Below are 72089 nucleotides of genomic sequence, written 5' to 3'. Positions count from 1 at the left end.
AAAGTATAAAAATTACAGAGCAGATCAGTGAGTTCATTCTGAGAATGTTATTTGTAAGAGTCAGTTTGCATGTCATGATGTCAAACCTTAATCAAAACTATTCTACAGATTTAAAACCTTCAGTGAAAGCCCATGGTACTGTTTGGAATAATGAGGACACCAATACTATTAATTTCTATGTAATATAATATTCCTTAGATTTGGATCCAAATATAAATTCTCAAGCTTTGTCTTAACTCCCACATTTTAATTCCAATATACAGTAGTGAATTTGGAAAAAATAATGTTTACATTATTCACAAGATTTCTGACTTTATAGTCTTGGATTATATCAATGAACCACTGTAAGTTTTGTACCTTGAAAGCTATTTTTTCTTAAGTTTATTTACTTATTTTGACAGAGAGAGAGTGAATGAGCCTGAGCTGGGAAGGAATAGAAAGAAGGAGGGACAGAATCCCAAGCAGGCCCCACACTCAGCACAGGGCCCTATTTGGGACTTGAACTCACAAACTGTGAGATCGTGACTTGAGCCAAGATCAAAAGTTGGATGCTTAACTGACTGAGCCACACGGGTGCCCCTAAGAGCTCCTTTTTTTTAAAAAAAACCTGTTATTGCATCATACATGAGGCCTCTTTAAACTTTTTTATACTAAGCACATTTCCCTAAAATGAATATAGTTTGCTTTTAATGTTTATTTATTTTTGAGAGAGAGAGAGAAAGAGAGAGAGAGAGAGAGAGAGACAGAGCATGAGTGGGGGAGGGCCAGAGGGAGAGGGAGAGGGAGACACAGAATCCGAAGCAGTCTCCAGGCTCTGAGCTGTCAGCACAGAGCTGGACGCGGGGCTTGAACACAAGAACTATGAGATCATGACCTGAGCTAAAGTCGGACACTTAACCAACTGAGCCACTCAAGTGCCTCGAATCTAGTTTCTTTATACCACCGATGACCTCAATATATTCCAGATGCACATTAGAGAGTATATTCCCTTCCAGAGTCCTGTCTAAGGAGACAGCCTATTTGACTTGGTCATGGCTTTGCTACATGGTGCCATTGAGTTCAGGTCAGGCATTGACCTTAGGAACAAATAGTCTTAGAATCCACCATGTGGCCTTGGGCAAAAAAAACCTACTTTACACTTTAAATGTCTGCTCTGTAAAACAACAATGAATAACAGTAATTTTTGTTTTGAAGAGTTTTAGTATGTGTATGAGAAGGAAAATGATTTTTAAAACTCAAAACTGACAGTAAAAAAAGGGAGTGTATAATTTCTTTCCAGATGACTTTATCTATACCTTTATATATGAACATATGAAAAACTCAAGGGATAATCACAGAGAGAAAAATAAAGAGAAATCTGAAATTTTCTGCACAAGAAAATAAATGGAAATTTTAGTGTGAATGAGAGCACGTAAGAAAGGAGCTGACAAGACAGGAGGGACCAGGAACACAGTGTTCAGGTGAAGAGGTGGATGGCCATGGAGATGTGCTGGGAAAACACAGAGATCAAACAATTCCAGTGGCGAGCACTTCTGAAAAACCGTGAAGTGATGCAAGTTAATCTTATTGCCCCCAAAGTTAATAGGTTATCTTGCACACAAAAATTCCTACTGTGGATATTGTCTGGGGATCATATCTGGCCATGGGAGCTGGGAAGGAGGGCTGGGGAGGGGAGAGAAAAGCTAATGGGATTCAATGAGCTACAACTGGGAATGGAATCTTGGAGGAGACAAGAAGCTGGAGAAAGAACTGAGGGAGATCACAAATTCCCTAGAATTTGGGGAGATCAGACACCCCCAGGGAATATAGGAGAAAGAGTTCAAACTAATTGTTTATAATTCTCAAAGGATACAGTGACCCCAGCTGACACCCATATTACTTAAAGATTTAAAAAACTTCACATGCAGCCTATTTCAGCACTTTGTTTTTGACTAAAACAAAAGTTGAGATAGTCTAAGGAAGTTTAAGAAATTTCTTTCCCAGGTTGTTGAAAATAAATCAAACAAAATTAGAGAAGTTGACTTATTAAAGAAATTCATGGGGTGCCTGGGTGGCTCAGTCAGTTAAGCGTCTGACTTTGGCTCAGGTCATGATGTTGTGGTCTGTGAGTTCAAGCCTTGAGTCAGGCTTTGTGCTGACAGCTCAGAGCCTGGAGCCTGCTTCAAATTCTGTCTCCCTCTCCCTCTGCCCCTCCCCTGCTCATGCTCTGTCTCTCTCTCTCTCTCTCTCTCTCTCCCCCTCTCTCTCTCAAAAATAAATAAACATTAAAAAAATTAAAAAAAAAGAAATTCACCTGTTTGGACTTGAATCGTTTCTAATTAAATGCATGTGTTAATTAATTCAACATCGGGGAGTCCTATCATAATGTATATCAGATCATCACACTATACACTTTAAATATCTTATAATTTTATTTGTCAGTTATACCTCAATAAAATAATAATAACATAAAAATCAATTTTAATTATAGCAGTGTATTAGTCAGTTATGTTCAGTTTTATGTCTATATCTACACACACATATAAGTATTAAGCACAAATTAAATGCATTGAGATTCTGTTATTAGTATATTCTTATCATGGAATTTATAACAGTCTCCAGCCTGTGGGCACTACCTGTTCCCTCTCCTGGAAAGGCTTCTTCTCTTACTCCCTTTCCTCAAATCTTGTCATGAATGTGAGGCCTTCCCCAATTGTGCTCTTTAAAATTGCAACTCTCGTCTTCCCAGCATATGGCTCACCCCACCACCCACTTAATTAATTATTTTGTTAATGCTCTTCCAAAGCATTTATCACTACCCAATATACTATATATGTTACTAATTTATTTGTTATTTTTTGACAGTTTTCTTCCCACAACATAAGCTTCATGACACTGAGAATTTTATTCTTTTCTCTTTTCTTCAGTGTTGTTTCCTTAGCAGTTAGTACAGTGTTTGTCACCTAGTAATCATTCAGTGACTGTTTGTTGAATAAACGAATGAATGACTGAATCCATATCCAGGAGTAATGTTGGGAGATTGTGTGCCCTTTGTTCAATCAGCCCTATTTTTGAGTTACTGTCATAGGGTTTTTTTTGCTTGCTCACCTGCTAAGATACCTTCTATCTTTTTCTGCTGCATTCCTCACATTTTTGAAACAAGGCTGGCATTCTCATCATTTCCATCTACTTATTTTAAATTCACATTTTATTTTATTTTTATTTTTATTTTTGACAGAGACAGGGAGAGTGAGAGAGAAAGAGAGAGAGAGAGAGAGAGAGAGAAAGAATGAGTGGGAGAGGGGCAGAGAGAGAGGGAGAGAGAGGATCCGAAGCAGGCCCTACACTGAGAGCAGAGAGCCAGAGGCGGGGCTTGGACTCATGAACAGTGAGATCATACCCTGAGCCAAAGGCACCACCGTCTGAGCCACCCAGGTGCTCCTAAATTCACATTTTAAAGACAAAGCCTTTTTGAGGATTACCACTTTTAAAGATGGTTTATATGTGGTGACAAAAGTTATTTTTTTTTAAACTGGGAAATGGTTACAGTTGCTCAAGTTCATCCATTTTATTTTAAACATATTGCAGGAGAATTTCCGTGGCAGGGAAACAACTCAGGTGTTTATAATGTCAGGAGGCTTTTTCTGGAGGGAATGTTTTCTCCCTGCCCCTGAGAAATTCTCAGCTGCTGCCCTGGACCTTCTCTAAGCTGTTGTTGCCTCCACATCTTTCTGCTCAGTAGTCTCCTCTCTCTAGGACTATTCTGCTCAAAATTCTCCCCAGGATCCTCCCCCTTCTACTACCAAGATTACATTATCAAGGTGACATTACAGGAGCTTAAACTTCAGGGAGCCTCCTTAGCACACATCCCTTCCAAGACCTTGTACCTAATTTTATATTTATAGTTTTTGTAGTCTTTTGCTTATACCCCACCCCCACCTCCCAAGCACACATCAAATTGTGTAAGCTTCAGACCCCATGTTTCAGTCAACTCAGGCTACTATAACAAAAATACCACAGACTACGTGGCCTAAGCAAGACATTTATTCCTCACACTTCGGGAGGCTGGGATGTCTAAGATCAAGGTGCTGGCTGACTCAGTTGCTGCCAAGGGCCCTTTTCCTGGTTATGTCCTCACAAGGCAGAGAGAGAGAGAGAGGAGAGTTCTGTGGGGGCATTGATCCCATTCATGAACTCTTCACGCTATGACCTAATCACCTTCGAAAGGCCTCCTAGTACGATCACATTGCAAATTAGGATTTCAACATATAAACTTTGTGGGGGGGCACAAAAGTCAGACTATAACACCTCACAAAACCAGATCTGTCTTGCTATGGCTCCACAGAGCTTCGTAGAGTCTAAAGAACTGACCATCCATTATGATAAATACTTCCCTGTATGTGGATGGTGTCTATGCAGAGTGTGAACTTCTTGAGTCCGGGGTTCATGTCATATTATCTTTCTATCCTGAGCATGTAGCCTACAGCTGGGTGAGTCGTGGTCACTCTGTACAGTCCTGGGAAAATGATTTGCTGAAAAAGAAACAGCCTCAAAGTTCCATGATTCCATCTTACTACCTTCTCATCCAATGGTATAGGCCTGCACATTTCCCTCTGCCACCCATTTGGATGGTTTCTTTTGGTTAATAACTAGCTTGGTAATGAGAAGTCGCATTTCTCATTTAACTCTTTAAGTCAGAGTTATTAAATTGTTTATACACTGACAGGGAGCCCAGTGTCATGGAAAGCAGGATGAATTTTTTAGGTTCAGATCTCCAGCACCCACCTACTATTTGCACAACTCTGGAGGCATCACTTTCCATCTGTAAGCTTCAGTTTCCTTATTTATAAAAGACAAACAAACAAGCACACAAACAAACCAAAGGGGGTGAGAAGCCTGGGGGAGAGCAATATTTGACCTGGTAGGATCCCAAGCTATTTGGTAATCAGATGAAATTATATATATGAAAGCCCTGACACAACAGAAATGTAAAGTGTTCATATTATTTTGAAAAGTACAGGGATAACTTTATTTATGTAACTTTATTTATATATACACATGGGTTAGCGTTACTATTTAGTTAAATGATTATGATCCCCCAAGTTCACAAATTTAACCTCCAGAATCATAAAGTGATTCAAAGATCAAAAGAAAAAATACATAAATGCACTCATAATTAAAATGTCATAATAATAAAGCTTACTTGCTCCTTTTGATTTCTCAGGGTTTGGAAACAAACAACTTGCTCAGCATATTTTGGCAGAACTTCTTTTTAAAAAACAAGGAGGTTAACTACCCAATTATGAGGACAGCAAATGGAAAAAAACAACCGTAATGTTGCTAAATAAAGATATGAACACAAATTCTATATTGGAAATCAAACTAGTATGTTTTAAATTGAAGGTTGTGTGGGTTATATTTTTTAATTTTCTTCTTATATTGGATAATTTTTCCAAGAGTCTTATTATACTTAAAAAGGAGTTCCATTTTTTGGTTCTTTCCCCAAAAGTATGAGAGTTTTTTTTTTTTAAACTCTGTGACGTCTATTGACAGAGAAATAAATATGTTCCTCTATTTTAGTCTTATTTAAATACATGGGGTACATAAAGGTGTGATTCACACTAAAAATACATATTCCATGTTAAGAAATTGTATCTTTAGGATATAACATGCAAAAATGTAGTAAGAAACTTACAGTTACACAGTGTGTATGAAATAATATTCCACAGCTATATACTTTTTCACTCAGGGTATAAGTGTGCAGTTGGCCAACCAACTAGGGAGAAACATAAAGGGGATCATCTGCTATGGGCGAAAGACAGATAACACTTCTTAATAATTGGAATCTGTAACATTTGCCACAAGTATATCCCAGGGTTCTACCAGTTTGGGGGGAAATCAAACTGGTATAAGTCCACTGCTAACACCACCACACGTTAGTATTTCTGAAGTCAGTTTATTAAAAAAAATATATCCCTTTTATTACCTGGTAGACTGGTAGTTTTCAAAAGATTTTACTAGCGAAGTCAATGAGAAAAACAAATAGAAATAAAAAAAATATTAAAATAAAACAAACAAAAACAAAGCACTGGCTTACGGAGCACAAAATTGCTATGCTAAGATAATTTCAAAGTCTCCTCAGGCTTCTTGGCTGACATTAGACAAGCACTTGAGGTCCAATTCGTTCAGTAGTTGACTTGACTTGGTTGAAGCTCAAGGACATCAAGATTACCGGACTGCAATAGTTTCTGGAGCTGGTGTGAATCACAGACCCTAGCATAAGCTTCTCTGGGATTACTTCGCTTTGACACTCTGGTTCCAGGGTTAAGTGTATTTCTCCATTCAGCTTCCTTAGCTCCCTTGGAGATGGAAGGTATTCCCATTTCTGGTCCCTCATTTCCACCACCAAGTTTTGAATCTCTTTTTACTGAACCCACAGGCAACTCAGCTTTCACCCAGTTTCTCTTATTCCCTGGGTCCTCCCTTTCTGCTATTTTCTGCTTTCCTGTTTGGTTTATTTGAGATGTATTTTTAGATTAGTAGAATGTAAAAAAAAATGTTTACATGAAAAAAAGGATTTCATGATGAAATAACTTTGAAGAAACTATACAGACATTTTATCAAAGGAGACATACAGATGGCCAACAGGTACATGGAAAGTTGTTCAACATTACTAACCATCAGGGAAATGCAAATCAAAACCAGAGTGACATGTCACCTCACACATGTTGGTTTGTCTTTTGTCAGAAAGACAAAAGATAAATGCTAGCAAGGATGTGGAGAAAGGGGAACTCTTACACACTTTTGGTGGGGATGTAAAGTGGTACAGCTACTATGGAAAAGGGTATGGAAGTTCCTGAAGAAATTAAAAATAAAACTATCATTTGCTCTAGTAATTCCACTTCTGGGTATATACAGGAAGGAAATGAAATCATTGTGTCAAAGAGATACCTGTGTCCTCATGTTCATTGCAGCATTATTCACAATAGCCATTGATATACATATATACAGTGTTCATTTTAACATTCACATTGTAACAACGATGTATTCAATCTTTATTTAACAGAAAAAAAGTAATATAATTATTTTGCAATGATTCAGGAAAGGGAAGTGGTTCCATAATTGGAAGTTGCTACATAGTGTTATATTTTTAAAAAATGGAGGTAATGGTAGTAATAACAGAAAAGTTAAAGTGACTCTCTCTGGGAGCAGGATTGTGGGGATGCTCTTTGCTTTCTGTTTGTTTTAATATAAACCTTTTAATAATGTTTGCCTTTTCAATCAAATGCGTATATCTGTTAAAATAAAATTTTTGATAGAAATCAAATTCTTCTTTTAAAAGTTTATTTATTTTAAGGAGAGATCAAGAGCAGGGGAGGGGCAGAGAGAGAGAATCCCATGATGACAGCAGGGAGCTTGACTTGGGGTTCAAACCCACAAACCGTGAGCCAAAACCGAGTCAGACACTTAACCAACTGAGTCACCCAGGCACTCCTAAAAATGAGAAAGTCTTTAAAAATTCTATAAAACTTCAATATACAGTCACTGTAGCTAACTGTTAAATAAATGGAACAGACAGTGCAGACAATTAGCCATGGAGAACTCAGAGGGTCATAAAAATAAGCCCTGGTGTCATGAAAATAAGATTTTTTAGACAAAAAAAAAAAAAAACAATGGGAAGTTCCTGTGGCAAGATCAAAAGGTGTTGATGGGGGAGCCTAGCTACAGGGCAGGTGGTGATGAGCCTTGAAGATCACAATGAGTTGTTGGAACCATGCACTGTGGTCAGTAAGAAGCTAGCTGGGGTTGTAAACAGAGGAGAAAGAAAAGTAAATTAATTTTTTTAGAAAGATACCTGGCACCAAACTACAGAAGAGAATTTTGGAATGCAGAGTAATAAATCGCTGCTGCAATCATTTTGAGACATGATGAGAGTCACAGAGACAGTGGAAATAGAGAAGGATCCAACTCAGGAAATATTTCTGAGATAAAATCAGTAACACTTCATGAAAAATTGGATGCAGAGAATGAGGGACATAGTCCTTGGTAATTCTTAGCTTTCTAACAAGGGAAGTTGAGAGGCTGGTGACCCGTATAACGGGACTAGAAAAAGAAGAGATAATTCTGCTGCTGGAGATATCTGAAGGAATCAACAGAACACGTGGTTCTCTGAAGAAGGTGGCACACCCAGAGGGTAGGGCATGGGCCAACTTTACGCAGTGAAAAACTTAAATGTCCTAAAAGTAATTTTCTTCATTTGTCCATAACTGAAGTCACCTTTGTTCATAACATTTCAATTCTAGTCGTAATAGAAAATGTAACATTTCTATTTTAATGTAACTCAGTTGGACCCAGTTAGAACTCAGTCACCTTTGGGTAACTATTTGGACTTTTCAAGAATTTCTTTAGCTTCCTCTTCTGTTTTCCTTATTGCCAGGAGAAGGGAGTGATCTAGGTTCTTGGTTCAGGATATCTAGTGAGGAGGCAGAGAGGTAGATGTGGTGGCTTGTGAATGTCTTGGCACTGAGGGTACTGTGTCCATTCTATGGCCCTTACATGTCCTTGCTGGCCTCAGCTTGTCTCCACTGTCTTACACAGTGACCTCAATTCCTGGTGCGTTTGCTGCCAATGTCCATGGTCTTGCCACAGCCCCCACTTCTTAGAGCCACATGTTATTCATCTTCCTCTCCCCCAGTGAATGGTCACTTCTTCTCTACTGGCCCTCAAAGCTATTTCCACACCTTGCTCAAAGGGTTTTAGAATTCTCCAGTGTTTTCCCTACACCATAGGCTGAAACTTGTAAGCCCACACTGCAGACACCTCCCACAGACTTACGAACTCTGGCAACCATGTTGAACCCTAGGCTTCTCCATAAAAATCAATAGCGATCTACAAAATAACCCACTTTTCTCTCTTAAACTGTTGGAATTGTTCTTTATTTTTCTCTGATTGAAGCAGACTTATTTCCTAAGGATTTATGAGCTCTCATTTGTTCTAGCTATGGAGTTTTTTATAGAAATATTGCATGGCTACTAAAAACACTAAGTTATGTTTTCAGGACAAAATGATTAATTGTTAATTATTGTATTTAGGTCTTATGGAGCTATACTTACTTTTCTTTGCTAATCCACTGCACCAATGTTTTTATTTCAATTTGTGGTATATAGTCTCTCTATACATATATCTATCAATAGATAAATATAGATACAGATACATAACTATTTCAAGTAAACAAATAACTTTCAATTATATCCTTTAGTGGGGATGAGAAGGTCACAGTACACATGAATCTGACAAGTGGATGCAATGGCAAGACAATGGATATCAACAAAAATGCACTAAGGACTAGGGGCACCTGAATGGCTCAGTCGGTTAAGCGACCAACCTCGATTCAGGTCATGATCTCACGGTTCAGGAGTTCAAGCCCCTTGTGGGCCCTTTGTCGGGCCCCATGTTGGGCCCCATGTTGGGCTCCATGTTGGGCTCCTGGTGGGGCTCTGTGTCAGGCTCTGTGCTGACAGCTTGGAGCCTGGAGCCTGCTTTGGATTCTATGTTCTCCAATCTCCCTTCCCCTCCCCTGCTTGTGCTCTGTCTTTTTCTCTCTCAAAAATAAATGAACATTTTAAAAAATTAAAAAATAAAAAAACCACACCTTTAAAAAATGCACTAAGGACTAAGACTAATGGTTAAAATTTGGAGGACAGAGTTCACTTTACCGAAGGTCAGCAAGAACAAATAATGGCATATATATCACTCCACTCATGATGATTTCAGGACACATCATGATTCCCCTTATACTCCATGGTGAAGAAAAATAGAAGGATGTTTAGGGGAGAATTCAGAGTTAACTAAGTAGTTACACAAAACAGAGAGTCATAAAAGAGACCATAAAACTTGGTCATAAAGACAATTTTCATTTTTTCAAACAGTAGAAATAGTATGCATACTCTTCTAACAAAAAAAATATATATGTGTGTGTGTATATACATATATATATATATATATATATATATATATATATGGAACTAATAGCAAAATGAGACAAGACATACAATGCACAGCCTTCCACCTGGAAACTTAGAAGAAAATGTTTTCTTAAATAATACATCAATGTGAAAATTTACTAAGTGAAAAGTATATCAAAATATGTATGAAGTTAGACAATAGTGAAAATTCTACATATCAAAACCTAGCAGATACAGCATACTAAGATTAAATTAATAGCTTTAATCATTCACATAAACAAATGAAACATAAAAATGAATAAAAATTCAACTAAAGGATTGAAAAAAATAACAAAATCAACCCAAAGGACAAAAGACAAAAGTGATGATAAAAATAGAATTATTTAAAAAGCAACAAAAATATAATAATACCAGAGTAGTTGTTGAAAATGCAAAAAATGTTAAAAATGTAGATAATCTAAACAAATGTAGCTACACAAATACACAAAATGCACATGCTGAGTGTGTAATCACAGCTCCTTGGGGATGAAACAAAGTACAAAATATTGCTGTTCAAAGTCATGCGGTAACATTTGAAAGTCTAATTAAAGTGAAAAATTTCTACCAAATCTACCTGAGAAGAGCCAGAAAATGGAAAGATATAACAGCTACAGAAAAAGTATTTAAAAATCTGCTCCTCACACACAACATAACAGGCCCAAATGGCAAAGTAGACAATTCCTACCAAAGCTTTATTTACATCATTTCAGAATATTGCAAGAAGGGAAAATGTTCATATTTTCCCATAAATCCCGTACAATGTTGGCACGAAAAGCTATTAAAATATAGAAAAAGTCAATTTTATTTCATAAAAATTTAGCAAGTTCTGCTTGAAAACAATGCTAAAAAGAACTTCAAAAAAATAAACTCTGTGAAAAGAGCGATTTTAATAGGTATTCCATACAAAGTGCTAATATATTTGGTAATCAAGAGGATATTCAAATTCAGAAGCAAAAAACCAATAAGCAAATAGAAAAACAGGTAAACATTTGAGATTACTTCAAATTAATGTTAAAAAGCACCCATAATATGAAAAGCACAATTTAATCTATAATAAGGTATCATTATTTTCTAATCAAATATGCAAAAATTGAAAATTACTGGTAAAAAATTGTACTTTGGCCAGGGTGTGGATGTGAATTAGAGATAAATTAGGCAATATCCATTAAATTTTTTAAAGCCTTTTCTCTTTGACTTAATAATTTTACTTTTATGCATTCAACCTGTAGATAAATGCCCAGCATGCATTTCAAAATACATTTTAGCGTTTTTATAGTAATGAAATCAGAAACAACTAAAATGTTTATCAAGAAGTTAAAGTATGTAAATTCATATAAATGTGTACATTTTATATTCCTTAAAAGCAATCAGTCAGGACTGCGCTATTGGTGGGGACTGATTTCCAAAATATATTAAAAGAGAAAGCAAGATGCAGAACAGTCTGTATATGTACTTGCTGGTGCCACAAACGGGTAACACACATACATACATCCTTTCATTTGCATCTAATGTCTATGGGAGGAAACACAAGTAACTGGCAAGGACAGTTGTCTCCGAGGAATTGCTTTGTATTGATTAATTTTGTTCTTAATGTGTGCATGAATTATCTGTTTAAATAAAGAAAAAAGGAAAGAAAGAAAGAAGGAAAGAGAAGGGAAGAAGGAAGGAAGGAAGGAAGGAAGGAAGAAACGAAGGAAGGAAGGAAGGGAAAAAGTAGCCACTGGAGGAAGGCAATGAGTTAAGTTTTAGACCAGCTAAATATGTGCTATGTGCCACCTCCAGGGATAAATTTTCAGTAAGCAGATGCAATTCCTGTCTAGCGAATGAGAAAGAAGAGAGTTAAAAAAGTAATGATTTTTCAGTGTAGGGGAATTGGGAGGAATAGGTAAGATCATCTTGAGAGAGAATAGAAGTAATACAGGAAACATGAGAAACACAGCAATTAAAATGCAGGCAGAGGAAGAGAGGCCAATAAATGTCACAGATGAATGGCCAGAGGAAGGGACACTACAGCAAGAGGGATGGAGTTTCAACAGAAAACACACACACTTCCACATGTTTTAATGCCACTGAGAAAACCACATGCTGTACTGTATGAACAGTGAATGGAACCCAGACCAGAAATTCTTTTGTATATATGTTAAATAAGACTACAGTGGATCCATGCTTATGTGCAGATAGAAAATACTACATTTTGAATTGTATCCCTATTTATGATAGTTATTATTTTTGCTTTGTTAGGAGACTAACAAAGAATCTTACAAAACCTGGCATTGGGTCTCATGAATCAAAGGGTGAATAAATTCACAATGTATGACATATAGGAAGGATATCAAGAGGTAGCTGCTGAATGAATGTTGAATAGCACAATCACTTTGTCAGTCTCAACATACAAAATTTTCATAGTTCAATAATTATAATATATCCTGTAACCATAAATTAAATCAAGTAGCTATTAAATTGACAAGTAATTAGCTATGAGACAGAGTTCCACTTATATCCCTTCCTCTACCTAAATGTAAGCAATGAATTTAAGACACATGTCAATTTTCCAGCTGTGTTGCAGGACAGCCTGGGAGGGGGAAAGGGAGATTGGGATTAGAGGAAGAGCTGTTTGTACATCACAACCATTGTGTCACACATAGATAGTTGTGCAATTCACAAAGAAAGATTAATACATTTAATCGAACATTTTCAAATTTCCATATTTAAAGTGATTTAAGATGGCATTTAATAAGTAGCTATCATCAAAGAAAGGAGGCACTTTGAAGACATTTTGGCAGATCTTACAGAAGTAAACATATTCTCACCACATGACCCAGTAATCACTCTGCAAGGTATTTGAATTGAAAACGTACATTTACTTAAAAACCTGTGTACAAATGTTTACCGAAGCTTTATTCATAATTGCCAAAACTTGGAAGCAACCAGGAAATCCTTCACTAGGTCACTGAGACAACTTTAACAAGGACTTGAAAGCTGTTCCTTTAAAATGGAATCATTAAGAAAGATAGTGATCAATCAAAATACATTGAATACTTAAAACCTGACCTTATTCTTGAGCCTCTAAGTATGAAAAGAATACATTTTTTTTCTTTTTACATATTTAGGCAATTTTAAGAAATATGTGTTCTTTTATTTATTAGTTTGTGTTTTGAATAGTTTGATTTTGGACACTTAAGGTACCTTACAACTGACTATATTTCAGGTAGATATGGACACAAATGATTTGTACAAAAATGTTTCTTTTTAGATACTTCCTTTTTGTCACAGTTTTTATTCTTACATAACCAAAATACATCATAGACTGTGAATTCAAACAAGGCCATAGTCCATTTATAGTTTCCCCCAACTATGCCCACTGTAAATTACCCAGTAGTTGATTGGCTTTCCAGTTTTAGAACTGGCAATGTTAGGAGAGATCTTGTGCTTTGTGTGTTGGGTGCCGTTGGATGTCAGTGAAACATGACTTCCTCGGAAGGGAAAAGAACTTTTGGCCATGAGATAACCCTTACCAAAGTTTTGATGAGTTAAGTGTAAATGAATCGGAAATGTATCATATTTCCCTTGAAATGTTCAAGGATTTAAAAATTAAGGAGCAAACGGCTTGGTAAAAATGTGTTAGGAGGCTTTGCCAAGCCCAAAACATTAAAAAAAAATAGTCTGGATATTTTCAGAATTCTAACTGCGACCAGTTTTGCCTATAACTGATGTTTATAGTTTGATATTTAATCATGTAATCTAGTGGAATAAGGTTGAAAATTTCTGGAGAAAAGTAGGTTTTACTTTTTGCCATTTATTCAGCATTGTGTTTTCTTATAACTCGTTTCTAATACATTTTAAATCTACATTCAAAGCAAAAATTTTCTATTCCATCTGGGTTCGCATACTGCCTCCTCCAGTTACTAGCTGTTTGACCTTGAGCAAGTAACCTAACCTCTCTGTGCTTCAGATTCCTTATCTTTAAAATGAACATATTTGTGATGAACTTTCGGTATTCTATGTAAGTGATAAATCACTAAGTTCTCCTGAAACTAATATCACTCTATATGTTAACTAACTGGAATTCAGGTAAAAACTTGAAACAAACAAACAAAAAAAAAGAAAATGAACATAATTATACAGTATTACTTGTATATATATTTAAGGCTCCTAAGCAGTACCTGGAACATAGTATATGCTCAATAAATATTTTTAGATTGTACAACCACTTTGGTTACCAAAGATAAGCCACTTATAAATAACTTTGCTTCCCTGATCCCTACTGAAATTGGAGGAATTAAATAATCAGATTCTGGTTATGGTATTTGGCTTCTAGCCCCTACCCAGTTTTGTTTATGAACTCTCTAGTTCCTTTTCTCCTCTCTATACTTCTTCTGTGAGGTTGCTCTTGAACATTCCACCTGCAAGAAGGAGTTGTGGCCATTAGATGTGTACGGGCAGTTGGGACCATGTTCCATTTCTCTATTCCTGTTGTTCCGAGATTTATAACGTGGCAGTAACTCTATCTCTGGTTCCTTCTGGTGCTCTTTCTGGGGAAGAGAGGTGCCATCATAACACAACCCCCAACTCCTCCCTACTCTCCCACCGCAACCCTTGACATTGTTAGTAGAAGCATTGATACCAGAAAGTCATAATCTCACCTTGAGGTGATAGCAGTTCCCTGAGATAGTGCTCAGAGCTAATCTTTTGTCATTCATGCATTTATTTATTAAATATAAATACTGAGCATAAATTAGTATTTGATCTATTAGAGGAACTAGATTTTATGAAAGACAGGCAAGTCAATTTATCCTTGCCATTCAGAAATATGCTGTGTAACTGAAGAGATGATACACCTGTAAATCATGGTGTTATAGACAGACTGAGAAGAACAGCCATGTAACAGAAGACGACAAAGGCTGGGAGCTGTCTGCAAGCTGAAGGGGTCCAGAAAGGCTTGTGGAAAAGGTAGACTTGAAAGCTAAATCTTGTGAAGTCAGACAATTATTAAATAGATTGAGGGAGAAGGCAAGGAGATTCTGAGAACTGAGAAGACACAAACTTGATATTAAAGGGAGGGAATTCATGTGGGACAATAATAAGGCACAACTGCTGGAAGAGGATATGGCGTACAGTCTAAGAGTACAGACTGAGGTCTTTGAGGATAGTCTTCTTTGGGGAATACACACAAAATAAATCACACTTGAAGTATACATAGTCCTAACTGAAGCAATTAGCTGGTGTCAAATGACTAAGAACACCCAAGGTTCTGTGTGCGCTGAAATTCCTAGACTTGTATCTTTCGTCCTCTGGGTAATGTCCAACAGCTGGTAGAGTCTAACATTATTTTTTTTATTTTTTTAAATGCTTTTATTAATTTTTGAGAGAGAGAGAGAGACAGAGCATGAGCAGGGAGGGGCAGAGAGAAAGAGGGAGACACAGAATCAGAAGCAGGCTCTAGGCTCTGAGCCGTCAGCAACCCAGTGCGGGGCTCAAACTTGTGAACTGTGATATCATGACCCTAGTGGAAGTCAGACACTCAACAGATCGAGCCACCCAGGCACTCCTGGTGGAGGCTAACTTTAAAGCATGCTGTCTGATCAATGACCGCAAGTAATGTATTTGGGTAGTCTGCAATGACCTGCAAGCTACTTCTCTGCCTGTCCAGCTGCCTTGCTAGTCCGGGATCTGAGTGAAAGCACTTAACCACTGCCGTCTCTTCTCCTTTTAGGCTCTGAAATTCCTTTTTTTCTTTCTTAGTCCATATACTTTGTTTAACAAGAAAAAAAATGGAACTGTAACTTATACTGAAAACTGTGTATCTGAGTTTATCTACCATTATGTTGTGTTGCATGTTCTGTTTTTTAGATCATTGCAAGCAATTTGTACCCCTTCCCCCCATATACAGATCATGCTTAGTGCTGTGAGAAGGAAGAGTGAAGAGACAGACTTAAAACCTCAGTGATTTTGTAATGAGCTCCCATCAACCCTTCAACACACACACACACACACACACACACAATTAGTACATATTCATTTCATTCCATTAATACTTATCAGTATTATATATATATATATATATATATATATATATATATATATATGATATATCAGTATACAGATATTATCAGTATAAGATAATACTCATCAGTATTATACATATATATATGTATGTATATCTATATCTATATATATAGATATAGATATATATATGTGAACTCAGGGATATATATATATATGTATGTATATATGTGTATATATACATGTATGTATACACACACACACACACACACATATATATACTTCCTAGTGGAATTAAAATGCTCAAGAGTCTTAATTTTGGTTCTTTGAGAGTCTGAATATTGGCCTCAACTCTCCTGAGATTTTCATCCACAGTACAAGGGTGTTTGTATGTAAATGAAAATCCAAATGACCCCCTTGACACACCAGGGTTCCTCAGTTTCAAGGCAGGAATTTCACAAATGTGTGTGATTAAATACAGGGAGGGAGCATGTGACAAAAGTATCTAATGTCAGTTGGGTCTCGTCAACTTTTCTAGGAGAAAAAGGTATTTTATTAATGAAGAAGTGATATATACCAATTGATTAATAAAAGTGCTTTTTAAATTCTGGTGACATAAATCTAACTGTAAGAAATGTTAACAAAAAATTTACAAAGGTTTACAAAACAGGCCCAGGAAGAATTGTGTTACTAACCAGGAGAATTTGTTCCATAAACTTTTCAAATACACTCCTTGTACATGCTATTTCTTTGGCTTGGGATGCCCTTCCATTTAATTAGTGAAATTCTTACCATTTACAATTCATTTTATGATTTACTTCTGCTTAATTGATATCACCCCTATGTAGATTTCAGTGCAATTCTGTGTTCTCATCAAACACTAAGATTTCGTCTGTTGTTGACTTTTTTTTTTAGTTTTATTTGTTTAGTTTTGTTTTGTTTTGAGAGAGAGAAAGAGAGAGAGAGAGTGTGTGAGCCGGGGATGGGGCAGAGAGAGAGGGAGAGAGGAATCCCAAGTAGGCTCTGCACTATCAGCACAGGGACTCGGTCTCATAAACCATATGATCATGACCTGAGCCAAAATCAAGAAGTGCATGCTTAACCAACTGAACCACCCAGGCATCCCTGTTGCTGAATTTTAAATCAGAAGCATAAGAACTCCAACCTGACTCTCATTTCCATTTTTCATGGTTGGTGGAAGTTGTCCTGAAATTCATTTGTTTCTCAGTTATATGAAAAGGGAGGCTCATTCAGAAGTCACATCATCCAATGTTTCCAAGCAGATTTGGAAGTTATAGGATCAGAAATTATGATCACCATTGTTAGACTGAGGTATAGGCTGAAAAATAATATGAACCTTAGGTTAAGATGGCACATTCACTATAGAAGCAATGAATCAAACGGAGATTAATTCATGCATGCATGCGTGCACTCATGCATTCAGACATGATATTAAGCAGAATAAAGAGTTATAATTTCTTAAAAATTATCTAAACACATGATATAGGAAGGCAGAATGGCCTGCCATTAAAGAAGTTGAGCATTTTGGTCAGAATTCTCATGGAAAATCTGAGATCATTGAAATGAGATGAGACATCTACAATAAAAACATAAAATCATATTTTAATGGTTTTCTCAAGATGAAAGAGAAATTGCTCTTCCAGGCTTCTAATAGTTTTGCTCACTGGCAGGATTTTACTAAGAATCTTACAAGTCAGTTTCAATATTTGCCCATAAAGAGAAAGAAATTGAAACTGTGACTTTTAATTTTCATTATTCCCCTCTGAGATATTTGGCTAAAGTTGAACCATATTATTAAAAAGTATTTAGTTGTTATTATTATTATTGTTTAATGAAGGTGGCTAAACTGTAAAGTATTGAGATTTAATTTTAATCATATCTAAGACATTGGAGAATCCAACTTGTTGATTTTACCACTTGTATTTAAGATTATAATTCCTTTTCCTTCCTAATGTTGTATAATTACTAATTAAAATTTTGAATTTTTCAAAATTAACTGAAAAGATTCATGAAACAAATTAGGAGGTCTTCTTTTGATAAAACATGAGCATAAATATTACCAAAAACTCTCTGGATTTAAAAGCTCCTGAAAATACACCTTTTTTTTTTTTTTTTTGGTCTGGCTTTTTCCACTCAGTATAATTATTTAGAGAGTCATCAGTGTGTGTTTATCATGTACAGCATATAATTTCACTTACATAAAACTCTAGTAAATTACACACAGAAAGCCAATAGAGGTGCCTGAGATCAAGGAGAGGGGCTGAGGAAGACAACACAAAACAACATGGGAAACTTGAGGAGTAATAGGGACATTGTGTACCTTATCTTACTGTGCTGGTAGTTTCATAGGAATACACATATGCCAACGCTTATCCAAGTATATAATTTAAATATGGGGAGTTTATTGTATGCTGACTATAGCTCAAAAAAGCTGTCAAAATGTTGTTTAAAACTCAAGTATGTTAAGATTTTCACATTCTTTTTTTGTAAGAGAAATCACTCTGATACTTCTTAAAATTCAAGTCCATTAATTCATTATTTATATCATATTTTCAAAAATTTTGCCTCAGAGTCTATGAATACAAGAGAAAACAAAGATTCAAAACTTTCGCTAAACCATACCTGAGCACACACACATCTACATGACAAAACTTCAGTCCAATCTATGGCTTATTTTTAAGAACAAATAAAGCTGAAAATAATGACTCATGCCCTTCAAAAGGGCATAATAACCCTCTAAATCGGCAATTCATCATTATGTGGTCAAGTTCTAGTCCTTGTAATATTTGGGGCCACCTGGCTCTGTTCAAGTCCCTTCTATGAAAGCACCGTTGAAATAAAAAAATGAGAGAGACCAATGGTTAACTAACTAGATATTAGAATATTCTCCAAGAATGTCAGCTTTTCTTAAATATCAGTTTTCCAACACCATCTAAATTAATCAATACACAGCTTAGTTAATCAATAGTTAGCTTATGATGCCTTAACCCCAAATAAACAAAATCTTGGAGTATTTTGACATGCATTGGTATTGCTATTAAAAATATATTTATTGGGACATCTGGGTGGCTCAGTCGGTTAAGCCTCTGACTTTGGCTCAGGTCATGATCTCACAGTTTGTGAGTTTGAGCCCCGCGTCGGGCTCTGTGCTGATGACTCGGAGCCCGGAGCCTGCTTCGGATTCTGTGTCTCCCTCTCTCTCTGTCCCTCCCCCATTTGTGCTCTGTCTCCCTCTCCCAAAAATAAATAAATATTAAGTAAATAAATAATAACATTATTTATATATCAATATAAAATTAAAAATATATTTAAGTACACTACTACTAGTAACCCCAATACAACTATTGGCATTCCCAATAGTATCTTATGGTAATACTAGTATGTTTTATTGAAAAAATTGTTGTGCAGTCTTAACACATGCATTTTTGGTAGATAGATGCTTCTGGCCAACAGAATTTCTGGATTCTTTGTCATGAAGTGGCTCTCATGCAGCCAACCCTCGCAGCCTCAGCTCCTGCCTCAGTCTCACGGAACCCTTGCTTCAATCTCATTGTTCTCCTTGCAGTCTCTCCAATGTACTGTGCACCTTTCTAGTTGTCTTTCTTTTCCTATGCTGTCCTTTATCTGAAGCCCCAGAGTACATCTGGAGAAAACAGGTTTCAAGCACCAGATTTAAATGTCGAATGAAATAAGTTAAATAAGAAACAAATAGTGTCCAGAGGCTCTATGCAACTGTGTGATAAATGGTAGTTAAGTAATATTTTTAACTGTACTTTCTTGGCTTTTGAATAGCAATGGAATTATCATAATATACTTAGCAATGTGTTTTATTATCTTTTTGGTGTATTTAAAAAAATTTTAATATTTATTTATTTTTGAGAGACAGAGCATGGGCAGGGGAGGGGCAGAGAGAGAGGGAGACACAGAATCTGAAGCAGGCTCCAGGCTCTGAGCTGTCAGCACAGAGTCTGATGCAGGGCTGAAGCTCACAAGGCGTGAGATCATGACCTGAGTCAAAGTCGGCCACTTAACCAACTGAGCCACACAGGTGCCCCTCTTTTTGATGTATTTAACAACTCTATTAGCCTCTATCCTTGTGAAGTGTAGGGACAGACTGCATCTTACTCACCTGTATCCTTGACAGCTCACTGCATTATGCCTGCTCTGAGGCACTTAATAAATATTAACTGAATCAAGTTGACTTGACATTTAAAAAAGGGTTTGAAGATATAAAGTGACTCCTAGAGCATATAATCTTGGTGGAATATAAAATACAAAATCATCTACTCTAGCTTGTCTCTTTTGTTACAAGCAGGTAATTAACCCAAGAACAAGAGTATGAAGAAGCTGAGATGCATTTGCCCACTTGGAGAAGAACATGCATCACTTATAGTCTGGCTTCATCAGTCCCAAGTTTTCTTGGGTCAGGTGTAGAATTTGCCAACTGATCATATTTTAGACAATGCCTTAAGTACACTGCAATGTGATATCAAGTTTCAGTTCAAGCTCACGTATAACAAAGTTAGAGTTTAGATTTCAGAAAGATCAATAAGACTATAAAATACTGAATCAGTGTAGGGTTATTTGGGGGGAAAAACAGGTGAAACATTCTGAGGATTTTCTGAACATCTTCATTTCTCCAATTTTCCTCAAAGAAGCAAGTGTAACATGGATGTTCTGTTTTGAAATTTCTGATGGTCTTATAATATTTCAATATTTATTCAGTACTTATCAATATCTCTTGAATCTATTGATCTATCTATGTAAAACTTGGTCCCCACTCTCATTAAATTTGCTATCCAGTGGAGGAAGGAGACCAAAAAGTTAATTATCAAATTGATGAAATAGGAATAAAGTAAATTGTGAAGAAAAAATAAAGACCAGAGATAGAAAACAATGAGGTACAACTTTAGACAGCATAGCCAGGGACAGCGTCTTTTAAAGAGGTACCGTTTAAATGGTGCTATGAATGATGAAATGTAATTTATGTAAAAGTCTGGGGAAGAGAGTTGCAGGCAGAGGAGAATAGGTCTAGAACTGAGGATGGAAAGCCCTGAAATAACTTTCTGGACTATTGTTAGCTTAGGCTGTGCTGTGAGATGGGTAGATCTACCCAAGAAATTGCTACGTTTTCTTCAAGATCAAAGACCATATAAAATAGCCAACATTTCTTGAGAGATGTCTCCAGATCAGGCACTGTTTCGAGTCCTTTACATATAACTTTCTTAATTATCCCAATAATCCTATGAGGTTGTTTTTACCCCCATTTTATAGATGAGAAAACTGAGACACAATAAGGATGAGGAAATTCCTCAAGACTCAAAGCCAGATTCAAACAAGTCTTTTGTCTCCAGAGTCTATGCCATTATGCTATTCTGCCTTTTTTGTCTATAGCTTTTAGGAAGCTAGTATGGAAATAAAATCAAGCTTGCTTGGATAGTAGTGGAATAGACCAGAGAGGATATGGTGAGATGAAATAAAATCTACAAAGGAATCTCTCACACACACACTCCTCTTCTCTCCTGATTTTCCTCCAGGACTGAAAGAAAAAAAAAAAGGGGGGCATGAGGCTTAGTCCATTAGTCCACAGGATATAAATCTGAAAGGAGATCTAAAGTGGGGATAGTAATTAAAAGAGGAAAAGACATGTGTACACAAACTGTTAGTAAGTCATTTCACATTCTGGTACCCAAACGTTCATTTATCTAGCAGCGGTGGATTGAAACAAAAAGGCAGAGCCAAACTCAGGGTTTCAAGTTTAATTGTATATGCATGGTTTCACAGAATTTTTCCAATTGATAATGGCTGACTAATGACAAGATGACTGGAGTTGAGAGGTGGAACTTTATTCAATGGGAGAACTAAATTTTTTTTTTACATTTATTTATTTTTGAGAGACAGAGTGAGACAGAGCACGAGTGGAGGAGGGGCAGAGAGAGAAGGGGACAGAATCCAATGCAGTCTTCAGGCTCTGAGTAAGCATTCAGCACAGAGCCTGATGAGGGGCTCGAACCCATGAACCATGAGATCATGACCTGAGCCAAAGTCAGACACTTAACCGGCTGAGTCACCCAAGAACCCCTCAATGGGAGAATTAGAAGGACAAATTAGGAACTGAGTCAAAAGAGACCTGAGGGTGAAAAGGGAGACCCAGGAGAAAAGATGAGCTCTAAAGAACTGGGATACCAAGGCCCTGGAATATCTAGTAGTGTGAATGGAAGTTAACCTATACTGATCTAAGTTCCTTTATGGTCTTCTTACTTAGATAGAAGGTACCAGACCCTCACTGTTACTCTGTATGTCTCCTGACCCAATCTGAGAGTCATGACACTTGAAGACTGAAAGGACAGTTGACATCACAGGCTATCCAATCCACACATCTGTTCTGAGACCCACCATGTGCCCACTAATGGGTGCTCCCTTTGTAGCTGTCTCTCCAGACAAGCCAGTGGAGAGACAAAGGCACCCCTTGGACTTTCTTTGGCTGTCTTCCCCAAGCTGGATCCTTACAAATAGGAGAAGTAGGCACAGTAAATAAATACTAAACTAAAATGATCATTGCACACAATGTGTACCTCTGCCAACTAGATGTTCCTGAATGGATCGGAGCCAAAATTTGGGGAATACAGAGCAATAAGAGAAGCCAGCAGCCCGAGAGCATTAGAGACTGCCAGGACAGGGGGATATCACAGTGTCACAATATCTCACTCTTAACTCATCCCAACTCACTTTCCAGAAATCTGCAGTCTGTTCTTCCACCACCTTGGCCTGCCACAGGTGTTGAATCTATGTAAAGGAAGTGCAAAGTATTCAAGAACATACCTTTTCCCACCTATTCTCCTGGACAAAGTAAGTGTGACAGACTTCACTGGAAAAACCTCTCCAGCTCTCTTTATCCATGACATCCAAAGGAGCTATTTTTTGCGTTGCTGTGAGCTGAGACTGCAGAAATCTCCACAAAAGTGTCCCTAAGACAATCGTGTGTGCACAAAGACAGAATATAACGGCAGGGGTATTCTGTAGTGTGTGGAAAATCTCATATACTTCTTGGAAACTGTACCAGTATGGACAACAATACCAAATGAGAAAAGGCAGATGGGATAATTAAAACAATACACAGTGCCGAAGCAAAGCCTAAGCATTGTGTTTAAACTTAGAAACAGTACAAATCATCTAGTCACTGAAACACTTTTCCAATCACCGTTTCAATAAAGTAAATAGCTCCTTAAAGAACATGAAGAGCTAATACAACTTCAGAGAGCGGAAGCCGTCCAGTTTTCCATTCAATGTGGTGGAGAGAGTGCAGAGAGGGGGAACTAGTATATTAAAATCAGGTGAGCCCATAGACTGTAATTGGAAGATTGAGGGCGAATCCCCAGCTGTTTAAATCCTCAAAGAAATAATGGGCTAATATCCTGTATGCACAGATATGTTATATGTAGGTCAAAGAGAGGGTAAACTTTTTTCCAAAGCTTCCCCTAAGCCAGAAGCCAGCTCTCTACCTTTTGAAACAGTATTGTGTACAAGCAGGCACTGAGATCTCTGCTCAAGAACCAGCCAAACTGCCGGCCGTGGTTAGTGGAAATGCTTATTTGTTCTGGGAAGCAAAACTAGTGGGAGAAAAAAGGCAACTTTTGAACAAAACCCTAAAAAGAAACAGATCTGAGGAATCTGGTGAAATTGAAACTTTTAATCCAAGGAAGATAATAATGACTGAATGGAAAATAATCTTCATACCCTCATATTTTGATTTCAAACATTGGAAATTATTTTACGGTCTAGAGTTGCTGCCATCACAGTGGATAATTGTGCTTGATCCGCAGTTGCTTATTGGAATTATTTCTTCTCTTAACCTCAGGTTAACTGACGGCAGCAAAAGAGTTAGTTGGGGAAATTACTTTAAAGATAACTGTTTCAAGTGAAAGCTTGAAAACTAATTTTAGTGTCCTTTAGCTTCCACTGGAAGAGTGATCACATTGTAAATGAGGAAAAGAACTATACATAGGCATGGCTAGTTTCTACATGGAGCAGCTAGCTCTGTTCACCAGGATCTCTTCCAGGTACTCACATGATCTTACTCATGAACAGACTGGCTTACATTTTGGGGAAATATCAGTGTAGATATTTGTCCATTCATAGTCCATGTCCAAATGTGCCATGCCCCTTTTGGCAAATGCAGGTGGGGAAAAGATAGGTGCCACAAATTAGAACTGAAAAAAGCACCTTTCCATTTATTGCTCATATTGAGCAAGGTACATACTCTGTTTTTAGTTTAATGAGCTTTTCTTCCCCCCATTGGATATAATTTCTTGTTTAAATATTTTTAGCAGGAATTTACATTTTTCTCTAAAATCCTCTCAATCCAATTCTCCATGGAAATATATCTTCTGTCTCTATCTATCATCTGTCTATCTATCTATCATCTATCTATCTATCTATCTATCTATCTATCTATCTATCATGTGAAGACCTTAAGTGGAAGTGTAGTGAAAATTGTATCCACTTTTTTTAATGAATTAATTTTTTAATAAAATGAACTGATAGCAGTAAAGATATCTTGTGTTCAGTCCTTACATTGTTTCTCATATCATTCACTCTATCAAAGTGTTTGTTTGAATTATTCATTTATACGAAATGTAGTGCCTTTAAGGCAAGCCTCAGATTCAGATCTTTCTTTAAGTAACTGTGAACCTGAGATAGCCAGTAGAAAAATTCTATTTCATGATGAACGAAAAAGTAGTCTAGAGAAAATGTGAATCCATCTGGCAGAGAAGGAGCTAACATTAGTTTTCTTTTCTTTTCTTTTCTTTTTTTTTTTTTGTCATTATAAAAATGTTAACCTTGCATATTCTTTGACTTCTAGTTAATGTTCCCCAACTCTCAGTCTACCCTTTGTCCAATCCAGATGTCCAGTTAGTCTTCTGGAGTAACAATATAGCATTTAGTCAAAAATCTAAATCTATGTAAATTTTATTGCATTGTGCTTAAATTACGTATTATTCCTATTTTTATATTCCTATTGGATTCTGGTTAGTTCCAGCAACGGATGGGAAACTATTCCTACTCTCTTGAAATTTTAGAATGGAAAAAGGTATTCAAAACAACTAAAATCAAGTTCCAGTTAAGTGCTAGTCTTTTTAACTGTACTTAAATGTGAATGCACTTTCATTATCATGTTAAAACATTATGTATTGGGATTGTTTCTCAACCATCTGTTCATGAAAATTCAGATTACTGGAACATATTCTCTTTTAAACTTGTAGGGGAAAGGTCTGTTTGACAAGAATATTAGAAATTTGATGAAATCTCTAAAAGGGAAAAATTTAAAGGGGAAAATTACCTACTAATATTTCAACGGAGAATGTGGGCAAACTAGTAGTTTAATAAATGTTTTACAAAATTAAATCTGCAAAAATGAAAGATTTATTTTGATTTGGGAGGAGGAAAGTCAAAATGTAAAAAATGTTTTATTTTACAAATGATATGATTATACCAGAAATTGAATTACACAGAGCAAAACTCTTGACTTCAGAAGAGGATCAAAAATATTAATGAAAAACTGTTTGATGATTTAGAGTCAAATAGTGGATCCAAAGGCCAGCTCAATTTTCTTGATGTGATTATGGGTGAACACAGCAACACATGGAGAATATTTGTAAGACATGGTTTTTTGTTTTTCTTTACGACAACTATTTTCGCTTCTATAATCACTTGGGTGTTACTATCTATGATAACAATAGTCATTATTTACAACCAATTATTCGATGTTTAACTAGGGGCAATGTCATTATTCAATATTTATCTACTTTTTACTAATTTACTAGTCTTTCTGTCAAGAAATCTACCTATGAAATTGAATAATGGTTTAACAACACAGTCTGGAATTAATTTGCCTGGGTTCAAATCCTGACTCTGCCACTTACTAGCTAAAGATTCTCAAGGATTCTTTCAAATCCTATTTGAGAGGGGAGGAATCTGAAGAATGTGATAACCAAAGAGGAAACAGGTGGGCAGTTGGCAGTTTCCTAGGGGACTTTACATAAAGCTGGCCCCCATCAGTGTAAGAGAAGATGAGAAATAAACCCACCACACAGGAGGGGACAGCTTAAAAACTTGCCTGACTTCATCTTGGCACTAGGTGGTAAGAAAATACAATCGTCCTTGAGAATTGCAACCACAAACAAGCCCTTATTCGACAAACGTTTCGGGTCCAACTCCACTCTGTCTTTGTGGTCTGAAAAATCTGAATCAAGGAACTTAATTTAAGGTAGTTCAAGATTCGTAGTGTCCTAGGAGACTAACTGAGCAAAGGAAGCTCCTATTGGAGGAACTTGGCTTGAACCCAGGCCCCAAATAATCTACAGATAACATTCCTGGTTGTATGCATGACGTGGAGGAGAGAATCAGCAGATACAGAGGATAAAATAACTACACTTAATTCCTGCAAGAAATAAATGAAGCCTAAAATACCCATAAAAGGAATAAGATGCTTCAAATAATAACCAAGAAATTTTGAGTAAATGCCAATTGTATCTTTGAAAATAAAAACTCAAATGTTTTGTTACTTAGAATTATGTCTTTTTTTATACTGATTTACTTAATAGTTCCGTATACAAAAACTTCTAGAGGTGCAGTCTAAACTGTTTCTACCAATTCATGCTTTGCCTTTTTATTCTCTTGATACCATCTTTTGATAAGCAGTAGGTCTTAATTGTAATGAAGTTCCATTTATCAATCTATTCTTTTAGTTTTATTGCTTATTTTGTTCTGCCGAAAATGTCTATCCCAAGGTTATGAAGATAGTCTCTTTTCTTCTGGAAATATGATTGTTTTACTTTTTGCTTATATGCCTATCAATCTATCCCAAGTTAATTTTTGCATATACTAATTTTTGATTTGTCTATCCTTGTACCACTCTGACCTAACTCGACTAGTTGTAAAATGTTAGTACTGGAATTTTAAGAGGGATATCATTGAATTTGTAGATCGATTTGGAGGGTATTGATGTCTTTTTTTTAAATTTTTTTTTTAACGTTTATTTATTTTTGAGACAGAGAGAGACAGAGCATGAACGGGAGAGGGTCAGAGAGAGAGGGAGACACAGAATCTGAAACAGGCTCCAGGCTCTCAGCAGTCAGCACAGAGCCTGACGCGGGGCTTAAACTCACGGACCACAAGATCGTGACCCGAGCCGAAGTCGGACGCTTAACCGACTGAGCCACCCAGATGATGTCTTAAAAATATTGGGTATTTTGGGGTGCCTGGATGGCTCAGTTGGTTAGGTGTTGGACTTTTGATTTCAGCTCAGGTCATATTCTCATAGCTTCATGGGTTCTAGCCCCACATCAAGTTCTCCACTGGCAGTGTGGAGTCTGCTTGGGATTCTCTCTCTCTCTTTCTCTGCCCCTGGTGCTGTCTCTGTCTCTCTAAAAATAAATAAGCTTAAAAAATTATATGTTGGGTTTTCCAATGCATGAGAAAATATGTACATTTTAATTGACAAACTCTTACAATTTCTCTCAGCATTTTTTGTGCATTTTAAATTGAAGTCTAACGAACATACCGTGTTATATTAGCTTCAGGTGTACAGTGTGATTCAACAATTTGATCTATATCTTAGTGCTTATCAAGATAAGTGTACTCCTAATCCCTTTTATCTGTTTCACTCCTCCCTCATTTTTTGGATTTTTTAATAGTAAAAATAGTAAATTTTTTATCTCGCATATATTTCTTTAAAGACTAGACATTTGGTATTTTGGTACGATTGTAAATGAATTTTTGTTTTAATTTTTTTATGTTTATTTATTATTGAGAGAAAGTGAGAGAGAGCACAAGTTGGGGAGGGGCAGAGAAAGAGGGAGACACAGAATCTGAAGCAGGCTCCAGGATCTGAGCTGTCAGCACAGAGCCTGATGCGGGGCTTGAACCCACAGGCTGTGAGATCATGACAGCCTGTCATGAGAGTCGAAGTTGGACGCTTAACTGACTGAACCACCCAGGTGCCCCTGTAAATGAATTTTTAAATTTTTATTTACTTTTGTTGCTAATAAGAAGAAATTCAAATGGACATCTATGCGAATAGTGACTTTTTATTAATTCTAATTATTTGTAAGTTCCTTTGACTTTTCTAGGCATGCAAGCATGTCTTGAATTAATAATGACAGTTTTGGGGTGCCTGGGTGACACAACCACTGGGTGGTTGAGTGCCAAACTCTTAGTTGGGCTAGGTGAGCTCATATAATAATCTCAGGGTTGCTGAGATGAAGCCCCTCTTCTGGCTCCCTGCTGACAGCACAGAGCCTGCTTGGATTCTCTCCCCTCTCTCTCTGCCCCTCCCTCTGCTCACGCTCTCTCTTACTTGCAAAATAAATAAGTAAACATTTAAAAAAAACAGTGACTGTGAAAAGATTCTTTTCTATTCTTTTTATCTTTTATTTCCTTGTCATTTTACACTGGGTAAGACTCAAGTACAACATTGAATAGAAGTGATGGTAATGTACATCATTGTTTTATTCTTAGTAGAAATTTGTTCAATATTTAAGCAGCTTAAATATGATGATAGCAGTAAAACATTTATCAATAGCTTTTATGAAATTAAGGGAAGTTCCCTTCTTTTCCAAACCAATGAGAAGTGTTTTGATTTTTGTTTTTTATAATAGTGTACTAATTGTTATCAATGATCTTTGCGCCTCTATTCAGGTGATATATGAATTTTCTTTTATTTTAATGATAATAAGAATTATACTGATTGATTTCTGAGTGGTAAATAAACTTTAAATTGTAAAACTTAATACCTATTAGTCATAATGTCCACATATACTGTCTTTTACATATGTTACTGGATTCTAGTGTTTTTAGTGTTTTGTTTCTTGAGAGGTATTGGCCTGTAGTTACTCTTTCATGTAATGTCCTTGATTACCTTCATGTATCAAAGGTTATACTGGCCACATAAAACAAACTGGAAAATGTCCCTCATTTTACAACTTTTTGGAAGAGTCTTTGGAATTTTACTATTATTTCTTTTTCAAATGTTTAGCATAATTCACTTGGGAAATCATCTAGTCCTGAAGAGTCCTTTGAAAGAATGTTTCAAAGGAACATTAGTTGAATTAAATGTTTAATTACAGATTCAATCCATTTAATAAATATGCTGCTGTGCAACTTTTTCATTTCTTCTTATGGTAGTTTTGTTGATTTTTTTCAAGTAATTTGTGTATTTTACTAGAATTTTCAAATACATTGTCATAAAGCCATTTATAACATATTTTATTATTTTTTAATACTTATAAGATTTATAGTGGGTTCTAGTTTTTCATTCTTGATATATCTTGTTAAGGATATATCACATTTATTAATATTTGCAAAGAAAATTCTTTTTGATTTATCTGTGTTTCCTATCATACACCTGTTTTTCTTTTCATTGATTTCTGCTCTTACATTTACTTTTTTTTCCCTCTACAATCTTTGAGTTTACTTTGCTGTTTTTATTAGCTTCTTGTGATAGAAGCTTAAGTCATTAAAGTTTGACTTCTCTTCTGCTACATACATTTAGAGCTGTAATTTTATAGTTAAACACTTTTTTGGTTTTTGTTGCAGCACCCAAGTTTTTATGTCATTGTTTCATTATCATTCAGTTTAAAAAAATCCTATAATTTCCATGTGATTTAGTCTTTGACCCATGATGAACTCCTTAATTTCCAAACATTTGGGATTGTTCTCTTTATATTTATCTTCCCCCCCCCCCCCCCAGTTTAATTCTCTTGAGACAAAGGACACACTCTGTGTTATTTCAGTCTTTTGAGATTTGCTAATTCTTGCTTTCTAGCTCAGCATATGGTCCAATTTGGTAAATGGTCACACGTACAAAACATTATTCTGCAGTTGTTGGATGAAATCTTCTGTATGTAGCAAATAAGTAATCTTGGTTGATCAGACCTTCTATGTCCTTCCTAATTTTTGTGTGTTGATTCTGTCACTTGAGACATGTGTTAAGCCCTCCCTCCTCCCATGATTCCTGAATTATCTACTTTTTCTTTTAATTCTATCATTTCTTGATATTGAAGCTATGTTATTTGGTACAAAAAAAATTATAATTCTTATATCTTTCTATAGGATCAAGAATAATGAGTCTTTAATGTAATTAAAGACTGAGATAATTGGATTTTAAAATAAACATGTAGCTATTTATTTCCTATTTGTCCAACTCTTCTTTGTTGAATTCCTCCTTTCTTGACCTCCTTCAACCAATCACTGTCTTTCCATTTTCCTTTTCTGTTGGGCTCTTATTTTTATAATCTTTTATCATTCCTATCATTTCCTCATGATACTGCTTACATTTCCTCAATGCAAGAAACTTAGGACAGTTTAATTCCATCTATCCCTGAAGGGGAACAGAATACACCACATCCAAATATACCATTTGGTATATTGACTATTTTGAATAAAAGCTACTTAAGCAAAATCCAGGGCAAGAAAGACACTGTGACCCTCCTTTGTCTTCCTGAAAGTAGTAAATAAATCTCTTTGTGAAAGGTCCCTTCCCTGTCTCAGGAGGAAGAGACACCCTTGTGATCAAGGATAGCGAATTTAGGGCTAAGAAGGCTGTAAGCCTTGTTACTTCTTTACTAATTTATTACTCCAAGCCCAAACCCTTCTGTCTTGTCAATTCTTCACAAATTTATTGTTTCTTTGTTTAAATGATATGAAAGCTGCCTACTTCGGCCACGTTTTTTATTTCCATATTTTAATGAGCTCCCCTATGTATGAAATTAAATTTGTTTTTTTCCTGTCAATCTGTCTGGTGTCAATTTAATTGTTAGACCAACCAAAGAACTAAGAATGGAAGAAAAGAAAGTTTTCCTTCCCTAGACTATTTGCATTATTACATTATTGTCGCATATATATTATTGTATATATTATAAACTACACGAGACATTATTATTATTGTATTTTAAACAGTTAACATTCATTTACATTTATTCCAATATTTACTTTTCTGACGCTTTTTGTTTCTTCATGTAGTTTTATTTTCCAGCCAGGATCACCTTCTTGTATTGTATTTAAAGAACTCCCATTATTATTTCTGAAAATACAGGCATCCAACAATAATTCTCTCAACTTTCTTGTCTTTTAATCTGCAATTTGGTTCATTTCATCTTCATTTTTGAAGGATATTTTCCATAGGTATAGAATTCTAAGTTAGAGGTTTCTACTTCTAATACAATAATTTAAAGACAATATTCCTTTGCATTCCATCTTCTAGAGTTTCTGTTGGAAAGTCACCCATCTGTCTTATTGTTGCTCTATTAATGACAATGGGCCTTTGCTTCCTGTTGCTTTTAAGATCTTTTATTGTCTTTAACTTTTAGCAATTTGACTATGATGTCCTTAAGGTAATATATATATGTATATATATATACATATATATACATATACATATATATATATAGTATATAGACACACATATATATACATATACACACATACATATATATATCACATATTATATGAATGATATAGGTAATGTATATATGATACATATATGATATGTATTGAGGTTCTTTAATCTCTTGGTAAATGTCTCATATCACTTTGGGAAAAATCTCAGTAAATCAGAGGAGTGTAAAACCTGCATTATGATTATGGATCAGAGAACAGGGGTATAGAGAGAGGACTTAATTCAGATATCAGATCTTTTAGAAAGTCTTTGGACAGTCCCATACCTACTCATAAACCCTATGTCTCCCCTAGGTGTTATTTCCTAGAATGTTGCATTATAGCACATTTAATAACGTACTGTGCCTGTCTGTCTCTTTCACTAGAAATGAGCAGAATGCAAATAATATGGACCTTTTTTTCCCAATATGCACAAATGTGTGTGTATGCAAACATATGAAAAATAATTTTTATTAAGCATATAATCATATTCATAAAAATGACTTTATTATGCCATTATTTATTTGTATTTTTGTTTGTGTGTTTTGCTTGTTTAAAAAATTTTAAAACTAGACAATTGAATACGTGCTTTAAAATGCCCTGAATAGGGGAGCCTGATTGGCTCAGTCATCTAAGCGTTTGACTTCGGCTCAAGTCATGATCTTGTGGTTTGTGGGTTTGTGCTGACAACTCAGAGCCTGGAGCCTGCTTCAGATTCTGTCTCCCTTTCTCTCTGACCCTCCCCCACTCTCTCTCTTTCTCAAAAATAAATAAATATTTTAAAAAACTATTTAAAAATAAATAAATAAAATAAAAAAAGTTAAATGCCCTGAATAGTATTTACAATTAAGAGCTACTTATTAAAATTGTAAAGTTATGTTTTCCCCTATATCATTGAATTTACTGGATAAGGAGATCAATGCTTACATTGTAATTGATTTCTAAATTTTTAGTAAGTATAAAATGCCTACAGTAGATTCACCTTTAAAATTACTTTTAATTAAGCATAAAGTATAACACTAAACCATTATTTAATATTTACAACTCTATATCAATTATTCAAACTCTTAGTCAGTGTTTCTCTTCAACTACAACGTCAAATATCTTCAAGAAAATAACCATCCATTTGCTTGTCCACCTGTGGAATGAATTACATTATTTTGTCAATGGCTGGGAATCTTAAAATCATTTGCATATTCTTGGCATAGATTTTATTAACATGTATTGATCATTGCTTCTATATTTAATATAAGTAACAGAAGAGCAATACTAAATGTCCTATGATTAAATTCTTCTAAGTTGCTGTCAGTTTTTTAACAGAAGTATGCTCCTACAGATAGTTACAAGAGTGGCATCTGTAGGTTACTCATGTATATCTGCAGATATGGGACTATAGCAAAAATAATGTAGCACCTTAACCACAGTCTTACATAAAAAGCATTAATTATCTAAGTAGTGAAAGGCTATTCTGTGCTAATACTTTGTGATACAAAGATGACCCTACCATAGGCCTTGTAGCATAATAAAATAAGAGTTTTGGAATATTTTTGAATATGCAATAAGGGAGGCTAAGAGGTAATTGCAGTATTGAGATGCAGTTCAGTGCTATTGGTGCTTAAAGAGAACAAGCTTGTAAGGACAAGCTTGAATCCTAAGATTGCCAGAGGAGGTATTAAAGCTATGTGAGAAGGACGTATGTCATGGAGGGCACACACATACATACACACACACAAGCATCCAGAAAATGTTAACGATACAAGACTAGACAGAGATGTTGAGAAGTTTAGGTTAGTTCATCTATAGGAAATGTGTATGAAGCACAGCAGGAAAAAGCTATCAACAAAAACTGTCATCTCCGCATAGGGGAGGTCAACTGTAAGGAAATGTTTGCATTTATTCTATGGGGGCAAGAAGCAAAGGAAAGTATGTGAACAGGGATGTTACGTGTCAGGGTTGGCCTCAGAAAGACTGATTTAGCAATAAGATGTGCCAGAAATTCAGTTCCACATCATATTTAAGAACCTACTTATTCCTCACTTGAACCACAAAAAAGTACCAAAGACAATAGAGGTCAAAGAGAGTACAGAACCCAAGGAGAAGAATTAAAAACAAAGAAATAAAAACAAAACAGAATGAAGAGTGCCTTGAACCCAACAGAGTGAAGAAAATAAGTACTCGCTCTTTTCAATAAATAGATCACAGATCTTCCCAGTCAGTTCCAATTTCACCTCTTCAGGGAGACCTTTTTTGACTGCCACCATCTAAAGTACCCTGTAACAGTTGGGGAGAGGGGCAGAGGAGCAGAGGGAGAGAGAAAGAGAATCTTTAAGCAAGCTCATTGCTCAGTGTGGATCCAAGCAGGGGGCTCAATCCCAGGACACAGGGATCATGACTTAAGCCAAAATCAAGAGTTGGTGGCTGAACCAACCGAACCACCCAGGAGCCGATACTTTTGATACTTTTTTTTTTTTTTTTCTATTTGAACGTGTTTCTTCTTCAAATTGGTTTTATGGCTTCAGTTCATGAATCCAGTCAAAATAGAATTCTCACTATCTCGGTGTTTTGTGTACAAGAACTCCCTAAGTGCTTTGGGGAAAAGACCCAGGTTTCACACACAATTAATTCTGTTATTTCCAGATTGTCCTATTTGATTCACATGGCATTACTGAGCAAATGCAGATGTTGACATACTTCTTTTTACTTATTGCTTCTTTCTCTTTTTCTGTAACCTACTCTCATTTTTAAGTACAAATAGTGCAGGAAAAAGCTGAAGAATTTGGTGCTGTTCTCTCAGAACTAGCATTCTTTGCCTCATTCTTTCCCATATAAGGGTGAAATCAGGGGTAAACATAAAAATGTTTCTCTAGGCAATCTCTATCATAAGTTGACTATTCATACTACATGGACATGTTCCCAAAAGGATATTAATTTAATTCTGATTTCAGCTACAGATTAAACAAAAAGGTAATTTAGATGAAAGATATTGGTTTTCTGGAAAAACAGGCTTGGGTAACTGGTTCTGTGGTAAATTAATTCTGTTAGCAGAGATTCTTTAAGGATATAGATCCCATAAAGCACAAATTTACATTTATGTTGGTTTAAAAATGTTTGCTAATCATAAAGCTTTGCTGTCACCAGCTAATATATCAAGGCAAATGTTCATTATTAATGAATATTTAATAGCATCATCACCATTCCAAGTAGGTTTGGAAAATTTTAATTCTTTGCCCAGTCTGCCATGTGTGATTGGATCATCAATATTTTTACATCATTGTGCGGTTGACAGAAAGCCTATTATCATAAGCGTGGTAGTTACAACAGTTGAACTTCCTTAGGGTTAACTTGGGCTTTCATTAAAAAATTATTCTGAATATTGGTTCTGCAGGAATTTTCCAAGAACATTTTTTAATGTTCAGTAAAAGCTAGATCTCAAAATTAGATAATTCTCTACCTGACTCACTAAAATGCACTGAAAGGCCCTGAGAGCAAACAGCCAGATAAGGAGCATGGCAATGCTGCCTTGGACAGCTCCTTATTCCTTCAGGTCACCCCACTTTCCTCAGAAGACATGCAACTCTTATATGTGTGGACCTGGGTAAGGGGATGCTGTCTACCCCATTAGCCTGCGGAAAATCTTAACAATATTTTTTTTCCTAGGTAAAATTAAATACAAATAGAAGTTCTTGAAAGAAGTTCTTGTGTTTCTTAAGTACTTTTCTTAATGGTTCTTCTTGTGCACACTCTGGGAACACAAACCCCACATTGGACACCATTAATCTATGTGAGAAACTATGGCGACTTGGATTAGGCCAATGAAAGTTGAGCTGATGCCAAGCATTACGTCTAGTGGTGAATGGTGTCAGAGACAACAATCTGCAGCAAATGGCACTTATTGTTATTGGATTGCCATATAGCATCTAGGGCTTTTTACCATTCAAAACTAAAAATATATTAATTTTCAAAAAGAAGATGCCTTGAGTTAATAATTCATATTTAATATTTCAAATTCTTATATAACATTCTAGTGTTTCTTAACTTTTTGGAAAGTATACTTCTTTTCTCTTACATTGAAAAACTGAAAAAAAAGTACCCTAATTCCTTATTTGCATTTTTCTCCCTCAGTTCCCCACTAATACTACTATGGATGGACTACTGAATAAAGTTAAGTGCTTCTTTGCAGCTCTGTCTTTACAATATATTCTGCTAAAGATATACACTCATTGTGGGGTTCCTGGGTTGCTTAGTCCGTTAAGTGTCCAACTTTGGCTCAGGTCATGATCTCATGATTCGTGAGTTTGAGCCCCACGTCGGGGCTCTGTGCTGACAGCTCAGAGCCTGGAGCCTAGTTCAGATTCTGTGTCTCCCTCTCTCTTTGCCCCTCCCCCCTTCCTCCCCCCCTGCTGTCTGTCTGTCTGTCCATCTCTCTCTCTCTCTCTCAAAAATGAATAAATATTAAAAAAATAAAAAAGATACATGCTTATTGTGTTTCAGAGTTATTTGATATGTTTTTGTCCTCTCTGTCCTGTTCCCTTCTTATTCCCATGGGTAATCATTTTTATTCTTCTTAATTTATAATTCTACCTCCATTTTTGCAAATAAGAACAAATGTATATTATAACTGCATGTGTATTTAAGTGTATTGTTTCTGCTAATATTTCTTACAAGGGTAACATTCTAGTTTTATAATTGTGTACCATGCCTTTTCATTTAGTATCATATCCTGGAAGACAACTCTCTACCAGTATACAGAGATTTTTCTCGTTCTGTTTTTTATTTGCATAGTATTCCCTTATGTGACGTACTATTCAGCCATGTAACTTTCCAAATATGTGGATGGGAAACTGGAGGCTTAAAAGATGACAGAGTGAAGTAAACAGTCAGGACCAGCAGGAGAAAGAGAAGCAATTGACAGAAAGCCACAAGACTCCTGGGGAGACCCTCTGAAAAGGCTTAGGTTAGTGAGGCTTTCTTGTCTTGGGTGAATTATGGTAAATTGGTTGTAGTACCAATGCCAATGTATGTGTGTTAGGGGGTAGGAGGCTTCCCATACATCACCAGTCAATTCTCAGGCACCGGCAGGGTATCCAGAAATTCAACTCAATTCTGACACTGTCTAGCAGGAGGTAGAATCAGATCCCACAGGTGAAGGTTCAGTCCTACAAGATTGCCCCCCCCCCCCCACTTCAGATGCCAGTTGGGAGCCCTATGCTTCCAACCCACCCAGCTATAGACTGGGATTCCCATGACTCCCTCCTTGTAGTTCAGATGCCAGTGCAAGTCCAGGTTATTACCTGCACTTCTAAGCAACTGGCTATAAATAAAAGGTTCCCACCACTTCCTCCTTGTGCTCAGTTAATTTGCTAGAGCAGTTCATAGAACTCAGAGAAATTTACTTACTAGATTACCAGTTTATTATAAAAGTATGATAAGAGAAGATAGGACTCAGTAGGCAGAGAAGGAAAGATTAGGGACTGAGGTCCCTGGGTGGGGAAAAATGCCAATTTTGGAACAGTGCTGGGAGTGTCTGACCACAGCAAACCCCCCCAAGCATTAGGTTTCTCTTAAGAATGTAACAGATCCTACCTATTCCCCCTCAGGTTTCCCCTCAGGAATTTTACAAAAGACCTAAGTCTGGCCATAGACCACCCCTCATACAATGGAAATAAGCCAATCAGGAACAGACAACCCAAGGCCTAGAGCTGTCAAGCCAATAGGGGTAGAACCTGAGAAGGAACATGGAGGAAGGGATGGGGGAGGGCTGACCAGAGCCTTATAAAACAGTGACCCTTGCTTATAGTCCTCAGGCATTCATTTTCCAATGTCCCCTCTCTGTGGAGAGAGCTTTCCTTTCTAATTTTATACTCTCATAATTTTTTTCCTGCTGCTCATTTTGTATCCACCTCTTCATTCTTCTGAAGCTGCGAGACAATGAACCTCAGGTATTGTGGTAAAAAATCCTGCAACAAAAGGATATAACTCAGGAACAGACAGATGGATGAGATGCATAGGGCAAGGAATGTGGAAAGGGCAAGAACTTCCATTCTTCCATTCCCTCTCTTGGTGTGCCGCTCTCCTAGCACCTCCACGTGTTCACCAACCTGAAAGTTTCTCAGAATCCTAGTGTTTTTGTTTTTTTGTTTTTTGTCTTTTTGTTTGTTTTTCTGGAGGCTACAACAGATAGGCATGGTTAATTACATCATTGACCATTGGCTGTTGATTCAACTTACAGTCCCCCTCTCCACAAAGGTCAAAGAGTGGGACCAAAGTTTCCCACCCTCTAATCACATGGTTGGCTCCATTCACAACCAGTGCCCATTCTTAAGTGTTTTCCAAATGTAACTTCATTAACATAACAAAACACACCTTTGTCACCACTCTCCTTCAAGAGTTAGGAAATTCCAAGCATTTGACAGATGTGAGCCAAAAACCAGAGGAAGACCAAATATGTATTTCTTATAATAAATCACAATATCACACATGGTAAGGAGAAATTTGAAGTCTTAGATTCAAACCCTTCTCAGTGAACTGGCCTATTGGATCTACATCTCACCAGAGTGAAAGGAATCACCGTTCTACAAGGCAGAGCCACCCTGGGAATCACTATCCTTGGGCCAGCTAGTGGCCTGAGGTGTGCCTTTCTGGAACATCTATGGTTTCTCTTCAGGCCTTCTGTGTGGGGAGCATAAAAATATTTATGTTCAACTGCTGCAATTTCCCTCAGCCAGAACTTCTTGATATATTGTTCTTTTCTTCTCCCTCCATGGAAATGTCTTTTGTATTTTACTTCCAACTATTTTTTGGAAAAAAAGGAAAAAAAGGAAAAAGGAAAGAACTAAGCAGGGAAAAGAAGAAAGGGGAAAAAAGGAAAATAGAAGATTTTTGGTGTATTTCAGTGATGTATTAAAGGTATAATCATTGTTGCTTTAGAAAAGTAGTTCCTAATACCTTACCAAAATTATCATGCCATCTAGTTCTAGATTTATTTTAAAAACTCTATTGAAAATAAAAGAATTAGATATACTTTTAAAGCAAAATTATTAATTATAATATTTTATTGAAAGAATATAAGTACAGCAGAGCTCACAAAGCTACAGTTGTTATGCTTTATAAGAACAGAGGTTTACACAGGTTTTATGTATGCACACATTCATGACATTATATCACAACATCAGAGCACCTTTCACTGCCACAGTGTTAGGAAGTGAATAAAACATCCAAATTAATCTTTTAAAAAATTTAAAACGATATAGTATATTTTAGGATTATGTACATGTTTGAAACATTTAGATGCTTTAAAAATGCATTATTTTCATATGTGCACCACAATTGTCTCCAATTCTCAAACTACTATGATACCAAAATTCTGTTTGTCAAATAACAAAACACAAGATCCCACGATCTATATCCAAGCACCAGTTAAAGTCAGCATTTAATTCTTCATCAAACCAGAAACTTCTAACATGTGCAAAGTGAAGTGGGTATTTAAAAGAATCATTGAAATAATTAAGTGCCTCAAATTTTTTCTTGCTTTAATTAACTGATTATATTAGAGAAAAATGGATGGGGGGGAATTGGATATTTTAGATTCATGTTTTTCTAACTGATGGACTCCTAGGCCTCTCAGAAGAAACTTCCCAGGCACTGGGGAAGGCTTGGGTATAAGCAGGTTCATTTTATGTGTAGCATATGTTAGAGTTTTATATATAATTGAGATCATAAAAAGTATTCTCTTGCTTTAAAATAAGTTTGAAAATACTAACATGGAAAACTGCTTCAAAATATATCTCATTTGGTTGTACTAACATAGTTTAAGAAATATTTCCATCAAAACAGATCATCACAATTATGTGATACACACATATAATGTCAATGACATACCTCAACCAGAAGTTTACCTAAGAATTTTGTCTTCATTAATTATATCAGGTGATAAACTTCTAAGCTTTTATGTACATTTGTTAGACTACAAGGACTTTGAAGGGAATAATACAATTTTATCATTAGCTAAATACTATGACCAAAGAACACTATCAAATTTTAGACCAACAAGTAAAAATGGAGAGATAATCTAATTATTTTAACACATCTCCTTTCAATCTTATGTACTATGCCAAATAAAAATAAACACTTCTGAAATGAGACACACTTATAATTTTGTTAATTTTAATTCTAATTGTATTTATGATGTAAACTAAATGAAAAATATACTTTAGCAATACTTAGTTAAGAAAAAAAAAACACTTCGATAAGCACCTCAGAACTAAAATATCATTAAAAAACATTATTTAGGAAAGTGAATGCCAAGATATATTCTCTCTTTTATCCTCTTAGAAAATTATGTCAATAAAGGCAAGAATTTTCAAATGCTGTCAGATTTAAGAAGTATGCAAGAATTCTAATACTGTGCAACTTCAAATTTTTTTGAAGAAAACACTGGCTTTTTCTTGCAGGCCAAGCAGCCATCAAAAATTTATTTTCATAATCACCAGAGGGCGCCAGTGCCTACAGCATGGTTGATGTAGGTGTGATCTAACCTTCAGGTGGTATTTGGACTTGGATATGGCCAAGCTAAAAAAGGCCTTAAAAAGAAAATTGATAACCTCTAAAGATATGTATTTAAATTCTGTAAAATCTAAATAATGTTGGACTGTCAGACAAAAAAGAGTTCACTGGCCTATTTATGGGTAACAGGATTTTATTAATATATCTGAATCAGGAATTAAATGGATAATACTTTTAACAATGAATAAAAAGAGCATTACTGAAGCTATTAACACTAACAATTCATTTAGCACCATATATTTAGCACCAGAATCGATATTGCTAGTTCACACTTAATAAAAACTTTAACTAAAAAGAAATCTCAAAATTGTAGTAAGGATATGGTGGTTTAACAGATTTTCAGCACCATTAATGAGTGAATTGTTAAACTTCCTAAGGTTTTGATTGACTTCTCATAAGTCAAAATTATATCATGACATAATTTTTAAAAAGTCATTTTGCATGGGTTTAAATATGCCTTTCCCCACACATATAATGATACAAAAATATATATATATATATAGTCAAATATACTGTTAGACATTGATAAAAATCTAACTTTACTCTCCCTAAACACTTTGGTAGGTAAAAGCTTCCATTTATGTCTAGATTTGCATCCTATGATACTGAGGAACATAAGGAATGATGTTATACAAGGGGGAGAACATATACCACAGGCTGAGCATTACTTTCCTTCCTGGACACATTCAAATGATCTGTTTAGCGTCTATATTCATTTCATACGCATTTCACAAAACACTTCAACTGGCCTAACTGTGTATTAGATTTGCTTAGGTGAATGTTATAAGTTGATTTAACACATGTGTTAATGAGAAAAATGCATGTTGTTTCAATTCAAATAGTCGGAATAAATTGTAGTAGTTGAACTTGCCTTAGTGTTTGGTCAGCTCTGTGCTGAAGTTGCACGGAGCTTCCAAAGGAACATTTCCACAAAGGTTTCAAGGGAACATTATGGCGCCACAGCCAAACGAAGCCAGTAGGGATCCCCTGAAGGACCACAGAAGTCCCAATCCTTAGGCTACTGAACAGAAACAAAAATGATAATAATAAAAACTGTTCCCACCACATTTGAAAAGCAGATTGAAAAGGTGATCTGTCCTCACCAGGGACATTAAGACTGTGCCTACACAAGTCCTCAAATACAATTCTATAAAGAAATCCATCAGAGTAACAGCTAAAATTGTCATTTTTCAGTCTTCTGATGACATGAAAGCCAAAAAAAAAATCTATATTGTGACAGAAATTTTTTACTTTTTTACTGAATAAAGGGTGATAAAAAATCTATACCATAGAGGATCAGAAGAATACGTAGAATATGTAGGATGTAGAATATGTAGGATGCGACTTCTTTTGAATGAAATCATTTGAAATGAAAACCTCAATATTGACTATTTAAAGCTGCTCTTAAGAAATATCTTCTACCCAGACTCTTTCTGCCCCTGGGAATTACAGCGAGAAATAGCTCTCTTAGCACCACGGTTGAATGCTGTGAAAAATATGACACATGGTGTTGACACCAGCAAATTTTCATTTGCTTTAGCCTGGAAAATGAAACATTTCACATGGCTACTTTATATTACTAACTTTAAAAAGTACAGATAGCATAACAAAAATACCCGTTATATTTTCAGCTGAGTAGTTAAATTATAAATAAATGTCTAGCTCTAGTTGTGATTTGGAAAGGACTGTGGTATGAGTTATACATGCAGAGACCCTAGTCTTCATCTGGTATGTTTGATGATTTATCTGGATTTTTGATGCATTCAGAGCTTTGTATTTAAGACATTTTTTTTTTTGTTTTAATAAAACATGGAAAGGTGGGACTCCTCTACACTGTTCTAGACTTTTTAGTTAATTCTAAAAATATATTCTTAGACACATTCATTAAACACTTACTGTATTATAGCCACTATACAAGAAACTGGGATGAACACAAAGAATCAGACAAAATTTCTGCCAAAGAGAAGCTCATAAGACTTAATTTTATCCCAAATAAGTTTCATAATGTTAATGATGCTTTTCATATTCATTAATTTCTATTAATATGGTAATTTTAGCCTCCTAGGAATCTCTGTGAAATGTGTAGCAAATATCATTATTCTTTTTCAGAACTGAGAAACCGAGCCACACAAGTAGTCCAGCAACAGAACTGGAACTAAGAACAGTCATCTTTGTTTAATAGTACTTTTGCTACTTCCGTAGAACTAATATAGGAAAATGAAGGATGGAAATACTTTCTAGATAAACCAAGTAAACATCCCACTAATTACTTTTTGCTCCAATTGCCCTTAGTTAGATAAAAGTTAGACTGGGGGCCGAGTCTTACAACTACTTCTGTTCTCCGTTTTAGTCTCCAAACATATTTATGTTTAGTAAAGTCTATATATGTGCCCACAAAAGCAGAATATTATGATATGAAAACATTTGGTCACCACATTCAATTTGTAAAAGGAATCAGGCCAATTGTTTGTCATCATGTAAACCTAAACTCCAGATGGTGGATTTTTCCCTCATTGAATGGATTTAATTAACTCATCTTTCAGTGCATCCACCCTAAGAAACTGCAAATGTGTAGAGAATTTTAAACAAGTAGCTTCCTTCTGTTATTTGCACTCTGGAACTAACGCTGTTTGCTTACTCTAACTCTATGGAAGCTTTACATAACTTGAATCTCTTTCTCTCCCTGTCTCTCTCACTCACTCACCCCCACCACACACATAAAATTAATATAAGTGTCTTGACCCAGATGTTGACTTTTTCTCTCTAAAGCGGTTTCCTGAATGAGGAAACACCACATTTCCAAAATCATATGAGTGAAATTTTCATAGTGACTTTGATTGGACTTCCACAATCAAATTTAATGGAGGACTGAAAATTATTCTTCTTCACAGACATAGAAATAAGATTTGGTAAGTAGTCCTTAGCTAACCATCTGAAGAGGGCTACTCTGCAAAGCCATAACTATGGTGTGCGTGCAGGATCTTTAATGTGATGCTCAAAGGCTCATGGTGATTGGATTGATTCTCACCAAATAATGACATAAAGAGACAGAAGTGTCCTGGCATCTCTCCAGTTTTTGTTTTTGTTTTTGTTTTTGTTTTTGTTTTTTTTCTGGCATCCTTTACCCTCTGCTGACGGGCCTCAAGATATGCTACACTCTCAGGATAGGCCCTTCTGAAGCTCTCCGCCTATATTTTTTTGTGCAGTAACTGTATTTCTGTGACTTCATACCTTAATTCTCTTGGGCTTTCTCAGAATTTTTTCCGCGTTTTGTTTTCTGTCTTCCAAAGTCACAACTATTTACTCTAATACAGTAATCCCTGGGCAGTTAATTCTTGTCCTGCCTCTTTTAGTTCCAAGCATTGTAGCTACATTTTCATGCTAATCAGAAGCCTCACATATTATACTGGGTGTCTTACCACCTATTCCCCCAACAGGTGAGCATGGTGGCATCTACTTCCTCAAGCTTACATTAAAATCAATTTAAAAAAAAAAACTGTAAATTTATAGCAAAATCATTAAACTGCATTATTTTCTGAATATTTTTGTGAGCTTCTTGAAGGCAGGAACTGTATCTCGTTATCTTTGCATTTTCAGAACATAACGAGCAGAGTGCCTTGCACACAGTAAGCACTCGACACATGATTAACTGCTTCAATAAAAGTGATTAAACAAAAAGCATGATTTGACACTTACATAAGTTGAGCATATCCTTTGGTGAACCCAAATAAGACAAAATATACCTCCAGAATGAAATCTTGGGTGATCAATTAAATTATTATGTCCAGATATCACTGAGTATTATTTGCAATTTATCACTTTGTAGGAATTATAGAAATGGGTGCTGAAGATGTCCCACCACCTCATATATATTTCAGAATAGTGTTTTTAAAAATTTCCCTCAAGTTAACTACTAAATCACGTTATTGTCTGCGTTACATCATCTATTATATGTGTGTGCGTGTATATAAATATACATATATGTATATATGTATCTATATACACGCACACTACATATAAGTCAAGTATATATTTTATTCCTTACAAACATAACATAATTCCTTTGGAAAGCAAGTTTTGGGATTGGATGCATCAACTATGTCAATACTATATCTACAGTATTTTAATTTGGGCTTAGAGATCAGAAGATAGAAATGGATGTTTTGATTACTTCAAGATGAAGCAAACATACTAGACAAACACAAATTTATACAATGAATAATAAAAGGAAAACAAGATTATTATAAAATATGTATACTATGTGCAAAACTCAATATATATATATGCCTATTCCCAGAAACCATTCTATTTCCTGAAGGAAAAGATAAGCTTATTTAAACCAGTATAGGTAGTTTGATGTTACTCCTGGAAAACAAAGATTGTCAGTACAAGATCCTCCATAACTTGGAGGGCAAGCTGAACATGGTACCCCTACTTTATATGGTGCTTCTCCAATCCAATTGCCCCTAGAAAGAAGAAAAAAAAACATGTAAGTGCTATATTAATGCCCATTTAGAACAATTTGATTGTCCTTAAGCACATGACCACATGTATTGACATGTAATGATCTTTTTTGAGAAGTTTAATCAGTTTAGGAAGGCACTGAAAATTGTATCCATTTCTTATTTATTCAGCAATGTATTATTCTCTAAATCTCACTTTTTAAATCTTTCTCTCTGCAAAAATTAATATTATCTTAATTTACAGACTAGAAGTAAAGCACTACAATGAATAGTGACATAATTAATGTCAAGCAAGGCCTGATGCTTATTCAGTCACCACATCTGTCTCTGTCCTATAACTAACTGCCTTCTAGAGCACATTGGCAGGACATACTCCCATTTTTAAAACTCCCGCTAATGTTAAAGATGATAATATATACATGTACTTAGTATTTTCTGGGAGGCTTAGAAATGATGAGGTGAGCAAGAAGTTGTCATAAGCACAAAACGAATAGATTCGTTTCTAAAGTTGTAAAACATTTTAAGTTCTCAACATTTATAAAATGAGATACAGAAAACTCCATTCTCATGGTAAGAGACTAAGGGCTCAGAGAAGCAATTAAAGGTGATTTCAAAACCTTTTGTCATGTGTAAACTCATAGCTTTCGTTCTTAGTAATACAGTTTGTTTTTTGATAAGGCTAAACAGACTAAATTGTTTTGTGTTAACCATATTTTTATCTGTATTGATAGCCATGATAATAGTAATACATTAAAGCCATCACTCATGACAGTTAAAAATAGCCATAATGCCTTACTGTTCATTTATGAAGAAAGTAATAGATTTATTTTCAGTAGCATGGTACCTAGAGTACTAAGAAATAGCAAGATAGCCAGCAATTTGAAGGAAATTGAATGGTCAGGAGAAAATTTGGTTGCCTGTCAATAGTAAAAATCAGGGTTGAAGATAAGACAACAGTAGGTAAGAGGCTAAAATATGAAACAGGTGGTTCTCATCTTCTTTAAGACCTAAAGAAGACCAAGCAGTGACACTTAAAGTGTACCTACATAAACTATCTACTGAAATCAGTCATTTAAAAATTCAGGCTTTGATCTATAAAATATTTATAGAGGAAAATTTATCTATAAACATAAAAAACATGCTGATTAGCTATTCATATTACAAAATGTCATCAGATTCCAAGAGCGTCCACCTCTGTTTAGTTCTTTCTATACTCTGCCCTCTGGATAAGCTTCCTCGAGTATAATTTGACAATGTCACATGCTTACCCAGAAACACTCAAGAAGCTCGTGCTCTTATGAGTGTAGCTCACCCTTCTATCCTAATCTCTCCTATTTTATATTCATAATCTTATTTCCCTCTGTATCTTTACCCAAAGCTATAAATGTATATGGACCAAGCATATGCTATTTTGATTTCATATCTTTCTCTTTATTATACATACCTTTGGAAATTATATAGCACATATTTTTGGTAACATAAACTTAGAAATATAATTATATTGCATGTAAAAAGTATTACATATTACATTACAAACTTTTATATAAATCACAGATTTTTACCAAATAGAGGATAATTATATTCAATAGTAAATCAGTCAACTAATAAACGTATATTATTAATCCTTTTATTTTTTGTTTCCTATTCCATCTAATTAAATTCTCCCTCCCTGTCTCCTTCTCTCACTCCAACTCTCTCTCTCTCTCTCTCTCTCTTTCCCCCACTCCCCAAAAACAGGCATGAGATAACTTTATATTTGCATCGGAAAATTCACACTCAAATATTAGGAATTTACAACTTTCTTCATTGCCTAGGTTTCAAAATAGTGGTTCTTATTTATAACAAATAAAGCATATTAACACAATATATTAATCTCTTGTACCCATAAAACAATCAGATATCTCATCAGTAATACTAGAAAATTCTAAAAACAGAACAAACAATTGAAACACAAGTCTCTTTTACCATATGAGTACTACTTGGCCTATTTATGTCAGGAAGAAGGGTAAAGGATTAATAGGAAAATATAAAGTGTGAAACTGAAAATATCCAGCAAATGCACAATTTTAATGCTTTTGGTAATGCAGACACATTTTACTTTCCAAACCTTATTATTCTAATAATTGTGAAGGGGGACCATGGGGAAAATCACTATTTTTCTAACTTTGCAAAAACACTGCAACTGGCATACTACCATATAAATGAGTAATGCAGTTATTTGTGAAACGTTTTCTCATTCCCTCCCCATATTGGCAAAGTCAGAGAAAATCTTTGTTTGGAACTTACTTTGGAAGACACCAAGAGTGTCATAAATCCTTTGCACATTTTGGTATTTACTCCAAATGGGAACAGACTCATGTATAAATACTGGAACATTTTATCATCTGAAGAAGTATTGTTATCAAGAAGGCATTTTATCAAATGTTAACAAAGGCTTATTTATTCTCATCTTGTAAAGAATATTTATAAATATGACTATATTTTATAATCCTTGATCAATTTTCACAATACATTTTTATGTATTCCATAAGATAGAACTAATGAAAAAATTTTTAACTTTCAATATTGAAACTTAAATCATGACAAACCTTTCATTTAAAAAGAAGTCATAGCATTTAAATTTTCCCTTCCAGTAATAAATGACTCCTTAGCCATCTATAAAATTAGTAAACCGTAACTTTTAGTTTTATTCTTAAAAGAAAGAAGGAAGAAGGGCTTTCTTTTGCTTTCCCAGTTAAAAAAATAAGCCAACATTCTAGTACTGATAGATGGGAATGTTGCAGTGTTGATAAAGTCCCTATGAGATTCTTTTCTGATAACTTTTATAGAGCTATCGAAAGCCTGGAAGTACAGTGTTTATTTTACAGTTATCATCACTAAAAAAAGATGGTGAAGGGAATTTAGTGAATCTCCATACCTCAAATTACTTTGCGTAAAATTTTAGCCCCAAATACCAGTCTTTGTGAAAAATAACTGTTCATCTCAGTATTTTTCAGATATACTGGGGTGAAGGGAGATTTGAGAATTAGAGGCTATTGTACTTAAGCCTTATTCATATTAAAACAATTATCTGACTGGAGCTATTTAACATCATTAAAGGTTCCAGGAAGTAGAATCCAGCCTAGTACTCACTTTGGGGCATAGTTGCACACCAGGTAAACTGCGCGTCGCCATACAGCTCCCCAAACATTCATGTTTTGGCAGGTATGAATTGCACATCCTATCCGATTGGAGGTGGCCCAGACCATCTGCAAAAATAAACCAATACGTCATTACTGAAGTTAAAGCTAAGAAAAGGCATATTCCCCAAAACAGCAAGAACGTTTTTAAAACTATGAATCAAAACTTAACAAGACAATTGAAATAACCTGTGTATAATGTGTGCACATGGGGCCAAAACATCTCATAGGACATCTGGGGTTGCAATCCTGAGGATATGGAAAAGCATAATCTTTCACTTCATCATACCATGGCTTGACCAGCTGGAGAATAGAGCGATATCTAGATATCAAGAAAAACAATGACAACTTAGAATACAGTAGTGGTAATATATAGTGGACTCATGTTAAATTATAAGTTAATTAGTTTTTTTTACTGGTTATTCATGCTGAATGAAGAGGAAATCCATGCCTCATAATTACCATCACCACCTAGCAGAATCCTCTATTCCTCCAAGTAGGGCCAAGCATGAAAATACCCGGGACCAAGTAGGGCCAAGCATGAAAATACCCGGTGAGCCTATACTCACTTAAGAGTATGTCTGGTTGTTTCAAAAAACGAAGTACAAATATTTCAAGAATCTTCATCTTTATCTTGTTTTATCTATATCAAAAATTTCTCCCACCAGAATCATATATATAATTAAAAATTAGATATGCAAATGTAGTTGTGATACTAGAACTTAGTGTGTTTTTTTTTCCCTTAAACTTGAATTACTTTCATTGTAATAATAGCACACCTGATTTTTCTCCTCTATATGGAAGAGAATGGGTCTTTGAAATGTTGGATGATGGCATTCCACAGTGGTGGAAAAGTTATCCTCTCATTGGGGACAGCCTTTCTCATAGCTGCACATACTTGCATGTATATATATATATATATATATATATATATATATGTACATGTAAATATAAATATTTTGTATAACACACACAGGCATACACATACAGATATATGCAATCATGGGAAAGTTGCATAAACACAAAAATGGCTTCTGCCACAGTCAAAACTTTTCTTGAGGATATAGGATATAGCACACATCTAATCCTTTCAAAGACTGTGTGAGGTAAGTGAAGAATACAGCCAAGGAATGGTGTTCCAAAGGTGAAATAGGAAACTGGTCTCCTTAGGCCCTTTAAACCAAATAAATAATCCTTGAAGACATCTGAGACAGTCATAGGCCAAGCATCATTGCTTGACACATAATGAGCACTCAATAAATATTTGCTGATATTACTTGAAATTGGTGTCACTACCCCTTGGGATTCATAAGTAATAAACCATGTGGATGAACTGTATCAGTGAAACTGCTTCCTACCTTCCAGTTCGTACCGACAGATTTTGGCCCAAAAATCTCAGTAAGTAAGAAGGTCCATGGTCCCAAATGCAAGTAGCTGCCCAAGCCTCTGCAGATTTTGCAAGATTTTCATCCCAAACCTGTGAAGGGGAAAAAAAAAAACTTTTCATTTTGCCAGTTTTGCTAGTAACTGACAAAAAGTAAAAGGAAGAAGTGGTACTACTACCTCCTAAAGTCCGTTCAATTCTGGTTCTTTAGACTATTTTAAATAAAAGGAAGCAAACTGAGGCCATTGATATTCAAAACTCTGTAATGCAATATAATCATATAATGGCATCCTCCAAATCCTAAGTACAAACATCAGTTTTAGTAAAGGATAGGTGAACAAAAATACCCTATCTGGTTGTAATTGGGGACACTTCATACTGACTACCGAAATTGTAGTCCACCATAGTCCATTGATGATCCTAGAGGTCATCTTCACAGCACCAAGGAGCCATGTGATTAATATACCTTAAAAGCTAATATCATCCAATTATTTATTCAAATCAATTTACCAAAATTAATAATGTCTAATATTATACTGTAATTTTTAAGGGTCAAACCATATGATAGTATAATAATTCCCAAGGAGCCTTCATATTTTATATCATTTGAGTCTTTGGTAGTAGAAATAATATAATAATATGAGAAGTAAATTTTAGTTGGTATGAACTGGAAACAAACTATGATAAAAAATAATTTGACTATGCTACATAGGACTGCTATGAAAATATAGCATATGATGGTCCAATGAAATAAATTAAGAAAAAAAGTAATTTTTCTCAAAAAATGAAGGTGTTTAAATTGATGATGAGGGTGTTATTGATGTATAGCTTATTCTTTGTTTTTTTTTTTTTATTTTTTTATTTTTTTTTTTATAGCTTATTCTTTGAAAAGAATTGTGAGATCAAATTTAAATAAGCCTTAGATTTAATATACATTTATATTAGTTACCATATAGATTGACATTTTCATCTTTAAAGCTGTATGGGGAAGTTAAGCCAAGCATCTGTGGACCTGCCAATGATAAATCAACTCTAAAATGGTAATACATATCTTTGTGAGAGAGTGTGTGCACACAAGTGGGGAAGGGACAGAGAGGGAGAGAGAGAGTCTTAGCTGGCTCCACATCCATCAGGGAGCCCAACACGGGGCTCATCTCACCTCCGTGAGATCATGACCTGAGCCGACAATCAAGAGTGAGCCATAGACTCTATGAGGTGGAGTCATAGACTCTATGAGACGGAGCCATAGACTCTCTCTATATGAGATGGAGCCCTGTGTCAGGCTCTGCAATAGCAGCGGGGAGCCTTCTTGGTATTCTCTCTCTCTCTCTCTCTCTCTCTCTCTCTCTCTTTCTCTGTCTCTGCCCCTCCCCCACTCTTGCTTGCTCTCTTGCACACTCTAAAAAATAAATAAACTTAAAAAAAATAAATAAAGAGTTGGACACTCAACCAACTTAGCCACTCAGGCATCCCTGAAATGGTAATCTGTTTTATAACAAGTTACAAGGTACAAAAACAGAAAAAGAGAATATTTGTAATTCTTATAAATCAATATAGAAAAAAAATGCTTTCAAAATTTTTCCCTAGTGAAATGTCATTTAGTGAAGTGTTTTTCCTTTGTAATGAATGATTTTAATTGAATTTTATAGTTTGTATCATGACATTATTTCCTAAATCATTTAAATATTTACATATTATTCTATCTGAAAAAAAAAAGTTATTCAAATTGTGACTAGTGAGTGGTTAGTAGTATATTTTAGAAGGTTAGAAATTACACAAAAAGTGACAATTTTATAATTACTCAAATTCACATGGAACTCCCCATATGAAAGTGTATCAATGTCCCGCTGATCGTTGTGCTCCTATTTTTCATAGTCTCCTTTATTTTATCATTCTTTTGGTGACTTTCTCCTCTATCAGGTTGTACGGAGCTAAGCAAGACTCACCTACATTAGGGTTGATGGCTATGAGTTCACTGTGAGTTATAAAGCTTTTAAGCAAACTCACAAATCTGCTAAACTTATAACACTGAAAGCCTTAATTTTCCACAAGGGTAATGGGATATATATATTTATTTAATATAACAATGTATTTAAGTGAAGAGAAATTATTTTAGTGACTTTGAAATAAAACATGCAAAAATTAAAATAATGGATGAACTCTTCTAGAAATACTTTTGTCCCATGAGGCCATGGCAGTCACCTTCAACAGAAATTTGTTGGTTCTCAGAAGATGTTTTAAATTAGGAAAACAAAGCCATCTTACATAAACTCATCTAGAATTACGTTAAAATAAACTTACAAAGTTTGTATAAAATCAGAATTATTTAGAAAGGATCTGGAGTAGTTCTATGGTGGCAACAGCCACATCTCCTTTGTCCATATAAAGGAAAGATTACTGAAGGAGTTATAGCAAGATACACTTTCCTCAGTTATCCAGACTACATCTGCCAATTTTGAGGATTAAATTAAATGTGGCAAAACATTACACAATGCCATTTAATCAGTCAGTATTCAATGTTACATACAGTATCAAAAATGGAAGCCACTCTTTCTATCATGAGATTTTGTACTACTGTTTTCAGTTACTTAGCACAGACATAAATATTATAAATTATTACTTCAAACTTCTCCTTTGTTTTATCTGTAAAAATCTGGGCAAAGTGTATCCACAATACGAAATACATTTATAATGAAAGTCTTAATATTCTAGGACTGAAATGAACTTTTAAAAGCCATTTGTTTGACTGATGATGGATTTATCTAGTATTTATTCTTTTCATGTTTTTTTCAATGAAATATGGATTTATTAAATATGGGTTACAGTTCACTGAAGTACATAATAGCATAATTAATTTACAAAGGAATTCCAGATGGAATAGCACCAAAAAATTATGTCCCCTGATGGGTTCCTAATTAATTGTAATCACTTGGGAAAACAATGCATCTAAATATTATTTACATTTTGAACTACAATGTGCACTCAGATCAATAACTGCTAAAAACACTGAATTATAGTCTTGTCCTAAAATATCAGCCCAGCATGGCACAAATAACACTGACCTGAAAATCAAAAATCTTTTATTCTAACCCCAATTCTACTGCTAAGATCGTCTGTGACTGAAGACATGTCAATTATTCTTTCTCCCGCTTAACTCATTTGTGAAATAACATTGGATGGGGTCATTTCTAGGGTACCTTTCATCTTCTCTTCTCATGATTTAATATACCTAAGTAGCCTCAGCATCAAAGTGGCCTACCGCTTGCTCAATTCTAGCCTGTTCTGTTCCACAGAGAGAATAAAACTAGATTCCTTTCAAAATAATCAAAAATATTTAAGGCTGTTACAAATTTAAAAGTAATTTAGCATATATAACTCTATCTTTATGCTCATTAATATACTTTAAAACTTAAAATTGTGTATGTCAAAAAGATAAACCAAAAAGTCATGCCTGAAAAATATCTTACATGAACATACTTTGTTAACCATGATAAAGGACTTTGATAAGAAGACAATGTATTTAGCATTACTGATGTCTACATTTTTATGCATGACTTTCTATGTACAAATATTACAATGAAAATTTTGGAGAAGATAGTTAATGGAGGAGGGATAGTCACTTTCTTTCTCTCTGTGTGTTTACTTTTAAGGAACTGATGGGAGGGATTTCTGCCTGTCTCTATATTCCTGAAGGAAGATGCTAGAGGGCATGTTGGGCATGGGCTAGGTCCCCCACAGAAAGCTGGTCATTTTGACTTCCTGTGGGAGACATGGTCCACCGTCCCTTTGATACCTACTGCAAGGGAAGTCAAAGGTGCTATATACTCTTTCTTGCCTCTTTGTCCTCAAGCAAGACTCACAGCCATCCCATAGAGAAGGGGAAGATCCAGCTTGAGTAGGGAGCTCTGAAATTTAGGAATTACATCAGTCACATCTATGGGAAAGTTAAGATCTGCATTTGCCATCAGTCTTTCTCCATTGGTTACAACTTCCAGGAGAAAATGGGTATATTATTTATCCCCTTAATATCCAGTAGTATTTAAATTTGTTAATAGGATGAGAGGTCTAGGAGGTTTGAAAATAGCAAGCAATGATAACTTTACTTAATAACAATAGGAAATTTCAACAAAAAGTTGGGGGCTATAGGGAGTGGTCCAATATGATCTATTTTTTCCTATCCAGAAGCTCTAAATTGCAATGAATGTGCAATGTGCAATGTGGCCAGTGTAACCATGTGAAAGAAACAAAAGTTCAGGAAATGAACATGTAAATTACTTAAGCATTTAACTTAACATAGCTTTCTGGATGCTTGATGGACAATCTATCTTCTGACTTTTTCTGAGTATGTGTAGCATTTATTTGAAATAATTTTAATATTATATCCTACAAATACAGCAACAGAAAAGGGCACACATGTGCACTTACTTAACACCCTATGGAATGCCTAGTAAATATGCAGCATACTACTTGTTAGCTTTATGGAAAAGCTAAATATCTGATACTTAGCTCTTATTCAATAAGCTTGAACATTCTGTATTTCTAGTTTTTGTCCTTCTTAAATAGGTAAGATGCAGTCACAGAAAATTTAGCTGTAAACACGTACAATTTGATCTTGCCTCCTAAAGGTGAGGCAAAAATTAGGCCTATTATGCATGGACACCCAAAAACATTTACAAGACCCAGTAGAGCTTAGATATTGACTCAATTAGATAGTTGACAAAATAAAGATTGCTTAAAACACACATATGCTTGTAGGTATGCCCCAGTGCCCCAAATAGTATTCTTCCATTTCTTGTTGTTAGAGCCATTTAGTTGGCCAGCTTATAAATGGATTGATTTACTTTGTACTAAAATGTTCACCATGAGGTACTCTACTTGTAAATATTAGCATCCTGTCTGTGGAAATCGTAGTTGGACTAAGCTATGAGAGATATCCAAAATTCAACCTGATGTCATTTAAATATCTAGAAGAGTTGTAGCTCCAAGAAATAGAAGGGGTATGAAAAGAATGCAGATTCTCATCAAGTTCGGTGGTCTTTAGAGCCTGAGCTGAAGAAATACAAAATCAAATCAAAGAATGTTGCAGTGTGGGAGAAGTTTGCTGACTTTCATAAGCAGACAGAATTGAAGAGTGATGTGGTCCAGTCCAAGGATGAGGTTGTTTTGCCAGCTATTTCTGTAAGTTTTGGTATCCACAGCACAGTGACAGCCAGAATCAGGAAGCACACTGACATCTGAAACACCCATCTTAAATCCCAGTCAATAGCTTGGACAACAAGAAATGTCCGAATGGAAGGCAACCCTAGAAATTACTTGGGAATACATCCCCAACATTGTTTGGGATGACATAGTGCTTTTTTTGATGGGTAATATCTTTTAATTCCACACATAAGATTTAAATATAGAAGTGTTTGAAAGAATCAAATTAAAGTGTTAGAAAAGAATTTCTGACTAAGGAACCTATGTGAACTTAATATTATTAGTGGTGGTGAAGAAAATGTGCTCATTAAAACAAGAGGTTAGCTTTGTAATTGCAACATTAAATATACAAATGAGTAATTACTTACTTTTGTGATTTTGAGTTGGAAATTATAAAAAAACTTGTTAAATTTTTAAAGGAGTATTGCAAAATATAGAGCTGAAGAGTCACTTTATTTTAGACTTTGAAGACACTTCAGTATATGAAAATTATTTTCAATAAAATAACTGAAATACTTTTAAAAGTCAAATATATTAAATGTGTAAGTGCAGTTTAGGAAATTTAGTTAATTAAATCTGTTGGTAATAAACATTAAACAAATGTTGTAAAAATGCTAGATTTATGAATAGAACAAAAGATTTATAAATTGCAGCTAAATTAAGGAGGAACCAGGAATATTAATTTTGAAAACAAAAGTGACCTCTTGAAAAATCTATCCTGCTTATGGAAACCATCTTCAAAGACATAAAATGCTAAAAATAGAAAATACCACACTTTGAGTTTTTAGAGATACATTTCTAAGTTGGCTATTGTCATGGATGCTGTGATAACAATGCCATTGGAGACAGTTTGACATGTCCCTTGGACATGTATTTTTTAGAGCATTGTGTGGCCATTTCTTGTATATTCTGATACAAAGTAAAGTCCATTTAGATAGACAAGTGTTGAGGTTTCAAAAAGATAAGTTAGCTAGGACTGTTTGGTCTTCTCCTGAGTTAGTCAAATTGGAAAAGGAGTACTGACTTACAAAAGTGAGAAAGAACCATTAAAAAGACATTAAGTGATGACAAAATTATTTCCTCCAAGGGCAGCCAAAAGCTTTTAAAACACTTCATGGGCTTTTGAAATTGGTGGGTTTATCTCTATTAGGTAGAAATGCCTAGTGAAATAGCCAGTTAAGGAAACCGAGAGCTGAACACATAAGGGCCAGGGTTAAACCAAACAGGAGGGTAGGAATTTGTTTTGGTAAGGCTGGAGAAGGATGGGATGTTTGGGGAGGGGTAGGGCACAGGAAGAGAAAAGGCTTTCCTATGGGAAATTTTTGGCATTAGACTAATGAAATAATACAAAACTGATTCTACTTTATAGGAGAAATAGATAGTTAAAGGAACATGATTAAAAAAATCCCCTCAAGCCTCAAAAATAACTACAAAATGTGGGAACACATTATATCACAAAATATCAAAGCGAGGTCCTAAGCATTTTTTCAATGCTTAAGAGAAGATAATGAAGATTTCCCTCAGGTGAGGTGAGTGCTACCTTTCATGTAGGTGGGAAAGGAAAATTTATATAAGATGATGATGTAAAGTGCACTAGTTTTTAATGGGAATCATTGCCAATGACATACATTTCTTAACAACAAACAAAAAGGCCTCTTTTGACCCCTTTTCATCTTCCAATTACTGCATCATTCTCTCCTTCCTTTTACAGTGAAATTCCCTGTCTTAACTGAGAATTACCAATTTTTCTCCCACCCTTCTCTCTTGAGTTCACACAGGCAGACTCCCCACCCCACCTCCACACCACCCTGCTCTTATCAATGTCATTAGTGGTCATTTCCTGGTCACTATCTTACTTTCTTTATTCGTAGCTTTTGACATGACTGACACCTGCTGTTCCTGGACACACCTCCATCTCTTGGTTTCATGACCCCACACTTGCCTCTGTTGCTGCTGCTTCATATGTTTGCTGATTCTTCCTCATCTCTCCAACCTCTACTTACGGGAGGGTTCTTAGGACTCAGGCCTCGTCCATTTCTTTTCTTTTTTCTCCCCCTCCTTTGTTTCATCTATATTCATCATTTAGGTAATCTCATCTAGTCTCACAAATTGAAATACCATTTTTATGCTGGCGGTATTGTTCCAAATTTTATCTTTAGATTATCAGTTGAATTCCAAACTAACAATCCATCTACCCACTTTAAGCCTTCTATTTAGCATATCCCAAACTGAGCTCCAGATATTCACAACCCTACCCCACTCCCTACCCCTAACCAGCTACTCCTGTAGTATTCCTTCTACTAGTGAAAGGCATTGCCCATCTTCTAGTTCAGGGGTCACCAGATCTGTCCCAGAGCCTGTTGATATATTGTCTATGGCTGTTGCTGTGCTACAAAAGTAGAACTGAGCAGTTGCAACATATGCCATATTTACTATTCGTTCCTTCACAGAAGAAATTTATCTGCTCCTCCCCAAATCTTGTTGACCCTACCTTCAAAATACTGCATATTCAGAATATAACCACTGATCACCACCACTATTGCTACCACCTCAGTCAAAGCCACTACCATATGTTATCTAGGTTATTGCAAGAGACTCCTAACTGAGGCAGGGCTTCACAGGTACGAAGCCTTAATATATGCATTAATGAGGGTATGGATAAAAGATACGTATTCAGATTTGAGTAAGAGTACTTAAATATGATTGGTGGTTAGGAAAGAAAGTTTCAGTGCTTTAAATCTATGCATGGCTAAATCTGCACTGTGAAACTGTACTTGACTCAAGTGCTTTGAAGACATTAGAGCTCTGTATAAATATAGTCACTCTCAAATGACTGTGTTGGGGGGATGGGCTAATAAGGAAAATGAATAAAGTAGTGTTGGGTATAAGACGGGAAAGTACTGTTGCTGCTGGACCTCTGGATAGTTACATGGGGGAAAAAGAGAGAGAGAAAGACTTAGAAATGAGCAAATTTATCCCATCCAAAGAGGCTACTCCTCTCTAACCAATTGCTGACAAGTATGAAGTGGGCTCAATATCTCTAGAATTTTTCACTCCGCAGGATAATCTAGAAATCCTGATGTATATGTGAAATGTATCAACTTTAAAATTTGGCAAATAATTTTTTAAATGTAAAGTTATATACAGTTCAATATCATGCAGAGAAATATGCTCACTAATTAGAATGGTTGTTGAGACTACAACTTATGAACTCTGAGTAAGGTATAATTATGTTTACATAGATGTGGCATCTTCCCTCCTAATATCTGTGGACACTGGCAGGGAAGAGTGACCCAGGAGCCACCTTTGCCCCAAAACTCCTACAACAGACTTACCACACAAGGACTTCTATTTTATCCTCAACAATGAAAAATGCAAGAAATACAAATTTCTAGATTAACCAATAAGATCCTAGGTAATGCATTCATCTAGGCAGCCAGTAAATTAATATTCACTGGGAGGCACTAGGTATTGTGGGTTCAGCAGTCAGCAGGCCTGACATGGACTCTATCTTAAAGTTTAGGGAAGAGACAGGTAACAAAAACACTACCAAATAAATAAATGAATAATTGCAAATTGTAATGCATCACATAAATACATTATTAGGTAATACACTATACATATATGTAATGTATATAATGCATCATATTAAAATGCTCCAAAAGAATCATGTGCTACTTAAAAGTTTGCTTCTTTTAAAGTTTCCTTAGCCAATCAACCATATTCTCAAGTGAACCTTGTTTCATGTTCTAGACCCACAGTGTCCACATGATGTTTGGTTTTGAAAGCAGGTGGTGAATACTTTCAAGTGAAATTTTGCAATAATATAGAATTATACTTAGGATAATTCTTCCTTTTGCTTAGCCTATTAATCCTTTCAATATATAGTTTCTTGACAAATAAGTGGATATTTGAGCCACGTAATATTTTCTTCAGCTCACTTTTGTGTCCTAAACCATGATTTAAGAAATTTATCACCTGGGAAATTACTCCAGGATCTCCTGGGGAACTTTTGAGAAGATAGATGCCTAGCCCAATCCCGGACCTATCACATCAAAATGTTAAGACCGGGGAGCTTGAATGTGTGCTTGCAAAAATAGTTCTGTTCTCTTCTGGTTAGAAATAATTGTGTAAAGCTTTATCTGGTGGAGAGTCATTTTGACTGCAGAGAACTCTGGGCCTCCCCTCACCTCTCCCATCCCTACTCACCTCCTTGTCCTGCCATACCACATGGGACTTTTCAGTAAGAAAGGTATACTTCTAATGGTTAACATCTGTTAATTGTCACATATAAGCATTTACATCAGTATCCTTCCTCTCAACTCTGCTCTATTACTGATTGAAGTTTAAATAAAATTAAAAATAGCATTTTATCAGCAAAATGTCTCACTGTCACAGACACTGGGTGGTAAACTCTATGAGGATGTTTGTTCTCTGTGTTCACAGAAAACAGAACTATTGGTGAGAGAGGTGGAGATATGGTCGTGTATGTTGCTATACAAATAAGCCAACATCATTCACTCTGAGACTGACAATTTCAGTAGAAAGGAACATGTATTCTATGGCTACACGGGTATGAATAACAGAGATAACAGAGGTATTTACAGTGCTTATTTAGAAATCATGGAAACTTTAAATGTCTTTATTAACTAAGATATCACAAATAACATATGGGAAAAACATATACAGAACTTTCTGAAAATCCAAAATCTTGAAAAAAAAGATAAAAATTTTAAAAATAAGGCAAACACTTTGCATTATAATGACACTGAATCTGTATTTAAAATATACATCCAACCTACATGCAATTTATGAGAGTATGAGAATATTACACGAATCAGAGGAGAAGGTGCCCACTGATTCTGCCAACCTAACTTTAGGATGCATCCACAGAAGTAGAATAAATGGAGAGTGATTTGTCATTGGTACTCTGCACTTGACAGGTCCCATGAATTCTAGGCATCTAATTATCAGAAGAGCATGCACATACAGGAACTCCTTGCTCAGAGCCACATTGCTTCCATTTCCTGAGACTTTAATGGGCACCATTCATCTGTGTATGTGTGGTAAAAAGTGTGTGGGGAGTACACTGATTTTCCATTTATTTAATAATACAGTATTGTACCTTTTCCAGTATTTTCAGAAAGCAAGTGTCTTTGTACAACCTTCTTGATAAGCTATGTTGGAATACTGTGCATACAAGAGGTACTTAATACAAGGGCTGAAGGCTAAGAAAGAGCTGAGTGATTTAAGATCAAGAGTCCCAGACATAAATGTTCACGGCTCTCAAAGACTTGAGGCACTATCATAATACAGAGTTTTCCTATATGGTTGCCAAGGGGAGAGAAAGAATACCGGGAGTAAGATTTGATTCCACATGAAGAAATACTTTCTAATATTCAGTGAGGTCCTCAAATAAAACGCATGTAGGGAAATTCCCCAGCCAATGGTCTCAACAGTGGGAAAGGAACACATGAAAAGGAGTGTGTATCATATGGTCTTTCAAAGCAGGGGCTTTGTTGTCATCTAAAACGGTGTTCACACCATTTTGTTTTACCTGCTTTGGGACCTGGGGGAATTTACTCACTGCTCTCCAAGTTCCAAGTCCTGTTTCTAAATGAGAAAAATTGTCCTCATCTCTCAAGACTTTTCTAAGGATTAGACAGGATTGTGACTGAAGAGTATTGAGCACAGCCCTAGGAGGACAAGGGTGTGCTTAATGGTAAACATTATTATCATTGGAGGCTCAGGCCCTGGAATGGTTGTGATCTCAAGTTAACTAGAAAGCCACCTAAAACCAGAAGCAGCATGAAGTGCACTTTTGATCATGTTATCTGGCAGCCTAAAGTTTAAGAGACCAAGCTTTAATCTCAACAAAGCAGGCAATCAGATAAAGTGAAAACAGATAGACCCTTAAGCAACTAAATAATCAGAAACAAAATTGTATGTAGATAATAAGTTTGCTTCCAGGGGAAATAACATCAGGCAGTGAAAGATAAAACTTAGAGAACATTTTAGATGTCTTAAAACTTATTAATGCCCCTGTGTAAATCCCTCTCTTACATATGTTCAATCTTTAAGTTTTAACATCATTTTTGGTGGATTCTGGCAAGAATTCTCCTTCCCAGGGAAATGTAATACCCATCACCTACCATTTAATACTGGAATTGTGAGCCAGGAAGACATTTTCATGTATGGTTAAGTTTTTTCACCAGCTCAGTGTTACAATAATCTAAAAACTGATTTCTTGATTGTTAAACTATCCTGTGATACACATGCAAATCCCAAATCTTGCCATTGCCCACATCGTTAGAAGAATTCAAATGCCTTTCCGCCTACCCACTGCCTGCTGAAAACATGATCTCTCTGGAATGCAGAGATCAACTTGGTAGAATGTTCATATTTAATGAAATTATGAAACGTGAATTTGATGCACTTTTTAGGAGAAAAAATATTGTGTCCTTAAGCAACATTTCTCAACTGTTTCAGTTTGGAGTATGTGGTGTGAAATTTTAAGAGTCATGAAAAGTTTAGTCTAAAACCCCAACTTGTTGGGCATTGTTCCATATTGATGTCAAAAAAAAAAAATGCTTGGTACCTGATTTTAGACACTATGGGTAACACAGACTGGAAACATTCAATTCCCATTGATGTACTTTATGCCAAACATTTTCTTTCCTTGACCACTTTAAGCTGTTAATCTTGATTTTTCCCTACCCTCTTCCTACAACATTCTTTAGAAATTCTCGTTGGCAATTAAATATCCCAAGTTCATAACTATTTAATGGCCACTGACTATTACATGCCTTTTAGATATGCTAAGTTCAGGACATCAGACCAGTCAGACTAGTTAACTTCTATTTTCCTGAAGTCCTCTGATTAGTTTCCAAAAATATCTTATCCTGAATGTGTCAAAATGACTAGATGGACTTGGTGCTACCCAGGCCCCTGAAATGGATTTAGATTTGTGTTGATTTAAGCCTCAGTACTTGTTTAAAAAAAAAAAAAAAAAAAAAAAAAGGTACATGAAACCTTCTTGCAAAAATTCTTGAGTAGATTCCCAGACATAAAATCATCCATCCACGCTGTCTCCATGACAGTATCCTACCCCTATTATGCAAAGTAGTCCATGTTGATTACCAAAGCATATTCCTATCCAAACATTTTTATAGGAAGAATGTTCCCTCCCATATACTAGCTACCTTTTTCAATCATTATAGATGCATACCTTGGAAAATAAATCTGCAGCCACTTCATAACTACCTGAAATCTGATTTTGATTTTGAGTTCTCCAAAATCCAGAGAAACCCTGTTGTCCTGGTAAAAAACAGAGGTAACCCTCTTCACTGCTTCATCATATACATCTTCAATCTCTCCCATAATGTAAATAACTTACTTCTATTGATTTGATCTCTAAATTCACTTTGTCATATCCCTATGGGCTTAAATGTCAGTGTTCAGTTATCTCTTATCCAGACTATTAGAACAGCCTCTGAACTATGCACCCTGCCTTTACTTCTGCCTTTTCTTTCTTTTTTTTTTTTTTTAATTTTTTTTTAACGTTTATTTATTTTTGAGACAGAGAGAGAGAGACAGAGCATGAACGGGGGAGGGGCAGAGAGAGAAGGAGACACAATCAGAAGCAGGCTCCAGGCTCTGAGCCATCAGCCCAGAGCCCCACGCGGGGCTCGAACTCACGGACCGCGAGATCGTGACCTGAGCTGAAGTCGGACGCTTAACCGACTGAGCCACCCAGGCGCCCCACTTCTGCCTTTTCTAATCCCTTCCTCACCTTGTAGCCAGAAAGACCTTTATGAAATGCAAATTAAGTATATAACTTCCCTGACTAAAACCTTCAATAACTTCCCTTGATTTTAAAATAAAACTAAACAAGTTTTTGCATGCCTTTTCCAGCCTTATCAAACACCACTTTTTCTTTTACACACTATATCCAAGCAACATTGAATATTTATCCTTGCCTTCGGTGTACCATTTACCTTCTTAGAGCACCTTACCACACCTACCACACCTTCTTTGCCTCTATACCTCGAGTCCAAGTCAGGGCAAAATATGTCTCATGTAATCCCAAAGCACCCTGTATTTTTTCTACTTCAGTACTCAAGTTGCTACTTTTCCACTCACTTGTCTGCTCACAGCTCTTCCTATAAAAGAGTGTCTCTTTGCTCCCCATTGAATCTCCTAGCACAGTGCCAGCACATGAGTAAATAAATACTGTGGAATGAGTGATTGAATAATGAATGACTCTTGCCCATCAGATCACCATAGCCATGCATTCTTTACATTGGGTGCCCAGAAAATGTTAAAAGTTGTTCATGAAGTGTGTTAACATTTACATTTGCACTTTAGAGGCTGTCTTTAAAATGGTTGCAAAGAAAATGTTCTTAACCTTCAGCTGACTCCATACATGAATAGCTGAACATTCATATATAAGTAACACGAAGTAAGTAGTATTAAGCAACATGCACCTTGGAAGAAAATTCCTACAAAATGTGCCCAGTGTCGATTGGAAGCCAAGACACTTAAAAGGCTCTACATCTACGAGAACAGGAATGTGGCATTCCAAATGTGCTGGAGAAATGCCTTCCTGTCAGCAGTCTTTCTCAGTTCACCACTGGCTGGCAACAGGTCTCAGGAGGCTTTCTAGTAGTCATAAAAGCAGTCATTGAAAAGATTTAGGTTAGACACATCAAATTTCTCATGTTTATAACAAGAAAATTGAGTTATCCTTCCCAAGTGAGAGGAAATGCACCATCTGGGACAATATATGGTTTCATTTAAAAAAAAAAAAAAAAAGACATGGATAGACATAAGTGTTTGGTCAACTATTGAATAAAGAAAAAATAAGGAGTTTAACATTATCTCCATTCTCTTCCCAGGAAGCCCAAATGAACAAAATCAGCATTTTTCATCATTCCTGAGTCATAAATTATTGTGGGCAAATAGTTTATTGGCTGTTTCAAGGATGGATTAATCTATTCTCCATTCATTCATTGCAGTTATGCTTTCTGATACTTTACTACCTGCTGTGACTTGGTAACTAGTATTTTTCTCTTTTCCAGAAAAGTCTAGGAAGCCTTATTCTCTTAGCTCTGCAGATATTTACAGACACCAAACAAATGAAATGGCCCATATTATCAACATAGTGAAATTATATTACACTTTTTCAGCTTTAAGTTGTTCAGTACATATCCATCATTGTCTTTTCACTGTCCCTCACCTGCCTTGCCATCACTGTATACTGTCTATGAAGACTGCTATTTCAGGCACCGTGCTTCAGTTAGCTGTTCATACCTGTCGCTCTGCAGGTGCAGGTGTCTGACTTCTCCTCACCTGGCCTAAAGGGATGGCACTCCTAACCCAGTGGTTGCCTATTCCCCAGTCAACTTCACTGGCAGTCTAAACTCCATCAACTGCTAGGGCCATCTTTCTAAAATGCACCTCTGACCCTGCTCCAAGACCTCTATAGTCTCTCTAATTACTTTTGTATGAAGAAATGATCAGTCTCTTCTCAAACTCCTCAAAAGTATGGCTAACACATTATACTCTTTTGTTCCTGATGATTTTGTTCATGTGTTACTTTACCTACTATAACAGCCAAGCCTGCCCCTTCCTGAGCATCTATCTCAAATGTTCCTCCCTCAAGGAGCCTTTTCATGATTTTGCCAACAGGGATTATCACTTCTTTCTTTGATTTCTCCATGGTATTTTTCTGTACCTCATTTATTACATCAATCTTATGCAGTAGCGTATTACACTGAATTATATACTTAGTGTTTTCTTTCCTGTGTTGTTTTTTTTTATGGTTTTGTTTATATTTTAAAGACAAAGATTCTGTTATCAGTGGATCTTATCCTCTCATGGAGGGACCTTATCATTTTTAAAATCAATTTGTTCAATTGACTTGAATTCAAGGAATATCTTACAAATTTTACTCCATGTATGAGTCTTGCAATTTCATTCTTTTAGGGATAATTCTTATTCTAAGAAACTAGTGTGGTTTGTGGTTTAGAGTCATGGTTTAAGCTGCCCTTAGAAGAATGAAAAACAGCTGGTGTCCAAGGAGCTCTGGAAATTTGTCAATAAACTAATTGTGGAACAGAGGCCAAGAGTAAAGAAGTTTGACTTGCATATCTTAAGCCCTATCAATATTTTTTTTAAAAAAAGATACTATGTTTAGAAAATAAAATTTTTCAATATGTGTTTTTTTTTACTAAAATCTGGCCAAATATCCAAAGAAAATATTATACAACTATAACATGAATGTCAACACTCAGAGTTCAAATTGCTTCTACTTTGTCAAGGGTACACTGATATAACCAAGTACTTAAAAGATGATAAAATCATTTAATTTTAAGGGGCTTTTTTAAAATTTAGAAAAACCTTTTATTTAAACTTCAGGTGCATGTGATAAAATATCATATGTGATGAGAATACTTTCATTAAAATATGTAATACCAAAATTGATGCTACTTATAAACATGTAACAATTCATAGACATTTCAACTAAAGTCATCAAATAAATGTTGATCACTGCTATACTCAAGAATTTGCTTAAAACATGGAGATATGAAGGTGAATAAACATGGCCTGAAAGCTTAAAACTAGAAAGTTTGCAAGATCTATACAAATAAGCGTAGACTGAGTTCAATTTTGATGACAGCAGAATAACAGACATGAATGGTTATTTAAAGAAGTTAAAAGAAGGAGAAATCAAATATAGTTGTGAGGGTAATATATATATATATATATATATATATATATATATATATATATATATATATATATATATATATATGACACAGCATTCTGAGACTTGAAGGGCAGAGCTGTAAATCATGGAATAACCTAAGGAGGAGACATAGGGAGAGAGGCAGCATGGGAAAAAGGTTCAGAGAGAAAAGTTGTGGGTAAAAGGGACCCAAATCAGGCCACACAGTTAAAGAAAGCCCTGGGCTGGGGCACCTGTGTGGCTTAGTTGGGTAAGTGTCTGACTCTGGATTTTGACTCAGGTCATGATCTCACGGTTGGTGAGTTTGAGCCCTGGGTTGGGCTCCCCACTGGCAGTGTGGAACCTGCTTGGGATTCTCTCTCTCTCTCTCTCTCTCTCTCTCTCTCTCTCTCTCTCTTTCTCTCTCTCTCTCCTCACAGTCCCTCCCCATCTTGCACATATGCGCACTCTCTCTCCCAAAGTAAATAAAAAAGAAAAGAAAAAGACCTGAGCTGAATACCCTCTTCTATGAGGCTCCCATGGCTGCTATCACTCACTGATGAGGATAATCTGAAGACACAGTTGGTGGTCCTAGTGAGCTAAGAATCCTAAATTTTTGAGGTACCTAGTAGAGGTTAGGAACTAAGCTCACTTTCAGACTGCTCACAATCTAAATCAATGTTGAACATGTTAAAATGAAGGTAGTGGTGTTAAATTGAGATCTGTATTTTTCACCTGGCCCAGAGATTAGTCACTTAACAGTTTCTGCTCCCAACTCCAAGCTGCCAATTACATTGTACTTCCCTCAATGTTTCTCTGAGTCTTCACAAGGGATCCACATGAATTATTTCAATGGTTCAATTTAATCAAACCATCCTTCTAACCCACAATTTCATTAAATTGAGCACATTTTTTTTTCTAACTGAACTAATCAATTTTGTCCTACCTCAGGGCCTTCTCCTTGGCTCTTCCTTCCACCTGGGAGGCTCTTCCCTCACCTATCAGTGTGCCTGACTCCTTCCAGCCCATCCCTGGCCACCCTATTCAATTTCACAACCTGCCTACAACCTGCTTTATTTCTCTCCTCAAACTTATCACCTTTTAATGTACCATATAGTTTATTTATTTATCTTCTTTTTTCTCTGGTTTTCCACCCAGGGGAACCAGATGCATTTTATTCATGAATGTACCCCAGTGTTTACAATAGTGCCTGACATAGAATAAATGCTCAATAAATATTACCTGAATAAATACATGGGCAAATGAAGTGCATGCAGTATTTACATGACAATTTGAGACAGTCATTTTATTTTATAGGATTTACTGTGCTAATTACTGCTTCTCATTAACTTGACTAAGTGAAAGAGGATTTATAAAGCATCCATCTACTGATACAACCAGCACTGTATCTGGGTCTTACAAAATAAATCATATCATAGCTCCCATATTAGAGAAATTTTAATAGAAAAGAATATGCATATTATAGGATTTCAGGTGGTATTTTTAAAGGAGGAAAGATATTCTTACACCTCTAGGAGTTTCCCCCAATGGAACATAAAAACCTAGCAAATGAAAAGAGGCTTCCTAACACAGGCATCAGCTTTGAAATTACACAGATTTAAATTCTAACTCTATTAATACCATTCACTATCAATACCACCTTGGCCTACTCATTAACTTTTCTAGGTCGAAGTGATTTTATTTGTAAAAATAAAGATCACAATCTTAACCTCATAGGGAGAATGTGAGCTATCAAATGAGATCATCTACAAAAACAATTAGCCAACTCGTTGGCATGTAGAAAAAAAAATAAACGCATTCGGAATGAATTAATTCTTGACCAGTGGGGGAAAATATAACCAGAAAAATATGGCTTTTTTCAACCATTTATACTGTGTTGTACCCCAATGTTACTCATGATGAGCCCTCTGTCTTCACTATCATTAAAATAGTGAATTGTATTATATATTGGTTGGTTATTATCTATATTATTATTTTTTTATTCAAAAGTTTTTAATGTTTATTTGTTTTTGAGAGAGAAAGAGAGAGACAGAGCATGAGTAGAGGAGGGGGACAGAGAGGGAGACACAGAATCAGAGGCAGGCTCCAGGCTCTGAGCTGTCAGCACACAGCCCGACGTGGGGCTCGAACTCAAGAATCATGAGACCATGACCTGAGCCGAAGTTAGAAGCTTAACTGACTGAGCTACCCAGGTGCCCTGGTTATTATCTACATGATTATTCCCATTTTAAAAATAAGGAAATTGAGTCTCACACACATTGTGTAACTTGCAGGAGGTCACAAAGTAGGCAGCAGAGTTAGGGTTTGAACTCAGAGGATCTTGCCTCTAAAGCACTTCAGTGGCCTTGGCCCTACTTTGGTCTGCATAGCCATGTGATTGGCAGAGGAAATCTTTCCTAAACTCACAGTCTACATACTAAGCTTTTCTGATCTCACATAGAATCTCATGCACATTGCTCTCACAATTTATGCTAAATAAAAAAACTTATTTGTTCTTTTTGCTACATCGGTGTATCACCTTCTAGAAAGTGCTAATGTTTATTGAAGTCTATTTCGCTCTAGGCTCTGGTCTAATTGCTCAACCCCTCAACTCATACCTTCCTGATAACAACCCAAAGTGGCAGATACTACATGTATCCTCATATTAAAGGTGATGAAAATGCAATAACAAATTCATGCATGTTATATTTCAGGACTGAGGTGTGAACCTAAGCATTTAGATTCCAAAGCCCATATTCTTAGTCATGAGACTATATTGCCATTCATACACCAGAACTGATTATATCCTCTTTTCCTCTTCCTTTAAAAAATCCTAAGAAACTGCATTTTCAGGGAGTCTAAATTGTACTTCTATGAACTATGACTCTCTTATATTTGGCAAGTCTTTATTTTTCCTGTAACTGACATCTACAATTAGTCAAACTTAAAAAGCTTGTTTAAATAAAAGGTGAATTTAGAGTCTGATAGAAATACTAAATTTTTGGGTGAGCACTTATAAAAGGTTTTTTGTGGTACCACCCCCACCCTCGACCCCAACTGAGAAATACCAGACTGGTGATCTTCATTGCCTTAAACAGTCTCCAAGCTGTGCTCTCAGAAGGTGCTGAACTTTAAACCATAACCTTGCATAATTCGAAACAAAAAATAAAGTAACTTTAAAGAGACATCTATCCTTTCAATACCAACTCAAGGGTTTTGTCTTGTTTTTTACTTCCTAAGCAGGATGATTTAAACACAGCGTGCCTATTTTTAAAAGAGCAAAAAATGTGTCCATGGCAAGTTGGAACAGTGTGCAAGTGTGCTGGCTTCACTGTTATCTGAACAACAAGGCACTAAATCACAAAGAGGAAAAAGTCAGCATGTTCTCTGAAAATACAAATAGATCTGTGTCAGGAAGAGCTTTGTCCAAGAAAGGGAAAAGACACCTACCCAGAGGACAAATCATGGACACAAAACCTGTAATTTAAAAAAGTTAGTTTCAAGAAATGTTTGAGCTTATAAATATGATTGTTAGATAAACAAAGCACAGAAAAATCCCATGTGAGTCTTCTTTAAAAAGTGTACCTTTCAAATGTGGTCAGTCAACATACCCCGCTCTTTATCTTTGTTTCTTATATTAGTGGTTATGGGACTCACAAAAGAAAATGAGAACTGCCCCCCCCCCACCTACCTCCTTTAATTCCATGATGGAACAAAACTTAAGCTTACTATGCACATAAGAACCTAAGTTAAAATGTGTACAGGGCTCCATATCCCTTTACACATAACCACTGTTTAGATTCTTCAACGAACAATCGAAATACAGCGTCCTCACCCAGAACTTAAAGGAAACAAACTCCTCTTACCATATATTCCATGTTCGCAGCAGGTGGGAACACTTTCCCCCGAACTTGATTATGGTAATCAAGAATGGCGATCATGTCATTCTGCGAAATGTAGCGCTTCCGCCTGGCTTTAGGGATATCCGCAGAATCTAGTTGTGCTTTTAGTGCTGCTTCAATATCAGTGAAATTATTGGTTGGCGGGGATGAGTCAGTGGAATTGAGTAAGACGACTGCACTTGCTTCACAGAGAAGGGAGAACAGGAGTGCGCTGCTGACTGCAGAGATTGCTATCATTTTGAGGGGTGGAGAAGAGGCCACCGAGTTTGCTTTAAAGCAGAAAGGTAGAGTTAGGGTCTATGAAAAGAAAAAAAAAGGGGGGGGGTCCAGTGGGTATGAATTTACAAAGCCATCACTTGGGAGCATTTATTTGATTTTCTCTGAAAAATTCAAACAAATGTTGAACTCAAGCCTAGGAAACAACCTATATAGTAGTCGTTATACATTTTACTTGGTGTTATGAGTCAGATACCTAAGAGAAACTGCCTATAGATAGAGAAAAATAAACAGTGTGACTACAAACCCTACAATGAATGTGAACCGCTTGCCCCAAATGCCTGTACCACATAATGCATTACTGCACATATTCAGAGGGAACTCTTTAGGAATTGAGATTACTCTTGAGAGTGAGAAGGAAAAATGCATCACAGTTAACAACAGAGAATGTGCTGATAATGTGTCCCAGACATATATGGACACCAAGGATAGAATACATACCAAAAAGTTATAATAAGCCAATCTCATTTCTAAAAAATAAAAATAAAAATGTGAGCTAGTATAAAATCAATGCATGCAAAATAAACTTGTCGAGCTAAAGAGCTTACCTCTGCACAATGCCAAAATGAATATATTGTTCTTCCAAAAATTTAAAGTTCTTTGCTAGGTTGTAGCATGAACTCTTGTAAGAGTGTGTCTTATTACAAACTCAGAGAGCAAAACTCTGCAAGGTTTGAATGCTGCTGGCTGCAGGAGCAGCTAACAGCTTTTATATGTCACAGTCTGCAACTTCCAGAAAGGGCAGTCTTTCTTAGGGTCTCTCCTAGCCAAAATCAAAGGGGAGGGGTTTGGGATAGAAAAAACCGTGATTGGGTGGCAACCTTTTTATGTGGGTGGTGAGGAAATTGAGTCACACCCACAGCTTACAAAGTAGAAACCATAAAAGACAAACCCCTTTTTCTCTGGGCTTCTACCTTTTCTGTGAGTGGTTAATTTTCCTCATTTAATGCTTTCTAGTTCCTGGTTCCCATAAAAAAGGAGAGAAAAAAAAATAAAAGAAGACTGAGTTCTTGAAAACAGAGACGGCTGAGTAACAAGCAGTACATTTTTTTTTAAAGACAGTAAATGACATGGGAGCTGAAAAGAGCAAGCTGATATTAAATCAAGAGATCAGCTCACATCATTAATCTGGGTGGCCACAAATATGATTCAAGAGGAATGCCAGGCAGATCAGTAGTAGCCAAACTATAGCATATGATATTAGGATAATAGATGCTCAAGTGGTTGTACTTTCTGTCTCCATGTGGCTTTATTCTTCCAGTGTATGTATTTATTCTCTCCCTTTGTTTTGTTTCACCCTCTCTCCCCTTTTTCTTTCCCCAAAGAGTGAGGCAGCAAATTGCCTGCCTTTTACCTGCCTTGTATATAATGCAAATAGAGAAGCTCCTAACAAAATGACAGCAGCCAAGATCACATCTGTTTCAGGTTTAAAAACATATAGTTGAAATCTAAGCAGAGTGGGGTTCAGCCTCTCAGGAAGCATACTGGAGGGCATAGCACAGAAGCAATGAAGAATTTAACAGCAGCAACTGGCTGACAACAGTTAGAAGTTCCTTCTCAGAAAGATGGCATTGGAGCAAAAGCCGTGTCCAGCAAGACAAGTGCCAAGAATGTGAATATTAGGGCAATCTGCAATGGAAGGACCCTCAAAAATGCCATGTGTCATGGTATCACTAGTAAAATGTGGACGATTCATAGTCAGTGGCAACAGGAATCCTGGAAAATGCACACTATTCAGTTTAGGAACTTACTTAACCTGCACTGACTTGTCCAGTTTGCCAATGTGATTGTCTTCTGCATATTTCGGCAGGAAGAGTACTATGTGAATTTACAGTCATCAGAAATGATGGTCATGTGGTTAGAAACACACCGGACTGGGAGCCAAGTTTCCTGGGCTATATTCCCAGTTGGGTCTTCAGCAGTATGTGTGGCCTGATGCATATTGTTTAACTCTTCATTGGTGCAGCCAAAAATGGGAGGAAAAAGGTACATATTCTATGGCGAGATTGACGTCATCAAATTCCTGAAGAGAACAGTAAGGCATTTGAAGCCAGAAGTTTCTCTGAATTTCAAAGTACAGTGATGAGATGCAGTCTTAAATGTTAACATGTATCAAAGTTCAAGTTTCACTATATTTTAGCAAGTATTAAGCTCCTACCTAAAGTGAAGTCATTTTAGGAGAGCTTAAGGTACAATACTGAAAGCTGTAAACAGAAATTAATTAACACTGTAGAATTGAAAAGGCAAGAATATATAAGCACAGGAGGTAAGCAGGAATAATAACAAAAATTAGAGTAGCTTGAGACAATGCATGTGGCTGCTCACAGTTACAGATTTCCAACAAATGGAGCTGTCCAGCTAGTGTCTTACCCCTTCAGAAGGTACTCATGCCTGGCACCTTGAATGAATCTCAAAGACACAGTGTTAAGGATTCCTGAACTAAATAGGAAGTTGGGCAACATACTCTCTGGGGCCATCCATTCAAAGATCCTAGGACTTTTGAGACTTTAGTGCTAGCACTGATTAACCTATACCTTTCAATATATCTCATATAGCTGTCCAGCATATATAGGACTAAAGGACTCTATTGCCCAAGGAGCAGATGAGCCTTTCTTCAGGATGGCTAAGCTGTTGCTTAGAATCTCATAAAAATCAACCATTGCCTTCAAGGTTACCTCTCTGTCATGTACACAAAAAGGTACTATCTCTTGAAGTTCGACTTGACAGGCTTCCATGGACATCAAAATGCATTCCTTAAGAAATGTGTCTGAACCATAAATGGGTTTTCTCTAAGAGGAAGTACGGGGATAGAGGAGGAGAAAGAGAGAGAAGGAATTTCTGAGTTGGACCTAAGTGGGAGATGACCTCTTAGAGTCCAATTACATGAGGACAGAGCTGATAGTTGCTCAATCCTGAGACCCTGAGGCATGTGGATGATTTCAGATGTCTTTCA

At 35.9% G+C, this 72089-nt stretch overlaps 1 protein-coding gene across 2 annotated transcripts; it reads right to left on the bottom strand.

Moving 5' to 3' along the window:
* Positions 1 to 43101: 43101 nt before the first annotated feature.
* PI15 (peptidase inhibitor 15) lies at positions 43102 to 69774 on the bottom strand. Of its 2 annotated transcripts, none has more exons than XM_042924199.1 (6): positions 69685 to 69774; positions 68825 to 69129; positions 49005 to 49123; positions 47836 to 47968; positions 47600 to 47715; positions 43102 to 44470 (listed from the first exon to the last, which is right to left on the bottom strand). In XM_042924199.1, exons 2-6 carry the CDS (start codon positions 69095 to 69097, stop codon positions 44335 to 44337), a joined length of 777 nt encoding a protein of 258 aa, XP_042780133.1. In that variant the 5' UTR covers positions 69098 to 69129; positions 69685 to 69774; the 3' UTR covers positions 43102 to 44334. The 2 variants fall into 2 exon arrangements, with proteins under 2 accessions (XP_042780133.1, XP_042780134.1); XM_042924200.1 differs by having other exon boundaries at positions 68825 to 69157; positions 69685 to 69710.
* Between the last annotated feature and the right edge of the window lie 2315 nt (positions 69775 to 72089).

This window comes from Panthera leo, chromosome F2 (assembly GCF_018350215.1).
Source record: "Panthera leo isolate Ple1 chromosome F2, P.leo_Ple1_pat1.1, whole genome shotgun sequence".
Lineage (NCBI taxonomy): Eukaryota > Metazoa > Chordata > Mammalia > Carnivora > Felidae > Panthera > Panthera leo.
Note: the sequence above shows the minus strand (reverse complement) of the source record. Positions and strands in the feature narration are given on the sequence as shown.

Coding starts and splice junctions, on each gene's coding strand:
- PI15 (XM_042924199.1), bottom strand. CDS start 69,097: ATGATAGCAATCTCTGCAGTCAGCAGCGCACTCCTGTTCTCCCTTCTC. Junction 49,124..68,824: donor CTGCGAACATGGAATATATG/GTAAGAGGAGTT, acceptor TCCCCTTCACAG/GTTTGGGATGAAAATCTTGC. Junction 47,716..47,835: donor TGTGCACACATTATACACAG/GTTATTTCAATT, acceptor TTATTTTTGCAG/ATGGTCTGGGCCACCTCCAA.